The sequence below is a fragment of the Mustela nivalis genome (genome assembly GCF_964662115.1).
Source record: "Mustela nivalis genome assembly, chromosome: 2".
Lineage (NCBI taxonomy): Eukaryota > Metazoa > Chordata > Mammalia > Carnivora > Mustelidae > Mustela > Mustela nivalis.
Window position 1 is genome coordinate 107380576 of NC_139021.1, and position 72089 is coordinate 107452664.

Consider the following 72089-nt stretch of genomic DNA (forward strand, 5'->3'; position numbering starts at 1 on the left):
TTGTTCTCAGTCTCCTTTCTGGTTCCCTATGTCTGTTCATCCTGCTATATTACATTCGCTATCATGGAGGTGGGGTGGGGTGGGGCAGGTTCCATGTCTCTTTAGTCAATTCTCAGTCACCTGGTAAGCCCTCTAGATCTTCCTCCACCACAACTACACCACATGTCTCAGGAACATTTCTACTGCTGGAAGTCTTCACCGCAGGGCTGTTAATCTCGTCTGACCCCTAAACACACTGAGATGCACTCTTTCTTCAATGGCAGAGTGAGGATCTCAGCAAACCACTCTTCCAGGTGGGGGAAAAAAAAAAAAAAAGAAAAGAAAACCAACAAAACAACAAAATGCCAACAAACAACAAAATGCCAACCAAACAGTTCATATTTATGAATGCACAGAATTGCTATTTTCTAAAGTCATGCCTGCTGTGATGCCTTGAATGCCAAGCACAGCCACTGTCTACACACTTGGCTTAGCCCCTAAGAATCTGCTTCATCTTCCAACAACCATGAATTAGAGTTGCTTATTTCTGTTTCTATGTATAGCTCCTCATGAATTCAACTTCTGCTAAATACAAATTATTAAGATACATGCTTGAGGGTGTAAAATAATGAATGGTATTGTAAGCCCCTAAGAATCTGCTTCATCTTCCAACAACCATGAATTAGAGTTGCTTATTTCTGTTTCTATGTATAGCTCCTCATGAATTCAACTTCTGCTAAATACAAATTATTAAGATACATGCTTGAGGGTGTAAAATAATGAATGGTATTGTACAGGGTCAGCTCACCCGCCTCCAGAGACCTGTTGAAGGGCACCTGAATCATCGACAGGGACGACCTCCAGCAGCTCTTCCCGGGTGAGTCGTGCTGAATCGGATGTCAGCTGACATGAAACAGAGGGGTCACAAGCGTGAAGAAATTTAACTTAAGAGAGGAATTGTGTTTTTTCCCTATTAATTAGGAAAATGCCAGTCTCCTCAAAGTTAGTTAGCAGAGCACTTCTGTGCACATCACAAAAAGTTAGAAACTGAGAGAACCAGTGCCATTTCTGGAACATCGGAGGAGAGTCGTTAATCTCGTCTGACCCCAAAACACACTGAGGTGCAGTTTCTTCAATGGCAGAGTGAGGACCTCAGCATGCTTGTCTCCCAGGCATACAAAGCAAAACAACAAATGCCAAGCAAACAATTCAAAGTAATTAGTTTTGAATTCTGGAAATGAACCCAGTCACAGAACAAACCAACAGCCGTCTGTCCAACAGAAGCCACTAACCCTTGGTGAGAGAGCGGCATCTGGAATGTTCTAACCCCTGCCTCCTCACACACCCCTTCATCCCACAACCTGCTCAGTGGAACAATGCAAAGTTGACCGGACATGTTAACATCTTAAGAAGGCTGGCCTTGTACTGAACGTCGATCAATACCATACACCAGACTGATAGAAAGAAAAAACAAACAGAAGAAACATGATAACCTCAATAAATGCATAAAAAGAATTTGACAAAATGCATTACCTACAAATGGTCCAACATGAAATTAAGGAAACAGTTACATTTCAAATAGCATAATTGAGAATAAAATACCTAGGAATAATTTTAGCAAAAGAGGTGTGATACTCGTATTCCACAAGCTATGAAGCAGTGTTGGAAGAAATTAAAGCAGGTGTCAGGAAGCAGAAAGACACCCCCGCTCGTGGACTGGAAGGCAGCATCATCAAGGCGGCTGTCTCCCAAACGGGGGTGCGGCTTCACTCCACACCGCAGAGAAATCCCAGCTGCCTTTCATGCATAAATAGACAAGGATGATCCCAAAATTCACATGAAATGCAAAAGGCCCAGAAAGGAGGAATTAATCTTGAAAACAAACAAACAAACAAACAAAAAAGGAAAATGTAAAGGTCTTGTATTTCCTAATCTCAAAACCAGCTACAAAAGTACAGTGACCAAGAGAATGCAGAACGTAGGTAGGGACAGACTCAAAGACCAAGGGCATAGAACTGAGAATTCAGAGAGAAGCCCTCACATTTATCAATCGATTTTGACAAGAGTGCCAGGACCACTTAATGAGGAAAGAATAGCTTCCTTAACAAGCAGTGCGGGAAGAACTGAACATTCTCGTGCAGAAGAGTGTGGCCCGTCCCCCCCCCCCCCCCACCATACACAGAGACCCACTGATAGTGGGCCACAGAGTGACATGCAGGAACTGAGACTGTAGCCTTCCAGAAAAAAACAAAGTAAATCTTCATGGACTGGGCTTAGGCAATGACGGGCAGTTTCTTAGAAAGTTGAGCATAGACTTATCATGGACCCCCGCAAATGCACTCCCAGATGTACACCCAAGCTCACTGAAAACCTAAGTCCACACACTGTGGTGTGGTGTCTGTGCACCAGTGTTTCCAGCAGCTTCATTCCCAACACCCAAAGAGTGGAAACTCCTCAAGTTCGTAGGTGGGTAAATGGGTACACGAATCTTGCACCCATCCGATGGGCTCTCATTCAGCTTACCCAGGGGCCACAAATTGGAGGTCACAGGCACAGTCCTATAGACTGCCCCATCTTCCCAAGACAGTAGACACCAGCCGAAGTCTGGAAATCTCTGAGACCCTCTTCACTTCAGAGCGGCTACGAGCTTGTGTATCCCTACAGATGCATTCAAGTCTGGCCACTCTGCTGCAATGACCCACAGAACTCAGGAAAGCACTCTACTTCCAGTTTTATTATAGCAAAAAGGTAAATCAGAACCAGTCAAAGGAAGAAACATGCACAGTGGGTCTGGGACAGGGAGGGTTCCAAGCATCAAGTCCTCTGAGAGGCGCTCCCTCCTGGCATGTGGGCAGTGCAGACATGGAGGATGGTCTGCCAGGAAAAAGCATATAATTCAATGATTCTGTATTTAAAATTTACCTATTCACTCAAGCATTGCTGTTCCAAGGGCTTCCTGGGGCTTTATCACATGGACGTGATTGACTGAACCACTGCCCATGTAACTGACCTCATTCTTCAGCCCCAGTTCATTCTCAGAGGTCAGGCTGACATCATCTGGCTCATTAGGTGAGCCGGCCCTGAGATTGTCAGTGTGGCTAGCCCTACCACAAGCTATCTGGGAGCAAACTCTAGCAGCTGTGGTTTGAGGGGACCCACAATGACTTTCTAACTCTTGGGAAATTCTAAAAATTGGGAGGTTGTCTCCCAGGAGCTGGGGACAAAGGGCAGTGAAATTCTTTACTATACAAGCCATAGGATGGAATGAACTACTGACTCATGCCACAACAAGATTCAGCCCAAAATGCATGATGGTAAGTGAATGAAGCCAGATGTCAAAAGCCACGTACTGTGAACTGCAGCTTCTATGAGATGTCCAGGAAAAGAAACCCATAGAGAAAGGCAATAAATCAGTCATTGCCAGGGGTTGGGGGAAGGAGGCATGTGGGGAGAGACTGCTAATCTGTCTGTGGTTTCTTTGCTGGGGGGGTGATGGAATGTTCCGGATTTAGAGTGTTGATGGGTACACAACTCTGTGTATACACTTGACACAGGTAACATTCATGGCACTTGAATGATCTCTATAAGAAAAAGCACGTAATAGTGGTCCAAAGGGACATGTGCACCGGAATGTTTATAGCAGCAATGTCCACAATAGCCAAAGAATAGAAAGAGCCTAGATGTCCATCAACAGATGAATGGATAAAGAAGATGTGATACACACACACACACACACACACACACACACACACACACACACTGGAATACTATGTAGCCATCAAAAGAAATGAAATCTTGCCATTTGTGAAAACATGGATGGAACTAAAGGGTACTATGCTTATTGAAATAGAGAAAGACTACTATCATATGATCTCCTTGATATGAGGAAGTGGAGATGCAACGTGGGGGTTTGGGGACTCGGAAAAGAATAAATGAAGCAAGATAGGATTGGGAGGGAGATAAACCATATAAGACTCTTAATCTCACAAAACAAATGGAGGGTTGCTTGGGGAAGGGGGGTCGGGAGAGGGTGGTTGGGTGATGGGCATTGGGGAGGGCATGTGCTATGGTGAGTTCTGTGAAGTGTGTAAACCTGGCGATTCACAGACCTGTACCCCTGGGGCTAATAATACATTATATGTTTATAAAATTTTTTTTTAAAAATTAAAAAAAAGAAAAAGCATATAATTCAACGATTCTGTATTTAAAATTTACCTATTCACTAAAACTGACTTGTCCTCCAAAGTCAATACTTAGCTGCTTTCAAGCCATTCATTCACAGACATGCACAGGGCATTGAAAAATTTTTCACCCAGCACACATGTTTCCTGCTGAGTGACAGTGGGGCATGGACAGCTTTCTTGTCTTGGCTTTCAGACAGAGATGGACAGAAGACACAGACAGCAGGGAAAGCACAGTGTAAAGGAAGCACCATCCACTCTGACACCTGCTCGGGGTTGGGGGGGGTGGCCTCAGGCACCTCCTTAACACTTCTGAACCCTCCTTTCTCTTTCATAAAATAAAGAAAATCAATGAATTGCTCTTAGGATCTAAGGTTTTAATCTATGGGGGAGGGGTGTTTGTGTGCACGTGCGCACATCCACAATTTTCCCTAGGGAAGATGTTTCAGTATTCACTAATTCAGTGTTCACTGTGACTGTGTAGAACATAAGGACCAGGAATAAAGAGAATCCAATGTATGTATTGGATTCTCTTGGATTCTCTTTATATATATACATATATATATGTATATATATAAAACCATATGTGTATCTTTACATATATGTGTTAGTCATGTTTCTGTGCCCCAAAGTCTATTTTAGCTGATAATGGACTGCTTCCTGCTGATGAATATGTGCACAATGCGACATTCTTTATCCTTTTTCTTCCAACCTGCCTCTATTATTATATTGAAGATGAATTTCTTATAGACAACATGTTTCCGAGTCTCGATTTTTATTCCATTCTGCCCGTCTTTTTGGTGTTTGGTATTTCATTGGTTTATTGGACCAGTTATATAAAAATAATCCCTAACCCTACACCTAAAGGAGCTGGAGAAAGAACAAGAAAGAAACCCTAAGCCCAGCAGGAGAAGAGAAATCATAGAGATCAGAGCAGAAATCAATGAAATAGAAACCAAAAAAACAATAGAACAAATCAAAGAAACTAGGAGCTGGTTCTTTGAAAGAATTAATAAAATTGATAAACCCCTGGCCCGACTTATCAAAAAGAAAAGAGAAAGGACCCAAATAAATAAAATCATGAACGAAAGAGGAGAGATCACAACTAACACCAAAGAAATACAAACTATTATAAGAACATACTATGAGCAACTCTACGGCAATAAATTTGACAATCTGGAAGAAATGGATGCATTCCTAGAAACATATAAACTACCACAACTGAACCAGGAAGAAATAGAAAGCCTGAACAGACCCATAACCAGTAAGGAGATTGAAACAGTCATTAAAAATCTCCAAACAAACAAAAGCCCAGGGCTAGACGGCTTCCCGGGGGAATTCTACCAAACATTTAAAGAAGAATTAATTCCTATTCTCCTGAAACTGTTCCAAAAAATAGAAATGGAAGGAAAACTTCCAAACTCATTTTATGAGGCCAGCATCACCTTGATCCCAAAACCAGACAAGGATCCCACCAAAAAAGAGAGCTATAGACCGATATCCTTGATGAACACAGATGCGAAAATACTCAACAAAATACTAGCCAATAGGATTCAACAGTACATTAAAAAGATTATTCACCACGACCAAGTGGGATTTATTCCAGGGCTGCAGGGTTGGTTCAACATCCGCAAATCAGTCAATGTGATACAACACATCAATAAAAGAAAGAACAAGAACCATATGATACTCTCAATAGATGCTGAAAAAGCATTTGACAAAGTACAGCATCCCTTCCTGATCAAAACTCTTCAAAGTGTAGGGATAGAGGGCACATACCTCAATATCATCAAAGCCATCTATGAAAAACCCACCGCAAATATCATTCTCAATGGAGAAAAACTGAAAGCTTTTCCACTAAGGTCAGGAACATGGCAGGGATGTCCATTATCACCGCTGCTATTCAACATAGTACTAGAGGTCCTAGCCTCAGCAATCAGACAACAAAAGGAAATTAAAGGCATCCAAATTGGCAAAGAAGAAGTCAAATTATCACTCTTCGCAGATGATATGATACTATATGTGGAAAACCCAAAAGACTCCACTCCAAAACTGCTAGAACTTATAGAGGAATTCAGTAAAGTGTCAGGATATAAAATCAATGCACAGAAATCAGTTGCATTTCTCTACACCAACAGCAAGACAGAAGAAAGAGATATTAAGGAGTCAATCCCATTTACAATTGCATCCAAAACCATAAGATACCTAGGAATAAACCTAACCAAAGAGACACAGAATCTATACTCAGAAAACTATAAAGTACTCATGAAAGAAATTGAGGAAGACACAAAGAAATGGAAAAATGTTCCATGCTCCTGGATTGGAAGAATAAATATTGTGAAAATGTCTATGCTACCTAAAGCAATCTACACATTTAATGCAATTCCTATCAAAGTACCATCCATCTTTTTCAAAGAAATGGAACAAATAATGCTAAAATTTATATGGAACCAGAAAAGACCTCGAATAGCCAAAGGGATATTGAAAAAGAAAGCCAACGTTGGTGGCATCACAATTCCGGACTTCAAGCTCTATTACAAAGCTGTCATTATCATGACAGCATGGTACTGGCACAAAAACAGACACATAGATCAATGGAACAGAATAGAGAGCCCAGAAATAGACCCTCAACTCTATGGTCAACTAATCTTCGACAAAGCAGGAAAGAATGTCCAATGGAAAAAAGACAGCCTCTTCAATAAATGGTGCTGGGAAAATTGGACAGCCACATGCAGAAAAATGAAATTGGACCATTTCCTTACACCACACACAAAAATAGACTCAAAATGGATGAAGGACCTCAATGTGCGAAAGGAATCCATTAAAATCCTTGAGGAGAACACAGGCAGCAATCTCTTCGACCTCTGCCGCAGCAACATCTTCCTAGGAACAACGCAAAAGGCAAGGGAAGCAAGGGAAAAAATGAACTATTGGGATTTCATCAAGATCAAAAGCTTTTGCACAGCAAAGGAAACAGTTAACAAAATCAAAAGACAACTGACAGAATGGGAGAAGATATTTGCAAACGACATATCAGATAAAGGACTAGTGTCCAGAATCTATAAAGAACTTAGCAAACTCAACACCCAAAGAACAAATAATCCAATCAAGAAATGGGCAGAGGACATGAACAGACATTTCTGCAAAGAAGACATCCAGATGGCCAACAGACACATGAAAAAGTGCTCCATATCACTCGGCATCAGGGAAATACAAATCAAAACCACAATGAGATATCACCTCACACCAGTCAGAATGGCTAAAATCAACAAGTCAGGAAATGACAGATGCTGGCGAGGATGTGGAGAAAGGGGAACCCTCCTACATTGTTGGTGGGAATGCAAGCTGGTGCAGCCACTCTGGAAAACAGCATGGAGGTTCCTCAGAATGTTGAAAATAGAACTGCCCTATGACCCAGCAATTGCACTATTGGGTATTTACCCTAAAGATACAAATGTAGTGGTCCAAAGGGGCACATGCACCCGAATGTTTATAGCAGCAATGTCCACAATAGCCAAACTATGGAAAGAACCTAGATGTCCATCAACAGATGAATGGATCAAGAAGATGTGGTATATATACACAATGGAATACTATGCAGCCATCAAAAGAAATGAAATCTTGCCATTTGCGACAACATGGATGGAACTAGAGCGAATCATGCTTAGCGAAATAAGTCAAGCAGAGAAAGACAACTATCATATGATCTCCCTGATATGAGGAAGGGGTGATGCAACATGGAGGCTTAAGTGGGTAGGAGAAGAATAAATGAAACAAGATGGGATTGGGAGGGAGACAAACCATAAGTGACTCTTAATCTCACAAAACAAACTGAGGGTTGCTTGGGGGAGGGGGTTTGGGAGAAGAGGGTGGGATCATGGACATTGGGGAGGGTATGTGCTTTGGTGAGTGCTGTGAAGTGTGTAAACCTGGTGATTCACAGACCTGTACCCCTGGGGATAAAAATATATGTTTATAAAAAATAAAAATTAAAAAATATTAAAAAAAAAAATCTCTCAACATCATATCTAGGGAGGGAGGACTGTCATTTCCTTGTCAATTAAAGATGACAATAACCCAAATTGTTGGAACTTTTCTGCATATCCTGCTCTGATCCTGGGAAAATTTGGTAGGTTGTCTTCATCATGTTGATGGTTTTCTTTTCTGTGCGCCATACTTTTCAGTGCTCTGAGAACATGCACGTAAGCCCATTTTTAAAATTCAATAGCTCCTTCTGGAATATTCTGGAGTGGATGACCACCACTCACACCTCACCAGGACATATGAGAGCACCTGTGATCCTGCTCCTTCCCCAGAATTTTTTAGCTTAGCCAATCTGATGAATTGAAACACATTATCACATCCTCCAATGTGTGCAGTTTGCTCTGTCGATGGAAGACTCGGGTAGGAGGCAAAGTAGTTGCAACTTCACTAATCCTAGAAAGCTAAAAGGCTAGAGAGGATATGACGCAGAAGCATCCTCTGTGTAGTGAAAGGGACCACAAAAATCCTCCAGGTCTCACCAAACTGGATTTACAAAAAATATTTATACTGGAAGCTAAATTCCTTCTCTAGATACTAACATGAATATTAAGAAGGTTCCATTGTAAGCCTAGGAGAAATGCAGAACCATTTGGGAGTTCTTGTCTATTTCATGGAATGTTTTGGAATCTAGGGCTTGTGTCTCTCCGGCCCAGAGTTTGGGCAGGACCTCAACTGACCTTCCCGGATTTGAATAGATGACACAGAGGCACAGGTGTGCTCAGTGCTACAACCTGGGCTGTTGAGTGAGCACTCCCAGGTAAAACATTTCTCAAACCTTGACATTCATCACAGAAAAGGCAGGGTGGTACACCCTGTGTTCTATCATTGGAGATTTTATTATGTATCAGATGAAGCACACGGAAGAAGAAAACAGGAGTGGAATCTATCTCTGTGAGCATCCGTGCCATTACGAGGCATGTAATAGTGCACTTCAGATGTCTCCCCAGCGTAAATACATGGAAAAATTGTGCTTTTCTTACAAAAAGATACACATTATACCTAAATATGGAGACCAGTGTTTAGAACGTGAACAAGCAAAATGCTCCAAACATGAAAGCCCCATCTAAATTCCTCCAAAAGCTGCTATATATCTCAAATGTTTACTTTTACCCAAGTTTTATTTATGAAAAGCTCCTTTTTCCTCCATCACTTGGCAAGCTCAGGGCTTGTTAGCCTGAAAATCCCTGGCTTAAATTCAAATACATTTTCACCTCCTTTTCTTTGATTTAATAAAATCCATCCCCAAGTGTGAGGCCTGGTCTTATCTGTTTTCTGTTGAGTCACGGTCACCTTGTTCCACGAGCCCTGGTGGTGGGCCAGCCAGACCCAGGCCCTGCTGCCTGGCACAGTCAGAATGCAGCCTGCTAACAGCCACAGCCCAATACCTTCATTTACTGCTAAAAATCTCCAGCCAGGAGAAAGCAAGTACCATCCACTAAGAATAAAAAGCCTGCATTTTATTCTTTTAGGTTTGGGAACCATCAGAAAGTGATATTAGTTGGATTCAGCTTGTCATAAATAGGGCAGTGGGGAGGTTTCAAAACTAAAAGTCACACTGGGATCTTTAAGGTCTTGGCAACAAAGACCCCTGCAGGGGACAAAACATCTTACAATCAGTTTTTCTCCTCCCTTCCTATTGGCCATTTCATTTTTGCTATGTCTGATTTTATTTCCAAAGGGGTTGTTTACATTATAGTGTATCTTAGTGTTTAAAAGCTGACATTTATAAACTATATAGAAGATGTAAGGAATAAGGAAAAGAAACCCGTACATATCCCAAACATTCTAAGAAATGTGGTATCATCCACATCTTTGGAGTCATCTGTACATCTCTTCCCCGGTCTATCAGTCCTGTTCCTTATTCTCTGTGTTTACTTTATATTTTTACCAAAGTAAAAGCATCGCTAAATCATATTTTATTTTGTATAGTTTCGAAACTAGAACAAATGCAACCATCCTTCACAATTTTTCTGCAAGTCGCTTTTATCTCTTCCTCAGTAGCATGTCTAAGTAATGTAAACTTACAATGTTTCACTGTAGTTCACTGTAACTTGAGCACGATACTGCAGAGCACATACGTTCCACTCGACAGGACTGGGTTGGTCCCCATTTTTTATTACTACAAAATGGAAGGTTTTCTCTAGCTCTATTAGCAGAATCACTCTTTCAAAACGTCTGCTCTCTTCAGTCTGGCCCAGGTCCTGGTGAAGCATTTTCAAAAGTGATGGCTCTAACTCACAGCCCTACCACAGTCAGAACCCATGGGCAGGGGATGACATCACTACACAGGCAACATTCCGTGGTGTCAGCAAAAGACCATACCCAAGACATTCTCAGAACTGAAGCTACTATCTAGACAACACCGTGAATGGTGAGAAACTTGGGCTGCTGGGTAGGAGTTACACTGCAAGCCTGGGAGAAATGTGAACTCATTTGGAAGTCCTTAACTACTTCCTCTATCATTGTAAATTTTGAATAATCATTAATGATATAAGTCCCTCTAGTTGATGTTAGTGAAGATTAACTGAAATAAAACATATTAAGTTGTTTTCAAAATGGACATGGCTAAAGAGGCACAAAAGAAATTTGAGTTTCTTTTGTACTAGGGTGATGCAAGGAAAGAACATATTATGTGGGGAGACTGGAGCTGCAAAGAGAAGACAAAAGTTCCTGGAATTAACAAAAATTCCAAGGAAAGTCCAGATTTTTCTACTTTCTTTTTTTTTCTTCTGGAGATCTCAAGGGGAACAGGTATTCTCTGAGCTTCAAGCAAGATGAAGGGCAAATTGACAAAGGTCTGTCTCTAGCACGGTGAGCGGGTAGCAGTGTCAAGCCTGGGAGGGCGAAGGGATGACAGAGCTACAGGGCTAGCGGTGGAGAGGGGATGTGGTCCTGCTACTTGTGTCCCTCCTTACCTGTCCTCAAGGGCCCTTTGTGACCAGACCACAGCTCTGTGATGTGGGCATGGGGCTTGTGTCTGCATGGACACACTCAGGGCTCAGTTACCAGAGGGCAGCCGTGCAATCAGTCCCTAACTCTCAGACCTCAGTTACCTGAGGGTAGCCGTGCGATTGGACATTAAAACTTTTTAAAAGAAAGAGATGAAGAATTATCTCTTCCCTCAGGAATTCCTTACTGATGGTTGGCTGAGCCCCAGTCCCACTCGCTGGGCCGTTAATGCCAACTTTGCCTTAGTGTGTGGACTAGGGCTTTTTGTCTTCTTACACTCCTATTTCCAGCCTGATCCATCCTCAGCACGAGGCAAGAAACACAGGAAGAGCAGGAAGGTAAGGAACCCTCATCCCAGACCCAGCAGACTGTAACTCGATCATCTTTTCTATTATTCTTTCCAATTTTCCGAGTCACTGGAGAGTCACTGGAGAGACTCGCAAAATGGGAAAGAATAGAATGGGTATTCTCAGGAGAGAGAAGACCAAAATCCATCCAAGACAAGCCAGACCAGGCAAGGGTTAGAGGGACATGAGGATTTCTCCCTGAGGATCTCCAGCCGGAGTCCGGTTGTGGTGGAGGGGGGGGGGTCTAGGGCAGCATCCCAAACACAGTGACGGGTGGCCAAGGACCAGAGGTTAAGAGCTGCCTCTCTAGGGGAAGTCAGGCCCCTGAGCACTGGGTCATCGACTGCTGGGGTGGGGTCCCCAGCCTCCCTGTGTTCTCCTATCTCAGTACGAAGTGGAGCCACAAAGAAGAAGCAACACAAGCAAGAAAAATCAGACCGTGAAAGGTGAGTGTCCGCCATTCACCACTGCGTGCCCCAGTTACACGGTGCCCCCCGCTCTGAAGGCCCAGTCCCACTGTCTCCAGGACACTAGGGCCTGAGCCCATCCCTCAGGAAACAGAGCCCGGGGTGGGGGTTGGGGGCTCTGAGGAGGGAGAGTGAACCCGGAGCCTTCCCAGATTCTGCACCAGAATGAAGCCCTGAGGGGCTGGAACTGGTATCCCTCACCAGGTGCCCCAGGGCCTGGACTGGGGTCAGGACCTCCCGCTCCCACTGTGGACAAGCTCTTCAACTCTGCTTAGATTCCTCTGGAGGCTACAGTAGTCCTTCCTCCCTCAGCAAGGTCATGAATGAGGAAGTACTTTGGAAAAGACAAAGCGATCCCCATCATGAATCCTGTAGTCACCATGCGGGCATGTGGCCTTGGACAGTGCTGTTTGGGCTCCTGAGTCCAATCCCCCAAAGGTCTCCCCTAATGGGACATTGTACCCAGCCAACCGTAAGATCCCAGGACCCTGTCTTCTGCTGTGACCCAGTCTCCTGTTTCCAGGTTTCAGAGAATTTCTGAACCATCTGAAAGAGGTTCAGAACCTGTTCTCCCTTCTGGAAAGGTACAGAAACTGCCCCCTTCTCCCCTGGGAGGGCCTTCCCGAGTCTACGGTGTGACCCCTGGGCTGCAGGGAACAGCCTCTGGGGCTGTTTGTGGGGACTGGGAGGGGTACAGACTGTGACCAAAGCGCTGGGCTGAGGGACAGCAGGAACATTGGCAAATTGACAAACATTTGTCTCTAGCACGGTGAGCGGGTAGCAATGTCAGGCCTGGGAGGGCGGAGGGATGACAGAGCTACAGGGCTAGCGGTGGAGAGGGGATGTGGTCCTGCTACTTGTGTCCCTCCTTACCTGTCCTCAAGGGCCCTTTGTGACCAGACCACAGCTCTGTGATGTGGGCATGGGGCTTGTGTCTGCATGGACACACCCAGGGCTCAGTTGCCAGAGGGCAGCCGTGCAATCGGTCCCTAACTCTCAGGGCTCAGTTACCTGAGGGTAGCCGTGCGATTGGACATTAAATCTTTTTAGAGGGAAGAGATCTCTTCCCTCAGGAATTCCTTACTGATGGTTGGCTGAGCCCCAGTCCCACTCGCTGGGCAGTTAATGCCAACTTTGCCTTTGTGTGTACTAGGGCTTTTCGTCTTCTTACACTCCTATTTCCAGCATGATCCATCCTCAGCACGAGGCAAGAAACACAGGAAGAGCAGGAAGGTAAGGAACCCTCTTCCCACACCCAGCAGACTGTAACTCGATCATCTTTTCTATTATTCTTTCCAATTTTCCGAGTCACTGGAGAGACTCGTGAGATGGGAAAGAATAGAATGGGTATTCTCAGGAGAGAGAAGACCAAAATCCATCCAAGACAAGCCAGACCAGGCAAGGGTTAGAGGGACATGAGGATTTCTCCCTGAAGATCTCCAGCCAGAGTCCGGTTGTGGTGGGGGGGGGGGGGTCTAGGGCAGTATCTCAAACACAGTGACGGGTGGCCAAGGACCGGAGGTTAAGAGCTGTCCCTCTAGGGGAAGTCAGGGCCCTGAGCACTGGGTTATCGGCTGCTGGGGTGGGGGCCCCAGCCTCCCTGTATTCTCCTATCTCAGTACCAAGTGGAGCCACAAAGAAGGAGCAACACAAGCAAGAAAATTCAGATCGTGAAAGGTGAGTGTCCACCATTCACCACTGCGTGCCCCAGTTACACGGTGCCCCCCGCTCTGAAGGCCCAGTCCCACTGTCTCCAGGACACTAGGGCCTGAGTCCATCCCTCAGGAAACAGAGCCCGGGGTGGGGGTTGGGGGCTCTGAGGAGGGAGAGTGAACCCGGAGCCTTCCCAGATTCTGCACCAGAATGAAGCCCTGAGGGGCTGGAACTGGTATCCCTCACCAGGCGCCCCAGGGCCTGGACTGGGGTCAGGACCTCCCGCTCCCACTGTGGACAAGCTCTTCAACTCTGCTTAGATTCCTCTGGAGGCTACAGTAGTCCTTCCTCCCTCAGCAAGGTCATGAATGAGGAAGTACTTTGGAAAAGACAAAGCGATCCCCATCATGAATCCTGTAGTCACCATGCGGGCATGTGGCCTTGGACAGTGTTGTTTGGGCTCCTGAGTCCAATCCCCCAAAGGTCTCCCCTAATGGGACATTGTACCCAGCCAACCGTAAGATCCCTGGACCCTGTCTTCTGCTGTGACCCAGTCTCCTGTTTCCAGGTTTCAGAGAATTTCTGAACCATCTGAAAGAGGTTCAGGACCTGTTCTCCCTTCTGGAAAGGTACAGAAACTGCCCCCTTCTCCCCTGGGAGGGCCTTCCCGAGTCTACGTTGTGACCACTGAGCTGCAGGGAACAGCCTCTGGGGCTGTTTGTGGGGACTGGGAGGAGGGGTACAGACTGTGACCAAAGCACTGGGCTGAGGGACAGCAGGAACATTGGCAAATTGACAAACATCTGTCTCTAGCACGGTGAGCGGGTAGCAATGTCAGGCCTGGGAGGGCGGAGGGATGACAGAGCTACAGGGCTAGCGGTGGAGAGGGGATGTGGTCCTGCTACTTGTGTCCCTCCTTACCTGTCCTCAAGGGCCCTTTGTGACCAGACCACAGCTCTGTGATGTGGGCATGGGGCTTGTGTCTGCATGGACACACCCAGGGCTCAGTTGCCAGAGGGCAGCCGTGCAATCGGTCCCTAACTCTCAGGGCTCAGTTACCTGAGGGTAGCCGTGCGATTGGACATTAAATCTTTTTAGAGGGAAGAGTTGGAAAATTATCTCTTCCCTCAGGAATTCCTTACTGATGGTTGGCTGAGCCCCAGTCCCACTCGCTGGGCAGTTAATGCCAACTTTGCCTTTGTGTGTACTAGGGCTTTTCGTCTTCTTACACTCCTATTTCCAGCATGATCCATCCTCAGCACGAGGCAAGAAACACAGGAAGAGCAGGAAGGTAAGGAACCCTCTTCCCACACCCAGCAGACTGTAACTCGATCATCTTTTCTATTATTCTTTCCAATTTTCCGAGTCACTGGAGAGACTCGTGAGATGGGAAAGAATAGAATGGGTATTCTCAGGAGAGAGAAGACCAAAATCCATCCAAGACAAGCCAGACCAGGCAAGGGTTAGAGGGACATGAGGATTTCTCCCTGAAGATCTCCAGCCAGAGTCCGGTTGTGGTGTTGGGGGGGGGGGTATAGAGCAGCATCCCAAACACAGTGACGGGTGGCCAAGGACCGGAGGTTAAGAGCTGCCTCTCTAGGGGAAGTCAGGCCCCTGAGCACTGGGTCATCGGCTGCTGGGGTGGGGGCCCCAGCCTCCCTGTGTTCTCCTATCTCCGTACCACGTGGAGCCACAAAGAAGGAGCAACACAAGCAAGAAAAATCACTGTGAATGGTGAGTGTCCGCCATTCACCACTGAGTGCCCCAGTTACACGGTGCCCCCTGCTCTGAAGGCCCAGTCCCACTGTCTCCAGGACACTAGGGCCTGAGCCCATCCCTCAGGAAACAGAGCCCTGGGTGGGGGTTGGGGGCTCTGAGGAGGGAGAGTGAACCCGGAGCCTTCCCAGATTCTGTACCAGAATGAAGCCCTGAGGGGCTGGAACTGGTATCCCTCACCAGGTGCCCCAGGGCCTGGACTGGGGTCAAGACCTCCCGCTCCCACTGTGCACAAGCTGTTCAACTCTGCTTAGATTCCTCTGGAGGCTACAGTAGTCCTTCCTCCCCCAGCAAGGTCATGAATGAGGAGCACTTTGGAAAAGACAATGTGATCCCATCATGAATATTGTAGTCACCTGCGGGCATGTGGCCTTGGACAGTGCTCTTTGGGGCTCCCGAGTCCAATCCCCCAAAGGTCTCCCCTAATGGGTCATTGTACCCAGCCTACCGTAAGTTCCCTGGACCCTGTCTTCTGCTCTGACCTGGTCTCCTGTTTCCAGGTTTACGAGAATTTCTGAACCATCTGGAAGAGGTTCAGGACTTTTTCTCCCTTCTGGAAAGGTAAAGAATCTGCCCCCTTCTCCCCTGGGTGGTCCTTCCCGAGTCTACGTGTGACCCGTGGGCTGAAGGAACAGCCTCTGGGGCTGTTTGCGGGGTCTGGTAGGAGCCGTGGGGACAGACTGTGACCAAAGACCTGGGCTAAGGGACAGCAGGAACATTGTGATGTGAGGGTGGTGCATGGAGGGCTCTGGGGTCCACTCCCAGACCCAACTGCTACAGCGGCAGTTCATGCCTACTGTCTCCCACAGCCACCTGGAGAGGCTCTCTGACCAGGGGGCTTTCACCAGTTCCTACGTCAAGCAGCCCCTGGGTAGGTGCGCCAAGGTGTGCCAGTTGGAGCCATGCAGGGAGCCTCTCGAAGATGCTACTCCCGCTCTCCCGTCATCACCTGCCCTAACTCCAGTGATGGGATCCCCTCGACCTCTGGCCTCCACCCTGTTAGCAGGACAAATGACCTCCTCAATTTCCATTGCTTCACACTCCTTCCTGACTTCTTCCTGGCTAGGAGAGCCGTTCTTCCCCCGGGATGGCTTTCCATACCAGCCACTTGCTCTTCCCCCTTCCCCACCATGTCTCTCTCTTTCAGAGACCTCCCCTGGGCCTCTGATAGTCTCCTTGGCCTCAGAGTGGCCAGACTCTCCTTTGACTCTCCCTCAGTGTGACTCAAGGGCACCCCTGCCATGCCTCATCCCACAGAACTCCACTCTACACATGCCTTGGTCAGCTGACAGGTCAACTTCTCCTGTCCCAGCCATCTCAGGCCTGGGCCGCTCACACTGCTCCATTTCGGCCCTGTCCCGGTGGCAGGCAGCTGCCAATGCCTGGAACCTGTCCATTTCAACACGCTTGGAGTCCTGTCAAGCGCCTCTGTCCCATGGCCCACCAGTAGCCTTGTTCTGGGGAGACCCCACACATAGGAAGAGACTAGGATCCCCCTCTTCCATCAGCCTGGACATCCAGAAGCTTATGGAATTACTCATTGCCTCGAGAAAAGAACTGAGGTCTTGGAGGGAGAAGGACAAGAAAGAAAGGTCAAAATACCAGTTGACCTCTTCCTGTGAGAATGTTCAAGTCCCCAGGTGACGGGCAGGACACCATGGGCCGCCCGTCCTTCTGGAGCATGAGGGGCAAAGCAAAACAGCTGCTTGGTCCTGAGAAGCCCCCACATCCCAAGATTCCAAGGGACAATTTAGAGCAGAAATGCCTCTAGCTCTTCTGGGGTCTCCCCTTTCTGCACAGCGAGTCCCTGGTGGCCACTATCAGGGTGACCGATCCCCCACTGGAGTTCCCGTCTGTCATATTCAATGAGCTCTCTCATGCCTTGCCACTCCAGATTCAGGGCAACATGGCTCCACGCCTCTCCCTGACCCAAGACTTAAATGACCCTTTGGCACAGCCCAAACCCTTGACCCTGAGATTGTCCCATACCGTGCCCCTTCCTCCATCTCAGCCCCAGCCCCTCCCTCTGTATCAGTCCATGCCCCAGCCCCTCCCTCTGACTCAGCCCCAGCCCCTCCCACTGGACCCCAACCCTTGACCCTGAGATTGTCCCATACCCTGCCCCTTCCTCCATCTCAGCCCCAACCCCTCCCTCTGACTCAGCCCCAACCCCTCCCTCTGGATCAGTCCCAGCTCCCACCTCTAACTGAGCCCCAGATGCAGGCAGGCCTTACACCCTCTGTCCCAGTTGGAAGCTCCTCTCTTCCACCCGAGATGTGGAAGTATGAGGTGTCTTGCCCTATAGCCCAGAAGTCACTGTCTTACATGCCAACTACTTTTCAAAACCTGGAATGTTGAAAAGATCTCAGCAAGTCTTTACCCAAGGTCCTCCTGGCCTTCTGCAGGGTGAGGGCCATGGGTCAGTCTCTATCCTTCCTGGAGAATTGATTGACTCTGAGCACTGGGAGCAACCGGATTGACACCTTTGGAAGAGGCTCATGAAGCAAGGAAGGGGCCCATCCTGCAGGATCCAGCTATCCCTAGAGATACAGCCTCACCAAGAGTTCCAGAAGGTGCCCCAGGCGCACAGCTGGCACAGTCCCAAGGCTGAGTCTGAGTCTACGAATTGAAGCTGCCAGGCCACACAGAAGACTGGGTCCAGGTACTCAGGAAGGACCGTGCCAGGAAAGATCTACACAAGGGCTCAGCGAGCTCCAGAGAAGGCTCCAGGAAGAAATCTTGAGGTGTCAGACACAGACATGAAGCCCTCCACAAGCAGTACAGATGAGAAGCACCTAGAGAAGGACCTGAGAGCCCATTTCAGAAAGTTGGGGCAGTTCAGAGAGGGTCAGATGCCTTTAGATGTTCATCTTTCCAGGCTTGCTGCCCACCACGCCTCGGACCTTCCTGGAAAGCCAAGCCCTCATGGGAAACCTGGAAAGCCAGCGCTTTCCAAGTGCTGGAAGCCCTCCCACGACTTCTCCATCCTCAGTCCATATGCTCAGCAGATGCTAGAAGCACATATCAAAAGGCTCAGGGTGAAGCACCGTTGGGGCCTCCCCCTCAAGGTTCTCAACACTATAAACCTCTTCAAGTTGAAGAAGGGCTTCCTCCTCTTCCAGTCCATCCCTTCCCACTCAGCCACCTGCATATCCAAGGCTGGCTTAGGCACCAAGTTCGTGGGAAATCCTTCTCAGCCCTATCAAGGAGAGGTGATGAAAGAGTCTTATCCCACCTGGGGGGTCCCCTTGGTGCTCCCCAGCTTACGTGTGAGGAAATCCAGCAGGCTCTGGAAGGGAACTCACCTGGGGGTGGCCCTCTAGCTGGACAGGGGCCCAGGCCACCTTCTCGGACCTTCACATACAGCTTTGTGGGCAGAATCTGGCACAATGAAACTGCCTCTAAAACACTTATGAACAGCAACTTGGAGTAAAGTCCAAGTCCAGCAATAGCCACAAAGGAGCTAAGGAGGGTGAATGGGGGTCTGGCCTCACGGGACATGACCATGCCAGAGCTCAACTTAGAGCCCCAGAATCTGAGTGCCAACGAGCCTGGGGAGGTGGGGGAGTTCAAGGAGGCCCCTGCCTGGGGAGTCACCTTAGAATCCTGTGTGCTGGCCAATAATCCAGGCCTCCGTGGCAAGCTGAGAAGTTCAGGGTCTTCAGGGAAAAGTGACAGTCCCTTGCAATGTACAAAGTTGGTCACCTGAGACCTCGAAGAGCTACACCTTGAGGCATGGCGCAGGGGATCGGAGTCCCAGAGGTTGGAGTCAGGGAACCGTCCTCGTGAAGCCACCCCTGCCGTGCTGCTTCAAGACTGTGAAACTGGGGTCCTCCTTCAAGACTGTGTGATGGAGAGTCTCCTTCAAGAGTGTCAGTCCAACATGTTCCTCACTGCTGACATTTTGGCTTCTCAGGGATCTCTGTCTAGCTTCCAGAGCAGGTCCAGTGAAGACACATTTACTTCCGAGGTGCTGCATGGCAAAAGATCCCGTGACCAGAGCCCCCACAGGCAGCTAGGACCCCTGGGACTGCAGCACCAGTGTAAGAGCCTGAGCAGGGCATGTGTCCCCTGTGAGAGGAGAGCGAGCTCCAGGAGGTCCCCCTCGAGAGAGCCTGCTAAAGAGTCGTAAGAAATGAAGCTCCTCTAGATCACTGAAGTGAGATGTCCAGTCCAGGGCAAGGAGTCAGGAGAGGCCTCGGGAAGCAAGGCCTGTGAGATCTTGCTGAAGAAGGAGAAGGCGCCTCCGGAAAACTATTCAGGAGAAGGATGACACACTTGCTCCAGTGGTTCTTTCCCAGTAGAGGCAGAGGACTGGAAGATTCCCTTCAAAAGGGCAAGGCTTCATCATCCCCGGCAGGTCAGCCATGGACAGCACTTCTGCGGAGGCTCAGGTGGTCGTGAGGGCTGTTGGGCGTATTGTAGAGGAGAAAATGTTGCCTTACCAGGGACTCAGGGTCCTGGAGGTCGGCTGGTGCAAAAAGGATCTCCAGGCTTCGGAAGACCCCGATGTCTGCTACCACAGGGTTCTCTCCTACCAAGAGCAGAGGAGAGTCATGAGGGAGACAGCAAGTCCACAGGGCACCCCCAGGGGCCACAACTATACCAACAAGACTGAGTGGATCGGGTGGCCCTTCCCCACCAGGGTGCCAGAGTGCCCGAGCAGACCCTGCCAGAATGAGGTCCCTGGTGCCGGGTCCTTCAGGCCCCACCCTGCAGGCCCATTGACCCAGGCAGTTCACCGGGCCAACCAGTGTGTGCTTCTCATGCCTTTCCCAGCAGGACAACTTTCTTCCAAGAAAAAACACAAAAGGTGCAGATAAAAACTTTTTTTCCTCACGTTAGTACATCATCTATGGGCTAATGGCTTCTTCATACCACATTTACTTAGATTCCCCAAAATAATTTTATTTTTTTTTCCCTCATGAGTGGCTTTTTTCCCCTCATGAGTGGCACTGGCCTCTGTGTGTGCCCTGCTGCGTTGGGAGGGAAGGATCAGGGTCTGCTCTCCCTGAGGACCTGTTTTGGCTTCCAGAATGAATGGGGCCTTGGAGGACAGTTTATCTCGGGGGTCCAACCCTGCTCCCTTCCTCCCTCTCCTTCAGTTTCCATGAAAAGGTGAACAAGACCCAGACCGGGACCTCGCTCTACACATCCTCTCCTGCTTTCCCTCCACCTGGAGCTTGTGTGGCTTTAGGGAGGGTTTGCCAAGGCAGAAATCCTGCGTAGGCTTTAGAAAGATGGAATCCTAGGTCAGAGTGGGGCCCGCAGTTGGGAGACACAAGGCTGGCCTTGAGGGCAGAGGTGAGAAATCCTGCCCCACCCCCCGCAGTCTCCTGCAGCGAGTAGAGGAGGGCCACCCCAGGAGCCTTCTCACCCCAGGGGGTCCCATCTTAGCTCCCTCAGCCTCTGTTCTCACACAGAGTTGTAAGGCACAAACTTGAACCCGGTGTTGACGGTGTGTGGGGCCTGCCACAGAAATCCCCAGGGACCCACATTTCCAGACCCAGGGCACTGAAGGGGCCTGCCCACCAGCACCCTCTTCCCCTCTTGGGGGATTGAGGGAGTGTGGCTGTGGGCAGGGGTCCCTATACTTAGGGTGGGATGCCAGGAAGGAGGTCAAGTGACAGAGTGTGCCCATGCCTGATATGAGGACTGAAGACCCTTGGCTATGGGCCCAGAGGGGAGAAGTTAGAGGTCCTGCGGCTGTCCCCGCAGGGTCTGCGCCCCACTGCAGCTGCCAATTCCAGGGGTGGGGGGGTTGAGGGAGTGGTGTGGGGGCTGTACAGAAGCCACCTGAGCTACCACACAAACTGCCAGGTAGGCCTTCAGGCAGAGAAGAGAATTTCTGCATAATCTGATAAGCTTGTAGGACTGGGGGCTCCAGACGGACTTGTGGTCTGTGACCTTTATGTACACGTGGATGCCAGGCCAAGGGAGTGGCCTGGCTCCTGGTCTTGGTTACCCTAGAGCCTGGAGGGGCAGGAGGCCCTCAGATGGGGCTTCTTCAGGCCCTCAGATGGGGCTTCTCCCATCCCTGGCTGGAAGGGATGTGTCCAGAAGGAGGGTGGAGTCTAGGAGAGCCCCGCAACCCCCGCGTGTCTGCTCCCTACCCAACATTGTCCTCCAGGGTCCCCCACACACCACTCTGATGGAGACCCATACAGAGATCCAACACAGAGACAGTGCACAGAGAACTCTAACAGAGACCTCTGACAGATACCCACACAGAGACTCCACAGAAACCCCTCAGCACGACCCTACACGAGATCTCTGCCAGAGACTCACAGCGGCAGGGGCTAAATTTCTGCTTATCATGATACCATTACTTATGATCATCCACGTTGTAGACAGCAAGGCCTTCTCAGAAACACCCAGAGACCAAGCCCATCCCATACTAAGAGATACCTGGCAGCTGTTGCTGTTGGGCTGTGACAAACACCATGGCAGGGGCCATGAAAGTCCCGGTGTGAACAGGGGAGTGGGGAGGGCGCCCTGAGGGCAGGCATCCAGCACACTGACTCCTATGATGGGAATCTTCCCTGGAAGCTTGTGTGCACACCACTACGGACCATGCCTCCCCCCGTGACAGAGGAGTTTTGCTACACATCCTCGCAGTCCATTTCGGATAGTGTTTGGCCACTTATGTAACGAAAGACCATCGGTTTCCAAAATTTTGTGAAATTTACATTAACTGAAAATTTTGTTTTCTATCTATTGGGGGGGGGGAAGGGGCATGGAGAAGGAGTAAAAGAGGGAGGGAGAAACAAGCAGAAGGACAAGCAGGCCACTCCCTTGGCCTGAGTACCCACCAGTCCCCTGGGAGCCATCCTGGGACCACCAGTTCTCAGGAACTGAGATCATGACCTGAGTTGAAACCGAGAGTTGGTGCCTTACTTGACTGAGCCAGCTGGGTGCTCCCAAGATTTTTTTTTTTTTTTTCATTACCTTTTTTTTTTTTTTTTTACAATTTTAATTTATTTTTTATTTTCAGCATAACAGTATTCATTATTTTTCACCACACCCAGTGCTCCATGCAATTCGTGCCCTTTATAATACCCACCACCTAGTACCCCAAACTCCCACCCCCCACCCCTTCAAAATCCTCAGATTGTTTTTCAGAGTCCATAGTCTCTCATGGTTCACCTCCCCTTCCAATTTCCCCCAACTACCTTCTCCTCTCTAACTCCCCATGTCCTCCATGCTATTTGTTATGCTCCACAAATATTTTTGAACTAACTTTTGAAGTACGCAAGAGAGGAGAAAATACATTCCAAAGTATTCACAAAATAGTAATGATGGTGATGTTCTGTGCTTGTGGAGGGTTTCCTCCTCATGAAGCCCTGAGTCAGGACCTTGGCTTAGAGCACCTCGCTCACAACCCTAACTCCCTTCTTTAACCCCTCCCCCCTAACTGCTCCTCTAACCACTTCCCCTAACCCCTCCTCCAACGACTTCTCTAACCCCTCCTTTAGCCACGCCCCTAACCACTCCCACCTTCAAAGGAATCAATCCATGTGACTGATGAAGAGCAGGAAAGTTTCTTGCTGTTGTCTGCTTTGTAAAACAAGGTTGCTTCTTGTCACCTCTCTTCTGGATTATTTCACAGACATTAGACAAAGCTTTAGAAGAAAGTTCTCCCTCATCTAAGAGAGTGGATCTTCCCACGTTTTATCACAAAACTTTCCTACAAACATTTCAGAAATGCCAATATAATACATAATATTTTCTACACATGAATAAAAGATTTATCTCATGTAAATGCTAAGAAAGCAAGACAGCAAATTAGTGATTGAATAAAAGATTTATCTCATGTAAATGCTAAGAAAGCAAGACAGCAAATTAGTGATTGAAACCTCAGATGAGCAGAGACCTGCCGTGATCAGCTACAGAGAAGGATGATACACGTAAGCAACGTCGACTTTGCAATCATGGGGTAAACTATGATGTGGGGCTTGAAGCACACAGAGAACTAAAGAAAAGGGCCCACCTGTGTTGAGACCTGACTGTTTCCAGGACACTAAATGTGATTTTTTTTTTCCTTAAACAGGATCTCAAGAAATTCATGCCATGACACTGTGTGTTAAGGTTAATCAGGCTGTTTTTTATGGAAAGAAAGAAAAACAGGTTGAGGTCTGGAAAGTTTATTGGCCAAGGTGTCATCATGGAGAGGCCTGCCCCTGAGACCGAGGGTGGGAGGTTTCTGGAACAATGTCCCCCACACTAGGGCACTTGCTGGGAGAAATGCACTTACTGACAGGAGGTTTTATCTACACATGCTCCTTGCTTTTCCTACCAAATAGGACTGCTGAGTCACGGAAACACTAAGTAGGAGACATTGAGACTAGGGTGCTGAGTGACTGTCTTAGGTCAATCCTTCATCTGTCTCATGCCTCCAAACTACCCTTTGTCTCATGCCACAACTACCCATGTCAGCATGTGGAGGGTTCGGACAGATGAAGCCCTACAAACTCTGGCTAAAAGAAAGACCCCATGACAAGAGTTCACCAATGCCCAGGAGTTTAAAGGACAGCAGAGAGAGCCAAGATTCCACATCAGAAGAAGCCAGGGACATCTGGAGGAGAAAGGTACAGCTTAGTCCCTCACAGGCCTGCTTTGCATGGAAAGAAAGGCAGAAAATTCTGGCACTCCTTCCCTTGAGCATTGAAAGACCATCCTTCCTTCATTCAAAACTTACAACCCCCCAAAAAACAAATGAACAAACAAATGTAACATGCAGAAAGGCTGAGCCAGTGGCAGTGGTTTCTACCCCAACTATTCCTGAGTCAGTATTATGGTCTTGCAACACCTCACTTTTATGTTTAACTGTCTCTGCTCTGAATACGTTTCAGAAAAAATTCTTAACTGAGCATTCAAGTGAAGCCATAAAATGTTCTGTACTGTGATCAAGTGAGCAATTTAACGAATTATAATTATGATTCTAATGTAGGAAACACTCCATACCTCCCAAGCTAAGCTTGTTAGGGGTCAGACAGATTCATGATGTGTGCAGTCTCTATCAGATTTCTATCCTGGGTTGTTTTACTTCTAAATGTTTATAGCTGCTTAGTGATTTAGAAAAAAAATATTGTGGAAATATTAAAAGATATAATTCTCTCATTCCATTCTCATGTCTCGAAGACTTTTAGTTTGTGTTTTTGAGAACGCTGTGCACTGAAAGTGATGTAAGTTTGCTTGGGTGTCCTGATACAAGGGTGGTGTTTTCCATTCAGTGCCTGTTTCTTGAAGGCTCACTTAAGCCCAGAGGAGCTGTTCTGATGGTTCTGATGCTTCTGTGGAGGCTCTGCCTGTCCCATCACTGGGCTTACTTGCCCTGCTCTGTGTCGCCAACTGTGTCGCCAACAGTTTACCAGACTCCTGGGGGTCTGTGTTCTGGGATTCTGGCTTCTCAGCTGGACCTACTGGGAGAGACCTGGAGACCACATGATCTGCCCACAGAGTAGTAATAGGGAAGATCAAGGGCTGAGAGAATGCTCAGCACTGCTTCCCTGGGCTCCGTGCCCCCACCCTCTTGCCAGGGCAGCACCCCACCTCAGCTCTGGGCCACCCACTCCCAGGACACAGTGGTGACTGCTACAAACTAGGGTTGTAAGAGTTCGTCACTGTCATTTTAGTGACGAACCAGGGAAGAAAACATTATCTGTTAATTAGCTCTAAGGCAGAGTTTGACTCTCCTGCAGTGTCCATGCCTACATCTTTGACTCTTCATGGACTTTCATGGACTTCCACTCTTTCCATGCAAAATTGAAGGGACAGTGATGCCCTGGCTAGGCCCCACCATGGAGGAGGGAAGGGGTGCTTGTGATTTATAGACTGAGAGGAAAGCACAGGAATCCCATGGGCAATGATTTGTGGAACCAGGCCAGGTAGGAAGAAGTAAAGGAAGAAACAAAAACAGAAAGATGCAGTGTCCTTTTCTTTCGGAGAGTAACAGATGCACAGAGTCTGAAAGGTGGCCAGGAGCTGGGATCCAGGGCCCTGTGGACACAACGGACCCCTGAGCCTCAGCAGAATGCACAAATCTCAGTCCCACATCGCCATTAATGAACTGAAATGTCTCCTCTCTGTCAGTTTCAGGTGATGAAAGACTGTTTATATATTTTGGAACTGTCCAGGGCAGTACCAGAGTTTTGGTTCTCTTACCTGAGAAGGAAAGTAAGGTTGAAAATGAGAATACAGGGTGAAGACTGATTATAAATTGTTAGCATTTCCTCTCTCCCTGATGACTCAACATCGCCAGGCAGAGGCTGTGAGCCCCCTCCTGGGCCCACCAGGGTGGTCAGGCTGGCTTCTGTCACAAGGTCCCCACCTCACCTTCCCCTGTCTGTAACCCAGGGACTCCAAACGTAACAGTGAAATCCCCTCAAGTCTTTGTGGCCATCCCAACCTGAAATACAGGGAGCTTCCCAGGGTTCTCAGTGGTCCAGGTCTGCAACTGCTGGATACGATCACCTCCTGGGCCCGCATGCTATGTGTCCACCAGCAAGGAGTGCCTGTTGTGCCTCCTGCCCTAGCACCTGTGAGTAACAAGTCTGGTCATTTCTTAGCTTTCCTGTGCGTGACTTACAGCCATGCTGGAATGTTCCTTAAACATTAAACACAAAACACCTTAAACATTAAACACCCCACAAGAAGGACTAACCTCCACCACTCACAACACAGTGGTATTGGCAGAAAACAGAATCTTCATTACAAATACATGTGGTCTGGGAAAGCTAAGCAACTCACTAAACCAGATGCATGATGAACTCAGAGAGCCCGTTTCCTGCACAGTGGATCACAACAGCTCATTTCCTCTCTGCCCCAAATCCTTGCTTCCCTGCTCATGACTGACCCTGCTCTCATGACCATCAGCCAGGGCTTGTGACTAGTCCATTCCGATTGTGTAAAATACACTAGAAGGAGGACCTTGCAAATGATTGAGACAGAAGAAGTCATAATTCTGCCACAGTCTCTTAAAACACCAAGAAACTTCTTAAAACTTGAATCAGAAGATGTCAGGATACCTGAAAATTCGTTCCTTACAAGATTCCAGTGACTGATGGGTGAGAAAACATACCAGACACCAAGTGCAAGAGGCCGGGGCCAGGCTCTCAGGGCTGTGGGCCCCAGAGCCTAGGGTCCACAGCGAAATACAGTAGGTGCACTTTTCCGAAGTCAGGGAGTGCTCCCTGGAGGAGGAGGCAGTGGATGCGGGGTTTCCACAGCACAGAGTTTAGACCGAGGCCACCAGAGCAGGGATGACATGGGCAGGGCACACCTGCAGGGAAGAAACCGAGCTGGAAGGAGGACACAGGGGGCTGGGGGCAGGATGTTTAGGACATGGGCTCGCCAGGGGATGAACCTGCAAACCGGGTCAGGATGTCACACTGTGAGGGGTACTGAGTGTCCGAGCCAGAAGGGCGACACAGTTCCCAGACAAGGAGAACCCAGGGAGGCTTCAGGGTGCAGACAGGAACCTGCTCCAGTGGGATGACCCAGTAGGGCCTGGTTGAGGGAGGGGAATGGGGCTGCTGTGAACCTGGGCTGGGAATCTATCTTTACAGACTGTATCTGAAATGGAGCTAACCAGTGATCAGGACTGAGTGAAATGGAGTGAGACCAGTTTTTGGAAAGTTGCAAGGTGGTGTGCCTCCTGGTGTCCAGCCTGGCTTTTGTCATTGTTGGGTTTCCCTTCTTTTCCAACTAGCTGCTGTGAAGTCAACATCTGGCAGAGCTCCAGTGACTAGCTGGGCATGGGTGGGGGCCACGTGAAGCAGGGTCCCCATCTTCTTATGTGGATGCAGCTCACCCAGGGATCCCAGGGCCCTGAGAGACCTACGTGGATCCCGAGTCCTTGAGAGGGCCCTGAGAGGGGGCCTGTTGACCTGTCCCTTCTTTGCCAGTGGCCTCCCTGCTGCACTTGTTGGGGTCCCTGGGCTCCACAGAAGTGGTAATTTAGTGAGTCCCCAAGATGGCACTGTTTCCCCCCACCCTGGGTGACGGTCACATCCAGCTGGCCCTCAGAAAACATCTCATAGGAAATGGGAAGTATGGATGCCTGAAAATGGGCTGGAGGGAAGGGCAGAGGGGTGTTGCAGAGCCAGTGATAGAAGTACACAGGACATGGCTGTGGGTCAGCAGGGACATGGAAGGAGCCTGTCTGAGTGCTGCGTCCCAGGTGGGGTTCCAGCTCTCCGTCAGTGTCACACACTGTCCACAAACCTCCCCTGAGGAGGGAAGGCTGCTCTGGTTGCCAGTGTGTTATTACAGTAACTATCATGGCCTGAGCACCAGTGCGATGATCCCTGGGTACCCTTTCATGCTATGAGTGTCCAGACACATGGTGTTTCTAGCAGCATCTGGAGAGACGGATACCAGCCCTCAGTGCAGGAGGCACATCTATGTGCAAGGAGGAGCCTCTCCACTCACACATCGTCAATCGTTTTAAAGGTCCTCTTAGGCATCACACATATCAGTCTGACAGGGTAGTCTTCTTCTTCCAGCAGTGACGGGAACCCACTCACACTGTGTTTTCATTTTGAAAATACGGAAACTGGGAGACGAAAATAACAGAACACGAATGTGTATGCACCAGCACATTTTGAAATAGACTGGATACTTTAAAAAACTTACTTAAAAATTCAGGAGAGTGATGTCAGTAAGATGACACACAAGAAAACTCCAGGCCTGTTCCCTCCACAGTAACACCAAAAACAACTAGACACTGACCAAAATAACCTTTGGGAATGATGGGAATGGCCACAGAGTCACAGCAACCAAGTGAGTGCTTGGTCAAGAAGGAGCCACATGTGGCAGGGCAGGAAATTCCGTGACCATGCTGGGCAGAACAACTTGAGCACAGTAGTCACTATAAGCTAGTCCCCTTTGCAAACCAGAGAGAGCAAAGTGGACTAATCGGAGACCCTTTGATTTCTTACCTGTCTAGGGGATACCTGAGGGACTGGTCTTGGGACACCCAACACAGAGTTCAGACAACCAAAAGTGGCTCATGGCTCAGAAGGGGGGAAAACACTGGAAGCAGCAGGTACAACTTGTGAAAACCGTCCTAAAGGTCATTACAGACACAGACATCTGGGGCAAGTGATTATAGATTGAGAAATACAATAGAACAGCTAACATCCCTAAAATGAGCAAGGGTGTGAGCCTTACAGAGGAAGACATTAAAATCAGCCATACCAATGGGAGACCTGGGAAGAGAGTATGTGCACAGATGTAGGGATAACACAGGTATGAGAAAAGTGATAAGCAAGGGTCTCCCCTGCATGAAGCCAGCATGCAAATCCTGGGAGAGGGGGCTGTTTTTTAAAATATCCAGTTTTCAATAAGAGATCACAAGCTATACAAAGAAGAAGTAAAATATGCCTTATTCAAAGGAACAAAATACATCTCCAGAAAACATCCCAAAAGAAACATTGGCTTTGGACTTACTAGAGAATGGCTTTAAAACAATTGCTTTAAATGTGCTCTAAAGGCTAAAAGAAAAGTGGACAAAAGAAATAAAGTAAATCAAGAAAATATATGAGCAAAATGAGAATATTTACAAAGAATTTGGAATTATTAGAAACAATCAAATGGAGGGGTACCTGGGTGGCTCAGGGGGTTAAAGCCTCTGCCTTCAGCTTCGGTCATGATCCCAGGGTCCTGAGATGGAGCCATGCATCCAGCTCTTTGCTCAGCAGGGAGCCTGCTACCCTCCTCCCCATTTCTGTCTGCCTCTCTGCCTACCTGTGATCTTGGTCTGTCAAATAAATAAGTAAAATCCTTTAAAAAAAAAGAAATAAATGGAAATTTTGGAGATGAAAAATACAAAACTGAATTGAAAAAAAAATCATTTGAGGGGTTAAATAGCAGAGGCAAACAGAAAGAAAGGCTCAGCAAACTTGAATACAGGTCCCTTGAAACTATTGAGACCGATGAGTAAAAGGAGAAAAAAAGGACAGTGAACAAAGCCTGAGAGACTTATGATGTGAGAACATCAAGCTGACCAATATAGAAATTATGGGACATGCAGGGGAGAAATGACCGAGAAAAAGGCGGAGAAGTAATGGCCATACATTTCACAAGTCTGAGGAAAGTCGAGGATATAGCAATACAAGCTTAACAAATGCCAAGTAGGATAAACACAAACAGACCCACACCAAAAGAAGAGTGGCTCATCATATACAGGGAAGCCTCTGTAAAACTATCAGTGGGTTCCTCAGGCAAAAAGATAGGTCAGGGAGAATTCAACATTAAGCAAATGTCCTGCAAAAATGAGTGATAAAGAAAGACATTCCCAGATCAACAACAGAAACTGAGAATGACCATAACCACTAGACCTGCCATAGAAGAAATGCTAAAGAAAGTCTATCAAGTTGGAATTACGGATGCTAGATGGCAACTCAAAACCATATGAAAATATCAGAAAATTAATAGACAGAATAACTTGTCTCTCCAGGAGAGACAAGTACATGGACAAATACAAAAACTAGCCAAGTATTATTATACTTTTGGATTGTTACTCCTTTCCACTCTTATTGAGAAATTACTGACATCCATTATAACTCCACTTTTTATTCTTCTACAAGATTAGCAACAAATAGCCATAAGTATATATTTAAGTATATATAATACTTATAAATCTATGTTACTAAGAACAAAATATATAAAGATGTAATATGTAAATAAGGTAAAGTGTGTGTGAATAAATAAACAAATAAATAAGATGTGGGTAGAAGAGCTAAAAGAAGGGTTTTTGTATGCAATAAAGTTAAATATCAGGTAAAAACAGGTTATTATAACTTTAAGATATTATATGTAATCCCCATAGAAATCACAAAGAAAATATTCATAGAATTTACAGAAAAGAAAATGAAAGTTAAATCAAAATGAGTAAAAAATTAAATTCAAAAGAATACAATAAAGGAGGAACAAGACTGTTAAGACATAAAGACAACAAATAACAAAATGCCAATAGTAGGCCATTCTACCAGTAACCACTTTAAATGTAAGTGAATTAAGTTCCCCAATCAAAAGGCCTGTATTGGTGGAATTATACCAAAAAACTAAAACAAAAAAACCCAGGATCCAACTTTATTCTCTCTATAACATTCTCATTTTAGATGTGTCCTCACATCTAAATAGATTGGGAAGTAAAAAGGGTAGAACAAGATATTCCATGCAATTAGTAACCAAAAGACCAGGGTTGGGTATACTAATATCAGATAAAACAGACTAAGGCAAGAAGTGTTTCAAGCAATGAAGAAAAACATTATACAATGATAAGAGGTCAATTCACCAAGAGGATGTAAGAATTATAAATAAATGTGCAACCAACATCAGAGCACCTACATATCAAACTGACAAAACTGAAGGGAGAAATAGATTGATCTAGAATAAAAGAAGGAGACTTCAGTACCACATTTTCAATAACAAACAGAATAATCAGACAGAAGATCAATAAAAATTAGGGGACCTCAACAAGACTATAAGCCAATTGGTCACAACAGAGATTTACAAAATACTTCATCCAACGAGAGTAGAATACACCTCTTTTCTCGAAAAGACATGGAACATTTTCCAGTATAGACCAGATGTTAGCCCATAAAACAAGTCTTAAAAAATTTAGAAAGGTGGGGATCATGAAAAATATCTTTTCTGATCAAAATGAAATGAAACCAGAAAGGTTTCAGAAGGAAAACTGGAAAATCTACAAATATGTGGAAATTGAACATTACCTTAAACAACAAATAAGTCAAGGAATAAATCACAAAGGAAATGTGAAAATTTATTGAGACAAATGGGAATGAAAACACAACCTAGCAAAACTTATGGGATGTAGCAAAAGAAGTGCTAATAGGGAAATTTATAACTATCAATGCTTACATTGAAAAAGAAGCAACCTAACTTTACACCGTAAGGAACTAGGAAAAAAATAACAAATGAAATCAAAAGCTAGCAGAAGGGGAAAAAAATAATAAAAATTAGCAAAATAGTGAATAAAATAAGATAAACAAAACAAGATAAGCAAAATAGAAAACAGAAACAGAGAAAATCCACAAAATCAAGAGTTGAGTCTTCAAAAATCAAAAACTGACAAGCCCTTAGTGTGACACTGACTAATTAAAAAAACAGAGAATACTCAAACAGCTAAAGGCAACAATGAAAGTTGGTCATTACGACAGATTTTATAGATCGGGAAGGGTTATAAGAGAATACTGTGAACACTGTATAGTAACAAATTGAATAACTGAGATGAAATGGATTAATTCCTAGAAATATGAAATTTCACCAAGACTAACCCAAAAAGAAATAGAAAATATGAACAGATCCATAACAAGTAAGGCTACTGAATCAGTCATCAGGTCTCCTTACAAAGAAAAATACCGGGACGCCTGGGTGGCTCAGTTGGTTAAGCAGCTGCCTTCGGCTCAGGTCATGATCCCAGCGTCCTGGGATCGAGTCCCATATCGGGCTCCTTGCTCCGCAGGGAGCCTGCTTCTCCGCCTGACTCTGCCTTCCACTCTGTCTGCCTGTGCTCGCTCTCGCTCGCTCTCTCTGACAAATAAATAAAATCTTTAAAAAAAAAAAAAAAAAAAAAAAAAAAAAAAAAACAAAGAAAAATACCTGACTTGATGGCTTCACTGGTGATTTCTACCAAATATTTAAAGAAGAGCCAACACCAATGCTCTTAAACATTTCCAGAAATATGAAGAGGAGAACTCCCTGACTCATTCAATGAGGCCAGCATTACTCCATAATCCAGAGATACTATAAGAAAATAAAACTACTGACCAACATCCCTGATTAAAATCAGTACAAGAATTGTCAACAAAATATTAGCAAACTGAATTTGGTAGCATATGAAAAGGATTATGCACCATTACCAAGTGCGATTAATTCCTGGAATGCAAGAATGAGTCAATACACAAGAAACATTTAGTGTCATAGGTCACATTACAAAAGGAAGGGTAAGTCACATGATCATCTCAACTGATGCAGAAAAAGCACTTGACAACATTCAGCACGTTTTCAGGCTAAAAGCACTCAACAGACTACGAATAGAAGAAACTATGTCAACATAATAAGAGGTATATGAAAAACACACAATGAGTATCATACCCCACAGGGAAAGGTTACAAGCTTTTCCACTAAGATCAGGAACAATTCAGGAATGCCAGATTTTGTCACTTCTACTAAACATAATACTGAAAGTACAAGCCAGAACCATTAGGCATGAAAGGGAATCCAAATTGGAAAGAAATAAGTAAAATTATCTCTGTTTGTAGATGGCATGATCTTATATGTAGAAAACCCTGAAGATTCCAGGAAAACAACACTTTTAGAATTAATCAGTGACAGTTGACCAAAATCAACATACAGAAATCTGTTGCAATTCAATACCCCAGCAATGAATAATTTAAAAAGGAAACTGAGAAAACAATTTCATGTGTAACAACATCATAAAGAATAAAATACATTGGAATAATCTTAACCAAGAGGTAGCAGAGTTGTGCACTGGAAACTATGAAATGCTGCTGAAAGAAATGAAAGAATACACTTATAACTGGAAGGCTATACCATGTTCATGTTTTGGAAACCTTGATATTTTTAAGATGTTAATGTTTTGCAAAGCGATCTACAAATAATTTTCAACATGGGTGCCAGGATTACTCAACAGGGAGAGGACTATTTTCCAACAAACGAGGCTAGGACAATTGGATAACAGTATGCAAAGGAATAAAAATGGACCTTCACCTTATACCGCATACAAAAATTAACTCAAAATGAATCAAAGTTCTCAGCATAAGACCTAGGGCTATAAAAACTCTTAGGGAAGAAAAACAGGACAAAGCTTTATCACATTAAATTTGATGATGATTTCTTGGATAGGACACAGACAACATAAGATAAAATAGATAAATTCAAATACATCAACATTTAAAACTTTTGTGCTTCAAAGAATGCCATCAGCAGAGTAAAATGGCAACCCATGAATGAAAGAAAATACCTGCAAATTCTCTATCTCATTAGGGGTTCATATCCATAGTATATAAAGAACGTTGTACATCCCAGCAACCAAAAAATCAAACACCTTGATTTTAAAATGCACAAAGTACTTCAATAGACATTTATCCAAAGAAAACATAGAAATGCCCAATGAAGACATGAAAAGATGCTCAACATCAGAAGCCATCAGGGAAATGCAAATCAAAACCACAGTGAGACACCACTTCCCACCCTTTTGCTGTTTTTTTTTTTTTAAGATTTTATTTATTTGACAGAGATCACAAGCAGGCAGAGAGGCAGGCAGAGAGAGAGGAAGGGAAGCAGACCCCCTGCTGAGCAGAGAGCCCGATGTGGGACTCGATCCCAGGACCCGGAGACCATGACCCGAGCCGAAGGCACTGAGCCACCCAGGCGTCCTTGCTTTTTTTTTTTTTTAATGGGAAATAAGATGTGTTGATGAGCACGAGTTGGAGCCACGATTCACTGGTGGGAATGTAACACAGCAAAGCAGACATTTCCTCAAAAACTTAAAAATAGAATTGCCACAGAATCCAGGAATTGCACTTGTTGGAATACACCCAAAAGAACTGAAAGCAAGGTCTCGAAGATATTTGTTCACCCAAATTCACAGCAATTTTATTCACTACAGCCAAAAGGTGGAAAAGTCCACGGATCCCCCAGGAGAGGAGATGAGCAAAACTGGCATATATATACTGTAAAACATTCTTCAGAATTCAACACACGCCCCAGCACTGATCGACCTAGAGAACATTATGCTACATTAGATCCGCCCATCACAGAAGGACCAAAATTGTATGACGTCACTTAGATGAGGTGCCCGGATGAGTCAAATTCATGGAGACAGAAAGTGGAATGGTGGTTGCCAGGGTCTGGAGAAAGGGAGGGATGGGGAATTCATTTCTAGAGGGCAGTGAGGTTCAGTTCGGCAATATGGCAAGGATTCTGGAGAGACCACAATGTGAAAATGCTAATGCCATTGACCCATCTACTTAAAAATAGTTACAAAGTTAACTTCTATGTTATGTCTGTTTTACCACAATAAGAAATATTTAAACAAAAAGTGTGCTTCATTAACGTGAATGAGACCCAGCCTGATTTGTGATGCAGTGAGAAACCCAATTCCTGCACATACACTCCCTGGGGTGATGGGGAATCCCACCCAACCCCACCACCCCAGTGCAGATCTCCTGGTCACCTTGTGCATCAGCCACCATGCCCACCCCCAACATCATGGCAGTGACATGGGACTCACCTGCCAATTTATTTGAGAGAGAGAGAGAATGCATGTGCATACACTGAGAGAGAGCACATGAGCTGGGACAGGAGAGAGTGAGAAGCAGCCGCCCGGGTGAGCAGGGAGCCCGAGGCAGGGCTCGATCCCAGGACCCCAGGATCATTATTGAGCTGAAGGCAGAAGCTTCACCACCTGAGCCCACCAGGTGCTCAGAATGCCCAGTCTCTTAACCTAGATGTAGCTACCACCAACAACTTTTATCTTCAGGGTAATGAACTCTGACTCATTAATCCAAACAGAGCAGTGAAACACAGAAGTTAACAATCCATGACTCCATTAGGATAAAAGCAGAGGCTTCCCCTCTCACCCCCTTATGATTTGCACGAGAGCAAGGTGTACAGCTGAGCAGTCAGGTCTCACTGAACTACCACCCCCCCCCAATCCAAGAACAGGTATCAACCTCTCCCAGAAGGTTGTGAGCCTGTCCCCACTGGTCTTCTTGGGGACTGCAAAGCAGGAAAGGGTCATCTCGAGAGGCTGCCCAATAGGCTAAGCAGGATGGAGGTAACAAAATCTGTCTTTGGCAAACATAAAATGTCTAATTAAAAAAAAAAGTATAACTTGGGAGTCACAAAGCTAAAATCAGGAGTAAGAAGCAGAAAGCAAAACCGAAGCACATTCAGCTGCAAAGTGTGAAGGAGAAACTTAAAATGAGAGTTGAAAATGACACAGAACTGCTGAATGGAGAGACCTGGCTAGGAATGCTCTCCAGCCCCCTGCCCAAGGAGCTGCGGGGAGACTGGCAGTCAAGTGGCAGGCGTCTGAGGCTCTGCACGGGGTGATGGAGCTGGGAACTTCCATCTGCCTCTCCCCTGTGTCCCCTATCCTTCTGATTCATTCCTGGCCTACAGTGGTTCTTCAGGATCAGGCTCCAGGTTTGGAGTGATCCAGAGAACAAGAGGTATAAGGGCTGGATAGGAGGATCTCCTAAGACAGTGGCTTCAGAGAGAAAGGATATGAAAACCAAAAAGGCAGAGAGGGAAGTGAACTCAGAGATACAGTGTCCAGGCCAGATGCAAGTCTAGGATGGCCATCTTCACTGCCTTGTATTTACCTGAACCAAGATGCCCTGAGATGCTGAGCAAGTCCCCAGCCCAGGATGAGGCAGGTGATGCGTTTTCCCAATGCTGATCAGCTCTCTTTGCTGGCACCCAAACTTGGAACAAACCACCTTGGCTGCTCTGCATTTCACTCCCACCAGAGAGAAACCATCAGCAGAGGCACCGTGAGGGAACTCTGAATAAGATGGCAGAGCTCTAGGAACTGAGCCCAGGAGAAGTTGGGACAGCAGCCAAAACACATCATTCTGGAATGCGACAGAGGATCCCAATGTCAACAAGTGCCCAGACATCTCCTGACCACTGTCCTTGGGTGCACCTTCACTTGCAGAACCCAAGCCTTGGGGGACCCAGATCTGCCTCTACCTCCCCAAGGGCATGGCCTTCCTCTCGTGCCTCCTCCCGCTGTTCTGTAAGGCTTTCTTCTGCATGTGCCAGGAATGGATCTCAAATCAGGTAACAAGAACAAGAGCTAAAAGGAAAATAAACAACTATGTTGATCTTATCTAACACTATTCCAGGGTAGCACTGCAACTGACCATTGTGCAACTCAGAGCTTCAATTTCTCATTCTGCAACGAGAAGACACCTGCTGAACAAGACGAAATGACATAAAACACCTGGAATGCTTGAAATCACGCCTGGCTCATAGTAAATGCTCACTAAATGTTGGGTGCCAGGCCCCGGGCATCATCTTGGCTCACACACCCGCTTTCCTCACTTGGGGTGCTCTTTGCTCATCTTCCCACATTCTTCAAAAGCATTTTTTCTTCAATTCCCTATGAATTCCAGATTATTGCTCTTCCTCCCTTATAAAAAATGCTCACAACAGACAAAATGAGAAAGTCTATCTCTGCAACTGCCCCTCAGAACAATGTATTACTTAAACTATAACCCCTGGATGATTTTAGTAGTTACCAAGCACATTTAGATACAGCCTTAAGAAAAACATATACTGGCAACAGGTCTTTGGGGGAAAGGACGATACATGACCTTGAAGCTGAGCAGCTGGGGATGCCCAGCCTACTCAGGGCTGAGCCGCTGCCTGCCTTCTTTTTCCATTGTCTCTCCTTTCTCCTCCCCAAAGCACCTGTTGTTAGTTAGATGAGTCCTTTGAATGGGCTTGTTTAACTATAAACTTTACCCTCCTTCTTGTTTGTCCACAAGACATGTGACTAATGTTTGACCTTCATTGACTCCTCTGTTGGTTATTGTTTCTATCTAATAAAAGTGAGACTGAGGAGTTGCTTGGTGCATTGGTCTTTTCGACTGTTGTCCTCTGCTCCCTTTCTCTTGCAGCTGACTTGTTTGTGCCTAATTCTTCTCCTGTTCAAGGACTGGAAGGGCATAACTATCATTTGACTATAGCGGCCTTTGTCCTTCCTGGCCATTGTCACTGTTGGGATGTGTTGGAATCCCAGCTCTGGGACCTGTGAATGTGACCCTATTTGTTATCTGGTCTTTGCAACAGTCAAGTTAAGGTCACTGGGATGGGACCTAATCCAGTCCAACTGGGCGGTTTATAAGACAGAGGTTTATAAGACAGATGCGAGTAGAGGGGAGACAAGAAGAAGACACATGGAAGATGCCTTGTGATGACAGCCGCAGACATCCCAGTGATCCATTGACAAGCCAGGGGCCCCAAGAATCACCAACATCAAACTATTAGAAGGACATGGAAGTACTGGGTGTGGTGCAAAAATAATGAATACTGTTATGCTGAAAATAAATTAAAAAATAAATTAAAAAAAAAAAAGAAGGACATGGAAGGTTCTCCCCTAGACCCTTTGGGTGGAGTATGTCCCTGACAACAGATTTGAGTTTGTATTTCTAGCCTCCAGAGTCATGCAAGAATAAATTTCTGTTGTGTTAAGCCCGAGGTACTTAGTACCTAGGAATATCTTACAGGGATAGACTTAATTCCTTCCCACCTCAAGGTGCCCAGGAGTGTCTGAGAGGCAGGTTTTCCAAGAGAGCCAGTAGCTCACTGTGTGCCTCCTTAATAATCAATTAATGAATTTATTGAATTTAAGGGAAGAAAATCTTCAACAAGGTGATGAATGCACTGAGCATTTTATTTGTTATTATTTGGGGGCATACAGAAAAAAGTACTACCACAGTAACTGCACCTTCCATTTGAGACATTTTTCTGCTAACCCTCAAATTTCCTCCCAGAAAATAGGAGCTTGTGCCTGGTCTGAATCTTCCTTCAGTGGGAACTTCCAGTAATAAAGCTCTTACTGCAGAATGCGTCCAGCTCCCTGGGGGTTGGGGGGGATGGGGGTGGGTGGTGGGTATGGAGGGGGTCTCTTTCTGTGGTCCTGAAAATTTTCTCTTCTTTTAAAAACGGCGGCTAATGAATTGGTCAGTGATCAAAACTCCGAAAGGAAGATAAGCCACTTGGGTTTGAATGATTAAGACCATTAAAAAATACACAATAGAAGATGAAATCAAATCCAAATAAAGTGCCTTTGCCTAATGCACATCAAATGGGAAGGATTTTAAACTTCTCTCTCGGTCACAGATGTGACACGAGGCAAAGTTTCGTGGCATCTGCTGCCTGCCTTTCTCCTCCTGGAAAAGGAGTCTGACCTTGGATTCTTTTTCAAAACTGGACTCTTTTGATAATTTTAACAGATTTATCCTCAAAGGCATAAGGAAAAAGATTATGCGAATAAGAAAGTAAAAAGAGTTCTGAGCACAGCACAGCATCACAGGGACTATGACTGGCAGGAGATCTCGTGTCTCCAGTGTGGAGCTCAGCTGGCAGACAGGAATGGGACAGAGACACGCTCATCTCCATACACACAGGCCTCTGTACCATAATTCTAGAGGCAGCTTTCCCTTTTATGTGCAAGATGAAAGTCACCTAAAGAAGTTTTCCTTAAATTGGAATAGTATTTATTCCTATCTGTATCATAAAAAAGCCTGTATTAGAAATATAGTAACAGGTGACTTAAGATTCTATTTACATGAAGGACACTCAAGCCTAAATCCTCATTTCAGATGACTATCTCAAATAATTAGCAAGCATATTTTTATTTTTTATGTGTAATAAAAACAGCATGAATGATATGACTTGTAGCCATTAGCCTGTAGATCTTAGAATCAACCCAATTTATGTCAAGGGTGTAATCCAGGGAGAAGGGCCAGCACAGAGCACCATGAAAGAGAGAAGTCAGTAACTGGAAGTTTCCAAATGCCATCAGGGAAATATTGGCATCATGGAAGTCACAATCATCCAGGAATAAAAACAGGAATGACATTGTTTTGGGAGCCATTCACCCAACAGAGAAGATGTGGCTTCATGAATATGGGGTCAGCTCATCATGCCTTCTTGAGAATCACAGAGATGCAAAGGGTCCTACTGCTTTAGAGGACAAGAGCACAGAGCTTGGGGGATCCATGTAGAGTGAGCAGAAGCAAACCTGGACTGGGTCTGGGGAGGCACCCCCTCAGCTCTCAGGGTTGCTATTCTGATACACCCTGATAATGGCCTCCAAGGTCTTGCACTCCTGGCATACCCAGCAAGGACGTGTGGGGCCGCTCAGGGTCCACCGGGGATTACCTGTCCTTACAAAGCTCAAGGGTAAGAGAACCATAGAAACACACTGTGTAGATGAGAAATTAGAACCCCTGTGTGCTGTTGGTGGGAATGCAAAATGGTGCAGCCCTTGAGGAAAAGAGTTTGGAGCTTTCTCAAAAACGTAAAATGGAATAAACATATCCAGCAATTACACTTCCAGGGATACGTCCAAAAAACTTCAAAGCAGGATCTCCAAAAAACAGGTGCAAATCCATGTTCAATGCAGTATTATTCATATTAGCCAAGAGGTAGAAGCTACTTAAGGGGCCATTCATGGATGAAGGGATATCTCAATCCATTCAGGTGCGTAGAACAAAACAATGTAGACTGGGTGCCTTCTAAATGACAGAAAATTACCGCTCACAGTTCTAGAGGCTGGAAGTATGGGGCTGGTGAACCAACATGACCAGCAAGGACCCTTTTCTGGGCCACACACATTCACTGCATCCTGCAGAAGAGGGTAGGCATGTGCCTGAGCCTCTTGGATAAGGCACCGTCTGTTTCTAGAGGATTCTGCTCCCATGACCTAAGCACCTCCCAAAGGTCCCACCTGCTAATACCATCATCACCATTGGGGGTTTGGGTTAGAGCAGTGACTTCAGGTGGGACACAAACATTCAGATCATCGCAACAGATAAAGAAAAGATAGTGTATCAGGACAATGGAATACTATGCAGCCATTACAAGAAAAGAGGTCCTGTCCCATGTTACAACATGGATGCACCTCAAAGACCTTATGCTGAGTGAAGCAAGCCAGCCACAGCTAAACTCATGCTATAGGATTCCACTTACACAAAGCACCTGAAGCAGTCAAAATCCTAGACACAGTTACTGAAATGCGGTTTCTGAGTGCTGGGGAGAGGAGGAAGGGGAACTTGGTGTTCAGTGTGTTCAGACCTCCTTCCATTTTATAAGATGAGAAACTTCTAGAGATGTGTTGCTCAACAACATGAATATACTTAATGTATTAACTTAATATAATTATCTTCAGTAATTATACTTAAACACATAAAACCCATTAAAATAGTAAATTTAACATTATGTGCTTTTTACCACAATAAAAATTAACCGTTTTGTATTTTGTTTTTTAAATCCTTTCAAACCAGTATTTAACCGAACAGCAATATATACATGTAGTTAAAAAATAACAATTATTGTGTATTTTTAGCCCCCAGCCCCTTCCACAGAGTGAGAAATGCTATTACTAATTTGTTGTGTGTCCTTCCAGAATTATAGCATGTGCACACATGCATGTATATGTGCATGTTCATCTCAGGGACTTTGGATGGGAGCACAGTGTGCATATTGCTTTTCCTCGCTTTAAAAAACTGTTTCCTAAAGCTCGTTATCAATAAATAGATTCACCTCTCCCTTTTCAAAGGAAGGCATTCTATGCAATACTGCACTGTAGCATGCTTTATCTCTGCACTCCCAGCGGCAGAGAACCAGACCATGACTATGAGGACGTGAGCACTGTCCACACAGGAGTATTCTGTGCAGCTCACGAGTCCCTGTGGGATTCATTCCTAGGAGTGGAGTTTCTACTCGGTGTAGACAGTGTACCAAGGGACTTAAGGTCCTGGCCTTTCTGGCCTGCCATCTTCAGAGCTACAAAGCAGGTGTTTGGGAACCCCTTTACTTAATTTTATGGAAATTGTCCTCTAAGGGTTTGTGAGAGTGAACAACTTTTCATACATTTATAAAACTCTCTCTTTCATTTTGTTTACAGCCTATTTCTATCTTTACCCAAATTTTTTCAAGAATATTTATTTATTTGTCAGAAAGAGAGAGCGCGCCAAAAAACAGGGAGCAGTAGGCAGAATAGGCAGAGCAGGCAAAGGGAGAGGCAGGCTCCCTGCTGAGAAAGGAACCCAGTGTGGGACTTGATGCCAGGACTCTGGGGTCATGACCTGAGCTGAAGGAACATGCTTAACCAACTGAGCCACCCAGGCATCCCTATCTTTACCCATTTTTAAAATCTTACCCATTTATTTACAAGAATGCTTTATAAATGAAGAAAACTTTCTTTGTCATATATATTTAAATTTTCCTCAATTTATGTTTGGTGTTTTCTCACAGCAACTTTTTCCCCCACATCATTTTTAAATTAATCCGATTTATCAATCTTTTTTATTTTTGGTAGCATTTGGTTTTCCCATTTTCCTTAGCATGCTCTTTCCAATAAGCCAAACAAAACATTTTCTAATTGCATCTAGTCCTTTCTCTGTGGCTGACTTATTTTAAATTGTTTATCTATTTGAGATATAAAATAGGGACCCAACTTTATTTATTTTTTTCCAGGTTGTCCCAGTATCATTTATTGAATAATCAATTTTTCATCACTAATTTGAAATGCCACATTTATTTTTTGCTAATTCTGTAAATATATTTATTAATGAACCCTATTATGTTTCTTCACTAATCTTGCATTAATATGCTAATATAAACAATATTAATATTAAGTAGTTTCAAACACATACGTATAAGCTTTGTAAGGCATTTTACTAACTTAATAGGAATAATTCCCTTTAATAATATTCTTTTTATCAATTGCTGTGGCTACTTCTTCATGCAAACATTTTAAAATAAAAGAAAGATTTCATATTAGGGGGGCCTGGGTGGCTCAGTGGTTAAGCGTCTGCCCTTCAGCTCAGGTCATGATCCCAGGGTCCTGGGATCAAGGCCCACATCAGGCTCCCTGCTTGGCGGGAAGCCTGCTTCTCCCTCTCCCACTCCCCCTGCCTGTGTTTTCTCTCTCGCTGTCTCTCTCTCTCTGTCAAATAAATAAAATTGAACTAATGGAAGAAAGAGAGAGAGAGAGAGAGAGAGAAAAGAGAGTCTTCATTTTATTTTATTTCAGGGTTAGTTAAGGATGAGCATACATCATACATCATTACACTATCAAGTCCTGATACCCAAGGACAAGGATTAATCCCACTTTTCTTTGATGCTCCTTAATGGTGTTTTAAGTACTTTTGAGCATTTCTTGTCAATTTTATTGTTTGTGATTCTATTATAAATGAAGTCCATGGCTCCTTCATCATTTAACTAATTACTTATAGGTACAAAGAGAAATTAATTAATTTTGGAAATTATTTTCATAAGAAGGTATATTGCTGGTTATGTTTTCAAAATTATTTCCCAGGAGATTTTCTATGGTTCTCCAAGAACATACAATGATAATTTATCTTCATTTCTAATTTTTATGCCTCTTGTATTATTTCCTTCTCTTTCTGAATGTACTTCATAACTTGAGAATATAAGGTTAGAGGCTTAGAAAGGAGGGCTTACCATGTTAATCTTTTAAGGTCATGTGGGATAAGTGCTTTTAAAAAGCCCTCCAAATTCTCAAAAGTAAAGGAAATCCCAGATTGATTATCTCTGACACAAATTCTGAAATAAGGCAGAAGTAGAAGTTTAAAACTTAATCTGGAGATGAACAAACAATAAGGGGAAAGACTACTCTTCCCCTGTGTAAGACAACCCATTATTAACACAAGTCACCCATAAGACCTCATCACAAAAAGCTGAAAAACACTGGTCTCCTTCAGACTGCCAAGCAGGTGTCTGTTTTTCATCCATGTTAATCCTGTTCCCTGCATAACACTGCTCAGTAAATGATACCATAGCAACTAGCAGCAATCTGGAAAAATCCATAAGCACAGATCCCTACCTCATGCCTTGGACAAATACAAAACGCACTAAACCAGGGATCACGGATCACGCAACCTGTAGCCCAAAGGCAAATGCAACTGGTGCATGTTTTTGTAAATAAAGTTTTATTAGAATACAGCCAAACTCTTTCACTTACACAATGCCTGTGGCTGCTTTCACACAAGGGAGGCGCTATAACAGAGACTATATGGTCTACAACACTGAAAACATTTGCTATTTGCCCCTTTGAAAAACAAGCAAGCAGACCCCTGGGACACACCAGCAGTCCTCTCAGTGTGAGAAATCTGAACGTATTTAGAGGACCTCCAGCTTCTCAACTGATGCCCCAACAGTACTGGCTGGAAAGTTTGAGGATTGCTAATCAGAAATTCTCATCACCTCAGAGTTTTAAGACTAGCTACATTAACATTTTTTTAAAAAACAGTGAAAACCTGTCATCCTCTTCTACAAAATACTATTATTTATTTCATTGTTGCCTTTGTCTATACAAATTTATAAAATGTGCTCTGCATCAAAGGTGGAAAATTGTTCTAACTTCAGGCAGGCACAATTTCTGCAACTTGCAGAGATACTGTACATATACAGAATGCATAAGTACACACCACACTTGCACATTCTGTATATTTACAGTATCTGCAAGTTGTAGAAAGTGTAGAGGTGATGGTCCCTCCATCTGAGACCAAGTGTTGGTACAGCATCCTCTGATGTTCAGCTGCCTGAGTTGCAAGGGGCTGGGAATAATCTCCAGGAGACTCAGCTAGAGATTCCCTGAGCTTCCCTGCCTTCTGCCTCCCTGAGACTCACTCAGCTCAATGATGTTTCCTTTCAATGACTGTGCTGCTGCAGAAACTTTTCTGTAAGAATTTAATTTTTCCATTGTTCACTTTTCCTGCTTAACACAAAAATGATATTTTAATTTTTATTTTTATGCTCTTTCAAGGAATTTAAAAAATCCTACTTTTAGTGAAGTAGGTACAAAGAATAGACAAAGAAACAAGCCAGAGACCCTGACTCCAGAGCCTATGTGAAATAGTCATGAGATGAATGAGTGGAGTGAAAGAAAGTAGTGAGCAAGAGATGAGATTAGTGAGCGAGACACGAGAGAGTAATGTGTGAGACATGAGAGAGTAGTGTGCGAGATATGAGAGTAGTGAGCGAGCCATGAGAGTAGTGAGCGAGCCATGAGAGAGTAGTGTGTCAGACATGAGTAATGAGCGAGATATGAGAGTAGTGTGCAAGACATGAGAGAGTAGTTATGTCAGACATGAGTGTAGTGAGCGAGATATGAGAAAGTAGTGAGCAAGACACTAGAGAGTAATGTGTGAGACATGGGAGAGTAGTGAGTGAGACATGAGTGAGTAGTGTCAGACATGAGAGAGTAGAGTGTGAGACATGAAAGTAGTGAGTGTGAGATAAGAGAATAGTAAGTGAAACATGAGAGAGTAGTGTGCGAGATGAGAGAGTAGTGTGCGAGACATGAGAGAGTAGTGTGTGAGACATGAGAGAGTAGTGTGCAAGAGAGTAGTGTGTGAGATATGAGAGTAGTGAGTGAGACATGAGAGAGTAGTGTGTGAGACATGAGAGTAGTGAGCGAGAGATAAGAGAATAGTGAGCGAGACATGAGAGTAATGTGCGAGACATGAGAGAGTAGTGTGCAAGATGAGACAGCAAAACATGAGAGAGTAGTGAGCGAGACATGAGTAGTGTGTGAGATGAGAGAGTAGTGTGCTGAGCTGAGAGAGTAAAAGAAAAAGAAGTAAAAGGTATTCAAATTGGCAAAGAAGTCAAACTCTCTGTTTAAAGATGACATGATACTTTATATGAAAAACCCAAAAGACTCCATCCCCAAACTCCTAGAACTAATTCAGCAATTCAGCAATGTGGCCGGATACAAAGTGAATGTACAGAAATCAGCTGCTTTCTCATACACTAACAATGAAAATACAGAAACGGAAATTAGAGAATTGATTCCATTTGCTATAGCACCCAGAACCATAAGATACCTGGGAATCAACCTAACCAAAGAGGTAAAGGATCTGTACTCAAGGAACTAGAGATGAGAGAAATCAAAGAAGACACAAAAAGATGGAAGACCATTCCATGCTCACGGATCGGAAGAATAAACATTATTAAGATGTCTATACTGCCCAGAGCCATCTATATTTCAATGTCATCTGGATCAAAATTCCACCGGCATTTTTTAAAGAGCTGGAGAAAACAATCCTAAAATTTGTATGGAACCGGAAGAAACCTTGAATTGCTAAGGAAATGTTGAAAAGGAAAAAACAAAACTGGGGGCATCCCATTGCCTGATTTCAAGCTTTACTACAAAGCTGTGATCACCAAGACAGCATGGTACTGGTGTCCTATTTTTATTACACTATCACACTTGTGTATTATTTCTGCTTAAACAGTAAACTACCAAGAACTTATTTTTAAAAAGTAAAACAATGTATATTTACCCCCATATTTATCATTTTTGGCAGTCTTCATTTTTAATGATTTTTAATGATTCGTTCTGCCTGGTAAAAGACATTATTTTTGAAGAAATGAGAGTTGTTGTTTGCAAAATGACTCAAGTTTGTGAATTTGTTTTATTTTTATTGTTCTCATTCCTTCATTGAATAATCTCAAATTGGGATTACCTATCAAGTCTCAAATTGGGATTACCTATCAAGTACGTATTATACACAAGCAAAATGAACAGCATTTGCAAATGCGAATACCAGTTGTTCTCACCTGGAGATCATTTTTCAGGTCTCCGGATTTGCTAAAATCCCACGGATTGTGGGGTTTTTTGTTGTTGTGAAAACTAGGTGGGGTAGGTGCGGTACTGGCATCAGTGGGCAGAGCACACGCAGGCTGCCAAACGCCCTGCAGAGCACCAGTCCGGGCCCTGCAATGAAGAAGAATCTGGCCCAAGATGTGAATCGTGTGGCGAGTGAAACACTGAGGCTGGTGCGTGAGGCACCATGACTCGTTCTGCAAACTGTGTCTGTGTGGCGGGAACGACATGGGCCGTGCTTGTGAGGAACCAGCCCAGGGTCCCACGTGCCCTGCAGCAGGGTCTGGAGCTCGCTGTGCGGGACAGAAAGCGTGGGGCGCGCTCACGGAGGACTGTCACCAACAACACAGTGTGAAGAGACTGCGCGGTGGTGTCAGAGCCAGACGGGGGAGCATGGGGCGCACATGAGGTAAGAAAGGCTTTAAGAAGACCAACTACGAAACCACCATCTGGATTTGGGGGGGGAGGGGGAGGATGAGCCCAGGTTTTAGCCTTGACAGCCGGGGAGGCCGTAGCTCCGTGAGTCCGGAACGCCGGCAAGGGGCTGAGTCAGACCCAGGGAGCCCGCAAGGGCAGCGGCCAGGAGGCCGCGGCCAGGCGCTCATGGTGGGGGGACTGGGTCTCAAGGCGCTGGAGCATCAGGAGGCACATGTCGGGGTTACCCGGACGCCAGGGAGGGGAAACGGCAGGAGGACCCGACACGCGGAAGAAACCAGGCACTGACTCGGGGGCAGACACCGGGAGGTCCGGCACTCGCTCAGTCCAAGGCCGCCCAGGACGTCCGCGCTTACAGGGGACGAGTCCCGCGGTCCTGGCCACCGAGCAGGCTGTCTGCACGTGCTCCACCCCCGCAGCCTGTCCAGCACCTCGACCCCACAGCCCGTACCCGCAGCCCGTAGCTTACCGCTCCTCACGGTCCCCACGACGACGGTTGTCGGCCCCATGGGCCAGCGGAGAGGCTCCGGAAGGCAGGCTGGGCCAGGGCCCCACGCGGGGCAGGGCCAGGCCCACTGCCCCCCCACGCTCGTGGGGAACCGCAGCAACAGACACTGAGCCTCTCACGTGTCGCCTGTGCCGCCGCGTGGAGCGAGGCCGCGCAGAGCCTCACGGGAGCTCAGCGCACAGCACTCTGGGATAGACCTCGTGGAGTCCTGTGCGCAGGCGCAGGCGCAGGCACAGCCCCACCCCATAAGCTGTCTCAGGCGGTGAGGGCGGGGCGTCGGGAGCTTGCTAGGCGGGTGCAGAGCGGTGCGGTGTGAGCAGGTGCCTTCTCCTGCGGGGCCACGAAGCCAGGGCTGCAGGGGAGCGGGGACACCGCAGGGAAACGCGGGGGCCGTGGGCGACTGCTGGCAGCCAAGGAGGAGTGGGAGGTGGGGGCGCGTCCGTGGACGGCGTGGCTGGGGCAGCTGCTGGTTGGGAGCGTGGCGGAGGGCGCTGCCTGCGGGGTCCAGCTGTGGAAACGTGCGGGCGTCGGTGTGGAGAAGACGCTTTCTTCTTGCCCGGCTGTTGGCGGGCTCCGGCGCTGTGTGTCCTGGGAGCGCAGACCTGGCGCGGGTCTGGGAGGGCGGCTCTAGGGCCTGATCTGTCCCTCCGTCGGACACCGCGGTGCGGCCGCTGCCGGAACCCCCGGGGACACCGTGTGGACATGCGAGCGGACACCGGGGAGCCATGAGGGCCCGCGGGCGGGACAGAACGCCGGCCGCCGTGCCCCATCGCGACGTGCAGTCGGAGTGCGGGTCAGGGCCGCCCTGCGTGCCGCTGGATGGCAGGAAGCGCCGCTGGGGGTCCGCAGGAGGTGAAGAAGCGGCCGCGTCCGGTCCTGCCCTGCGCGCTGAGTGGACGGCGCCATTGTCGTCGTTGCTTAGGACTGCCCAGATGGGACAGCTTGGTGTGCGCCCGCAGGCGCTTATGGGAGGAGATGTGACACATGCACCCGCACGGAGACACTGACGTATCAGCCGACCGTGCGGAAGACGGAGTGACCGCATGGACGGGGCCGCCGCCATGACGCCGAGTGACCGCAGTCCGCCAGGGACAGACGCAGATGCCGTCCGAGTGGACTTCCACGCGCGCCGAGCTTGGCCGGACCTCCAGCACCACCGCAGCAGCCGAGAGCCGCTCTGGGGCAGGGAACGGGTGGGGTGTGGGTGGGCCTCAAGGCAGGGGCGGAGGAACCAGAGAAATGGGCGAACTGCCTTGTTGGTTTTGTGTAGTTATGTTTAAATAAACCCCGGCCGAAGTCAGCGTTCTCGCCGGGATCCAGGATGTCAGACATGAACGGACCCTACCCTCTTCCGGGCCCCACGGAGCCCTCAACCTCGGGCCAGCTTCCTGTCCCAGGAACCCTCTTCTGAGAGTCTCCATCCTGACCTCTCCGCGGCACTCCTATCCCCAGAAATCCAACTCACCCTTCCTTCCCCGCTGAGGATCATTGCCCACAGCAGCACTAGCTGCAGGCTTTTCAGCACCCGTTGCTGCCCCTTCTGACACCCAGTGCTCACGCCGGACACACTGGCGCTCCCCGAACCAGGCTTTCTTTTCTCTGTAGAAGTGACCGCTGACATGCCCTGTGCTCTACTGACGCATTGGCTTCCCCGTCTCTGTGCTGGAGAGGGTTCTGCGCTTGACCTCCCTGTTTTGTCTGGGCACAGAGTCTCCCTTGCTCTCTTTCCAGCTCCGCTCGTGCTCAGGAGATCACTTTCTTGGGCCCCTGGGTGGCTCAGTCCACGAAGACCTGCCTTTGGCTCCAGTTATGTTCTTGGAGTCCCGGGATTGAGTTCCACCCAGTAGGGAACCAGCCTCTCCTCCCTTTGCCTCACTCCCCCCAGGTGGTCATTGCTCTGGCTCTCTATCGATTAAGTAAATAAAATCTTTTAAAAAAAGAAAAAGACAGACAAGACTACCTTCATGAACTATCTAGCCTGTGTTTGCCTGGTTGGCCCTGTGGCTGGACTCTGAGATTCCTAAACCAGAAATCATTTCTGCAGCCAGTGTGGTCTTGAGGGGAACCTGGTGCACTACCTCTGAGAGTTGGTCTCCCTTGGAGCAGGTGGTACTTGTAAACAGGCTTTTTGAAATGCTAAGCCATATGAAGAATGCCGGCAGCCCCTGCCTTCGAAGACACAGGAGGCAGTGAGGATTGTAGGTCTAATAACATCATGTTGGACCTAATATTTTAGCTTTTTAAGATCTCCTTTTAGCTATGTTTTCTTGACTGTCACCCAAATGTGTTTTTATTTCCTATACTTGAAGGAATAGCGGCGGTGGCTGCTTCGGCTCTCTTGAAATTGGCGGGACACAGCCACACCACAGGAATATGAAACAGGGCAGCCTGAGCAGGCAGCAATTCACTGTGTGTTCAGCAAAGTCACATTTGGAATGGCCAGAGATGCTTCATGGCAGGTGAGACACCCAAATGGTAGAAGATCGTAAATTAATGGGTGAAATTACTTTGCACAGATAAAGCAGTTTACATTTCTTTTCCTTTTTGCTTTGTTATATGTTAGTGGTTAAGAGCTATTTCATACTTTTCTGTGTAATCTAGTTAATACTCTTTTAAAAACCTGTCAGAATTTAACCTCAGGAAAAGGAACATTTTAGCCTGCTCAGGAATGTAAAGATTCTTACATCACAAAATGTTAAAATGTATTTGATGTGTGCTACACATGTAAATATCCTGGTTCTGAGTCTTTGCTTATGAATTACATGTTTGCTTAAATGGTTGTTACAATTTATAACATTTTTTTTTAAGTAGGCTCCACAGAGCTCAAATTCGTGGAGCTCAATTCTGGGATCAAGACCTGAGCTGAGATCAAGTCAGACACTCAACCTACTGAGCCACCCAAGCAATGCAGGTTGTGAATGATTTTTTAAAAAATAACCTCTTCTCTTTAAGGTGGTGTAGTTCATTTTGGGCTGCTATGTAATGAAGCCACATGGCCACTAAGTGGAGATGTTGTACAGCGCAGAACACACTGCCCTTCTGCAGAGACTTTTCATTATTTTAAAAGATTTTTTTTTTTTTTAAGTAAACTCTACACACAATGTGGAGCTTGAACTCATAGCCCTAAGATCAAGAGTCGCACACTCATCTGACTCAGCCAGCCAGGCACCCAGAGACTTTTACTGCTTAATACAAAAAATCAAATGGAAAAGTTCTGTGAAAGTGGACGTTTTTGAATATACATCCATATTAAGGTTTCAAAAGCACTGAATACGATCAAAATATTCAGGACAAAAATTGTGAAGATAAATTATCCTGGTAATGTTATTCTTCATTTTCCTCTTTTTTGAGGGTTATTCATTTTTCTTTCACATATTTTCAGTTTCAAATTCCATGTATAGTATATAAAAGGAAAATGCATCACTATCTAAGCACACATGCATACGCCTAGAAACATAAATACATAGTTCTTACTGTAGTATTTACAAGAGGGAAGACAATGACCTCTTTTGTCATGAAAGAACCTTTGATCTTTCCACATATATTTCTCTTTTTCTTAGCAACTAGAAAAGTATCCACATAGTTTAAATTTCTTTTTTTAATGTTTAGATAATGGCTGCTAACAAAATTGATAACGTAGACTGTCAGAAAATATAACATTGCATGTCAGAATCGCTTTTGAATGTTCTGGTGTGTTTATATTGCTTTGCTGTGATACAGAATTCGAAAAGCCTTTGCTCTGAATGGATTTGATTTGTCACCGTTTACTCGTTACTTCTGTTTTAAGACAACTGCAGAAAATCAAACGCATTTTTTGGTGTGTTTATTTTTAAAGAAAGCATTGTCGTCTGTTATACGCCCTTGGGAATTCAATGTCATTGTTTTACTTATCATATATTGAAGTTGTCAACTAGCATCAGGTTCTCAGGTGCTCCTTCTCTGAACAGGGAATGAACTGTGGGGACCACTAGCATCATTGCTTTGACACGTGTCTGGGGCCATTTCAACTCATGCGGGGAAGAGTCATGCCCTGGGGAGCTCCTAGTGGGGGTGTTCTGAGTGGTCCTGCAGATGTCAATGCCCCCCAGGCTTGGAAGGAGTTACTTAGAGTTCTGGAGTGCTCAGTCCAACCTGGCAGCTCATTCATTCATTCATTCAGCAGCACAGGAGTGCCTGTGTGTATCGTGTCTTCCGTACATAGATGAGGGGATCAGGCAAGGGTGTGGACAGAGAACAAGGAAAGGAAAATGCCCATTCCTGAGTGTGGTAGGAAGCCCATGCTCAGGAGTTGGAGGGAGTTGTGACATTCTGGGAGGCAGGAAGTAAACCAGGAGGGTTTGTGGCACAGAGAGAGCTTTAAGATGTGAGCTGTCACAATTGTCCCCTGGTGCTGAGAGTTGGTACAGTGGTGCCTGAGATCTACTGGAAAAGACAATGACAAGATGGGGGGCGTCATCAGGAGGGCTGTTTGGTGGCATGAGGGGCCCGGAAGTCCAATAGGGTGAGTGGAATATGGGGAAATGAAGAATCCATGCCCCTTTGCCTTTGAGTGTATGAGAGAGATGGGCAATGCCACAGGAGGGTAATGCGGGTTAGAGCAGGAAAGTACCTGAATCAGAGATGCCCACACTCTAGAGGAAAGCCTGCACCCTCCATATATCACCCAGAGCTAGCCTCCTCTTATCCAAATCACATCCATATCCAGAGAAGAGGGTTTTCATCTGGGCTCAGGCGATAGACACCAGCTCTCCAGCAGTCATGGTTCCACTCCCCAAACATGAGCAGGTAACTAAGAGATATCAACACATGAAGAAAGCCAGAGAGGAGTCACTGCAGAAAACAGAAGAAAATGATGCTAATCCAAAGAAGGCAAGGGTGGAGATAGTCAGACCCGATCCAAACGATTGTGGGTGTACTGGATACAGCTGTACCTGAAGCCTCATCTTGAACATTTGGATTACACAAGCCAAGATGCCTCTCTTGTTATAGCATGTCTGAATTGTACCCATCATCCACATACAAGAGGGCCTTGACTGTGTTTACTAATGTATCTATTCTTGGAAAATTCGGGGACATTTTTAGGGTGAGCGTATATCAATTGAAGGAAAAACAAACATTACTATGATGCCATTATTTCTCCTGGAAATTCTTTGCAACACAAAGAAATGAGACAACTAGGCAAAAGAGTAAATTAAGTTTATGACAGTGTCAGAGTCTTCAGTCTTTGCTTTATGGGCCATTTAATAAGTTCTTAGCATCAATGATGACCTGTAGGTACTCATAATCCTCTCCAAAGAAATCCACTGTAAGTCTGCTCATGTCATGTGGATTAATTAATTATCCTCTGTTTCACTTTTCCTTAAAACTTCACCAATTAAACTGTTTCCTGTTTCAGTCTGTATTGTTGCACTTTGCCTGTATGGCTCTTAACACTTTGCATGCAAAAGCTGCCTTTCTTCCACTTCCATTTTTTTATGCCTCAGATAATGCTGTAGGGCTGTTCTGAATGAGGAAATTGGTCTGAGAACTGTCTTCCCTTGTCTCTGTGGACACGAAATGTCAGATCTTCTAAGGACTTTGTATCTGACGTCAACTCTGTGTTCCTGGTTTATTATATTTTCCATCATTAGCTCTGAGATTCCAAACCCCACAGGGTTCAGGAAGAGAGCAGAAAGCCTCTGGGGAGCTACCATATGAGGAGGCCTCTCCTTTCTCTTTCAGAGCAGCCCACATTCATTTATTTAACTTCCCTTAAAATGATGCTACCTTTTCCTTATGAGAATAACAATCTTATGGCTCACTGTCCACGCATAAATCATCTGACGGATGTAGGTTGTAAATTTGGATCTGGTGCTGAATTTCAAAAGATGAAGTTTCTATCTGGGCTTTAAATTTTATTCTTTTTTCTTTTTTCACTAATTTTTGGAAACCTATCTGGGCAAAACCTTCACTGAATTAGGTCAAAGAGAAGACCAATGTGGAAAAGAGAATGGTGAAGTTTTACCTTCAAAAAACCAGGGGGCTGGGCCAGCTGAGTGCACTGTGAAGGGAGAGGGGCCATCCTGGCCCAGCCATGCCCCACTCCCTGATCTGGTCCTTGCATCACCTATGGTTTGTACCGCAACCCAAGACACTTTTGTTTGTTTATTTAAATTCTCAAGTTCATAAAAAGGATGATCTTTCTAGGTAACACGGGAAGGGCTCTGAGCCCCACAGATGTGACGTGATGGTGAATTTTCCTTCCTTCTGTCCGAGAGGTAAGAACTCCCCATATTGTTCAGTTGGTGTTGCTACAGACCCCTCCCTGTCCCCCAGAAAAGGAGGGACTGAATCTGATCTGGAGCTCTTCCAGAAGCTTCCACACCATTAGAATAATCTGTCCAGATTAGAATTAAATTGCTCTGAGTGGATGTTTCTCACTGTAAAACAAAACAGCATAGAATGGGCCAGTAGCATGGTCAGAACTTGCCACCAAATGGAAAAGGAAACAAGAGAGCCCTCTATGCAGAGATGGTTTCCTTTGATTTGACAAATTGCCCTGTTCATCCAGGGGGGATTTCTCCAGACTCACGTCCTGTTTCAGGCTGCATCATGTGCCTGCCATCAAATTTATGTGCTGGAGTCCTAACTCCCTGTAACTCAGAGGGTGGCCTAATTTAGAGAGGGTCTTGACACAGGGAACCAGTTGTTTTGAGGGCATTGAGCTGGGCTGTAATCCAGTAGGACTGGTGTCCTTAGAGAGGATGAGATTTGGACACAGACCAAGGAGGAAAGACACATAAAGACACACAGAGAGAAGACATCCATCTACAGGCCAGAGACAAGACTGGAACAGATCCTTCCATCATGGCCCCTGGAAGGAATCAAATCTGTCTCACCTGGATTTTAGACTTCTGGCTTCTAATGAAACCTCCCAGTTGGTGTTGCTTTGTTGTCATGGCCGACTGGAGCAGACCCAGGCCGTTCCTATTATGATTGGGTGGTGGAACCAGGCTACAGAGCTTAGAGGGAACTCAAGCTCTGTTTAGACCAGAACTATGCAAGAAGAGCACAAGCACTGGCCTCAGAGGTGGGCACTTACATAGTTTAAAGACTTCCTAGTAGTTGAATCAAAAAAAAAAAAAAAGGAAATGGGTGAAATTAATTTTAACAATATGTTTTATTTAATCCCATATACCCAAATATGTCAATGAGGTGTGTTGAATGTAAAGGAGATATTTTACCTTTTCTTTGTGGTCAAAACTTTTAAAGATTAAAAAATTTTAATCTTTAAAATCTGGTGTGTGGGACACCTGGGTGGCTCAGTCAGTTAAACTGCTGCCCTCAGCTCAGGTCGTGATGCCAGAGTCCTGGGATTGAGTCGCACATTGGGCTCCTCGCTCAGGGGGGAGCTTGCTTCTCTCTCTGCCTCTGTCTTACACTTTGCCCGCTTGTCCTCTCTAAAAAAAAAAAAAAAAAAAAAAAAAAAAAAAAATCTGGTGTGTGTGATTTACATGGACAGAGCATTTAAATGGTCAATGGAAGGGAGGGTTGTTTTGACCAGTGAAAATTGTTCTGGAAGGTGCTTGAGGAAGACAGTTTCTCCTTGAACTATCCTGGCTCCTCTTTTGTGATTTTAGCATTTTGCTGTGGAATCATCTGGCCGTCTCTTGGCTCTGATAGAGGTTAAGTATAGTCCCTCCTAACAGAGATGTGAAACTGGAGGGACTCGTCACTAGATGTTCAAAGCATCGGCTTGTAAGGACCCTGGGCGGTGAGGACACATTCCTTTCTCTTCATTACCATATTCAAACAAAGGCACAGATCTGTTGATGGTTCTGTCATGGTTTTGCTCATCTTTGAGCAGAACTGTAGAGTGTTTGCTGAAGATCATACTAGAAAATTATACTTAATTTCTTTCTTCTGGGAATCTTTACCTATGGTTTTATTTCTTTTAAATTCCTGTGTTTTTAACAGAAGTATGTTCTGGCCAAGCGAGTTTGGGTAATAAGTGAGTGGCTTGGAAAGCACTCATTTCCTCCCATGTTCATTTACTCATTAAGAGAAATCTTCTCCAATGAAGACATACAGATGGCTATCAGACACGTGAAATATGTTTATCATCACTAGCCATCAGGGAGATTCAAAATAAAACTACATTGAGAAATCTGTGTCAAGTGTTTTCTGATAGCATCTCTCTGACTCTGATACCTGGCCATCCCTCCTCCCCTTTTCACTTATGATAACCCTTGTCTAGATTCATATCTGGGCACCTATCAGAAGCTGACACATTACAGCATGGGGAGAGGGATACATAGCAGCTAAATATCCCCACACATCCAGGTAAAGACACCATAATAAGAGATGCCAGAAAGCGGGAGGGGGGTGTACTTGTGCTGCACATTATAACGGTGACAAGTTGAGCTCACCCTACCTGAGATCTTAAATCATTGGTGAGTGATTAAAAAAAAAAAAACAACAAAAACAAAAACCAACAAATTATAGATCAAGGCCCAAATGATGCCATCTTGAGAATTTGGATTTGTCCTTATTAAAATGTCTTTGGGGAGCTTCCAAATGCTCCCATCCCCTCTTTCCAGGTACCAGGTGCCATATTGCAGAGCTGTGGCTGTCTGCCTGGTAACCCACTCCGAGATCTGGGGTGAGGCTAAGGGTCTTCCTGCCTCAGGACCCAGATGGGGGGCGTGAAGACCTGCTTTCTTCATTTGAACCTTCCATAATTAAGCATCTAAGGAATTTTCCTTCCAGAAAGGGTCAGAAACAACTAGAAGTAGACCACATGGGCACTGGTCCTGCCCATCCTACCTTAAAGAGCGTACCTTAAGTTCCTCCTCCCAGGTGGACAGGTAAGTGCAAATGACTAATCACCCTCGGGTAAAGAAAAATGCATAAATGTCAAGGAGGCAGTAAGAAGCACATCCTGTAAGAATGTTTCCATGATTTTCAGGAATTCACTCTTCAAGTCATTGTCCGTTATGCTCTCATTTTCTACTGTTGCATTCTATACAGTTCCTTCCCTTCAAATTTAAGACAAAGAAAGCCCTTATCTCAGTTATTTTTTTGTGGTTTTTCATTTCTATGACAATTACTTCTAACTTTTTTCTATGTATACTTTACATTGTTAAGGAGGATGAAGGATGCAGGATTTTATGATAAAGTGTACTTCCACTTTTAGGCACATTTTCTTCCTTGTATGAGAAGACCCGAATCTCCACTGTGCTCATGTCCTGTTCTGGCCACTCACAAGGGTTGTCGGAGGGATGACTATCTTCTGGAGAGAATCAGTTTGGAAAAAGAGTTCTTTTGGAGATGGCCTCCACAGCTGAAAACAAGTAGGGAAATCTACTTTTCAGTGTGAACAAAGAGTTCAGAATGGAGACAAGTGCCTCAAGTCCAGGGAACAGGGTATTTCGTGGGAAACCCCCCAGAAAATGATAAATCTTATAGAGGAGTTTCAGTTAGTGTGAACGGATGAGACTTCTGGGATTACGGGATTTGCCAGAGCTTGCAAACTTAAAAGCACAGAGCTGTCACACAGAACGAGAAATGATGCCGTTTGTCAGCAGAGACATTTATGGAACGGCAACAAAAATGATTCCTAAAAGCCACCCATTTGAGAGAAGACAAAGTTGCGTCTGGAAATCAAGGCTCTTGGGATGAGGTTGGTGATGCTTGGGCACACTGGCTCTCACAGACAGAGCCCTGTCATGGGTTTGGGGGCTGTCAGAGAAGTCCAGGCACCCATCAGCTGTGTGGTTCATTTGTTCCCTGGGCTTCAGGTACCTGGTCTATAACATTTGGTTGTCACATGACCTTTGGCTAAAGTTGCCTCCTTCTCTCCTTCTCTCCTCCTGTATCCCCATATACCTTCTCCTGCATTAGAGGAGTCTGTAGCCAGTGTCCTCCCCAGTAGCTGCCCCGACCTGCAGAAAGGGACTCATGGGAGCATTAAAGAGGTAAACGCCACTCTTTGTGAGCCCCGGCTCTCTCTGTTCTGGACTGGTGTCTCTGAGTAACGTTTGTTTCTTTCCCATAAGACACACAGGTTTCCTCCCTCCCCTTGATCACCTTAGTTGCCTCCTCTGCTCATGAGGACATGGATTTCAGACTTCACTCTCTCCTGTTTCTTTTCCCCTGGAGCGACACATGGCCATCCATGTCCTTTTAAAAATACAGAGTTGGTGCCATGTCAGACTCTGCTGATGGCAGATCAAGCGATCAGCAGTACTAAGTGGGAAGATGTGTTGCTGAGCCCATGCGTATACTCTCTCCCACCACAGCCCTTTCTTCATGAACCCTTTGAGCAATGGCAGTGGTGGCTGGGGTCCACAGAACAAGTCATCCTATGTACTCGCTGATTTAACGGCTCCTGTGCTGAGCATTCTCCACAATTTTTAACCATCCAGAGAATTCCATTCGTAGACCTTTCCCCAGTTTCCCTTGCCACCAATTTTTCCAATCGTGCTCAAGTCTTTGACCATCCAGCCAAAACGTGGACAGCAGCCCCTGAACTGGTAGAGAATTCCCTGTCTTGCTGCTTTCCCTTTCAGGAAAGGGAATTCCTAGGCATGCTGCTTGACGTTCTGTGCCCTGGGAGTATTTTCCTTCATGGAAGTCCTGGACAGGGGCTGCAGGGATGTGACCATCCACTTCCAGGTGGTGCCTGAGTACATGCCAGGAGCATCTCTGAACCAGGTATGATTTTTCTCTTCTTCTGTCACCTGACCACAGGTAACTCTCCATGAGGAGGCCATAGGCACATGATGGGAAGGAAGGCAGCAGGTCATGAGTGGGGAACCATGCACCCTTGGACAGCTTATTTGTGTAAATTACATGCCCAGGACTGCCTGGGCCCAGCCATGTGTATAGCAGTCCTGCTGCACAATGGAACACTGCTTGAAATGTTTTACTTAATGGCATGGTGGGTCAGATGACACCCACCTGATGGTTGAGTGTCACCGTGTGTCATGTTCAGGTCACCTGTTAAGTCAGTAGCCCAAGATTAAGTAATTCTCCTAAGGCCCTCCAATGGGTCTTGAGCTGTTTTTCAAAAGAAACAATTATCCAAAGAGGATGGTAGGGCTTGGTCCCCAAACTTTAAGGTCCTGCACTGCAGGTCACCTATGAGAACCGGCCAAAGCTTCAAATAGCAATCCTATCTGCACTCGGACCGAGTGGCCGACCAGCTTGCACAGCAGCCTGGACCTGCTGCAGAGCCTTCTGTCGTTCTGGGTTTCACTCAAAATCAGCAGTTTTTTGGGTCACTCAATAAATGAACTGGAGTCCCACATCTAAATGAGGACTGTTTTGCCTCCAAAAATCAAGAAGGTCGTGGGCATCATGCCTCATTTGTGGCTGTTGGAGAGGTCAGATACAACAAGTGACAAATTAGAAGAGACATCTCATCGTGCTCCACAGGGTGGGACCCTAGAAATTTGTCTGATGTACTTCCCATCCTCTGTTGTACTAACATCTTCCCAATAACTCTACAGCGGTTGCAGCTTCTTGTTCACGAGGTCCAGTCATCAATGCCATGGGCTCGTTTAAACATGGTCTCTTGTGTGGAAGGGAAAAGCAGTCAAGATCACTGTGAACTAAACCATGGCACAGGGCTGGAGAGTTGATACACCTCTGTAGGACAGGACAAGGTATTGTTGGCCTGGCCAGCTGAAAGGAAACTGCTTCTGGTGGTTTTTACCAACAGGTTGGAAGAGAGACCGTTTTTTAGGTTGATAGCTGTAGACTCGATTGTGGGGGATGTGTTAATTTGTCTAAGCAATGAGGCTACATCTGGTGCAGGAGTGCTGAGTCACCATCTGGGTAAATTTATGAGAACCCATAATCATTATTCAGGATCCATCTGTTTTCTGCACAGACTTAATAGGCAAGCCAGATGGGGAGGGGTTGGCCGTCACCACCCTGCACCCCTCAAGTCCTTGGTGGTGGTGTTCATCTCTAGAAATGTGCCATATCTTACAGTTTTCCACTAGAGACAGTTCAAGTGGCTTCCACTTGGCTTTCTCACCATAATAGCACTTATTAATAGGCCATAGAATCAACACAGGGATGCTGCTGGCTGCCGGGAAAATCTTCCCAACTATGCAGTCCAGACCTGCGAAATAACCACAGGATAAACTTAGGGTCCACTGGGTCAAATCTGAGATCAGTCTTCGACTGTCTGATTTCCATAAGCGCCTACTATGAGTGGTGGACAACAGGGACGTTTCAGGTCTCCTGAAATTCTGTCAATTCGGAGCCTGTGTTCATAGTCTCTGAAAAGCCTGATTATTTTCTTTTTTGCAATGCACAGTAACCCTGCAGAGGGCCAGAGGTTCCTTTGGGGAAGTCGGGGTAAAGCATTAATAGTAAAAATTTTTGGCATTGCAGCAGAGTCACCCTCTTGGCCTTCCATCCACTCAAGGTGTTTTGGGTCCGCAAACTGGCTCAAGACTGAGGAGCCATCGCTCTCTGTTTCCAGGACTCAAGTTAAGGTCTGTTCACTCGACTAACATTGCTCACACAGGTCGAGTACTGGACATACCATTTCTTTCCTTTCTAGAATGCAGGGATCAAGTGCCAATTACTGTGTTGGCTCTGCTGTCCACGATGGCCGCAGGTCCACGTGGCTTTGGTTGTGGGGTGTTACCCCTGGACCATGCCACCCCCGATCCAACCAATTCTATTGCATGCCAGTTTCCCTGTTATAGCCAGAGTTCCCGCTGGAGGGTCTGGCTCATGGTGAAGAACAAACCCTCAAATATGCAGCCTCCACTCACTGGTTATTTCTCACAGTCCTGGTGGAAGGTCTGGGGTCTGGTCCTTCCCAGGTCCTTCCCAGGGTGGGTCAGAATGTCTTCATGACAACTACACTCTCACTTCCCCAGCCTGCCACAACAGATGAAGTCTTTCTGTCTGCCGAAATCCCTATGCCATAATTCCAGTCCCCTGGTGTGATAGTCTTGGTAGGAGGTTCTTGGTGAGATGATTAAATCAGGAGGGGGCAACCATCATGGATGGGATTAAGGCCCTTTGGAAAAACATTCCAGAAACCTTGGGAGAAAACTGGCAGTCTGCAACCTGGGCTCTCGCCAGAAGCTGACAACGCTGGTGTCCTGACCTCAGGCCTCCAGACCCAGTGACTGTGAGAAATAAATAAGCCTGCTGTGATTATGGTCCCCAACCATGCTGCTTTGTCCACCAGCCCAAACTGCCTACCAAACCTTCTGAGCTTTGAATCCCCACCTTTGTAGTACACCAAGGCTGGCCTGGTGCTTTAGCTTTACTGAGCAAAAGCCACCTTTTGGGTTATGTTTCTGCCAAGCAACTGATTGGACAAACTGACCCAAAGCCACCACATTAGATGCAGACTCTCTGCTTAGTGGGTCCATCTTGGCAAATGTGTCTGATCTGCCTTTCTGTTCCTTCTATCCTCAACATCCAGCCCCAAGGCATTTGGGATTGCCTCCTTCAGTCTCGAACTTTTGGAGGAAAGTTGGCTTTCTGTCATGTTTCTTTTTAATGGGACTTAACATAGGAGGTGATCTGTGGATTCAGCTGGGTTCAGAGGAGTCTGGCTGTTTGCTAGTGAGATCAGTACTCAGTGAGATTAGTACATCGCTAATTAGCATATGCCAAATGCCTTGAGTAGGTTGGGTTATGTTCAAATACAGCTTTGAGTTTGGATGAAATGTTAATACTAATTGCCCTTTAACTCAAATATTGGTGTCAGGCTTTAAATTCCCCTTTGAATTCCCCTAAATACCAATCCCCCTAAATCGGTAACCAGAAATGGAGGCTGGTTTCACTTTAAATCCAATAAACCATCTGCTCCACGCCTCTGGCTTTGCTTATTCCCTAGGAGGGGAACACCTCTCCCATAAGCAGCCTCTGTTCGGGAGCATGGATTACATGGCAGCCCTGCCAGGAACCATCAGACACACATCAATCCCATCCCCTTCGAAACACAGCCAGGGTCTCACTCCTGGCATTCTGTCTGATTGCGAAGCCAGCCGGAAGCCCAGCAGAATCCCTGACATCTTTGTTTCCTGATACCAGTCATTCTGGTCTTATCCTGAGGGTGGTTCAAATCAAGCCATAAAAGTCTTTCTCCCTGGATGTTGGCCAGATCCAAATTGCTCATCCTCCGTGAACCCTGCAGGAGACCCCTCCCTGACCCATATACACCCATGTTAGACTAATGCTATCTATTCTCCACATGGAGCGAGAATAGTCTTTTCAAAATGTTTATCAAAGTTATCTATTCTTGTCTTAATACATTTTTAAAAGATTTTATTTATTTATTTGTGTGTATGAGAGAGAGATAGCATGAAAGGGGGGGGAGGTCAGAAGGAGAAGCAGACTCCCCACTGAGCAGGCAGCCCAACTCATGGCTGGATCCCAGGACTCCAGGATCATGACCTGAACAGAAGGCAGATACTTAACCAATGAGCCATCCCAGTGCCCTTCTTAATACATTTTAATTGGCTATCCATTAAACTTCCTGTGCTAAGGAGAAAGACCCTTAATGAAACCTTAAGAAGTCTTGAGGATAAGATACCTAACTTCACTTCTGGCAACATTCCCTAACATGCACAAGTGTGTGCACATCTCTCTCTACACACACACACACCCCACAAACACAGAACTAGAATACACTTGATACAGGATGTATAATGCATATAATTATCTACATCATGTAAGCTTATATACACTCACATGGGTAATATATGATTACATAAATATACAATATTATAATTTAATGATTATATGTATAATATATGTTTAATGCAAATATATATATATAATGCATAATAACCACATATACTTATACCACAAAGAAATATTAAACATTGTTAATTATTAATGTAGTAAGGCATGTCTAAGGCATTATTAAAATCCATTATTTGGTTCCTGACCAAACTACGGATTATAAAGACTTGAGATATACTCTGCTTCTTCTGCTCCAAATGATTGGTCTGAGAGGTGTGCTTCCCTCAGTTTTTGGGACTGAGACAAATTATTTAGTAAACTGGGATTTATGACAAGACTGTGTCCCTTCAGAGAGAATTCATCTGCTCTTCTCCATGGTAACCATGGAGATCACACTTCCATTGAAGTAGAGTTCAGATAACATAGAACTTACTATTTTAAAGTCTACAATTTACTGGGATTTACTTTAGCCACAATCTTGTGCAACAGTTACCTTTGTGTGGAGCCAAAATAATTTTGTTGCCCCCAAAGGAGATCCCAAACCCTTAGGCAGTTACTCCCCTTTCCCTCACCCCCATCTCCCCTGGAAAGCACGGACCTGCTTCATGTCTCTGTGGATTCACCAGTTTTAACTATTTCTTATAAATAGAAGCACATAATATGTGACCCTTTGTGTCTGCCTTCTTGTGCTGATCACATGTTTGAGAGCCATCCACACCGGAGCACTTATTTTACTTTTTTTTTTTTTTTTTTTTTTTTTTTTTTTTTTTTTTACAGCCAAATAGTAGTCTGATGTGTGGATAGACCACATTTTTGTTTATCTGTATCCTGAACATAGTAACTGTGGGAGCTCTTATTTTTACCTCATTCCGCTTATGCACCAGTCTCTTCTGGACCGTAGGACATGTCCAAATTATTGCTTCCTAATTAAAAACAAATTCCATTACTTGGAGTAAATTAGTCACCTTCCTCTGCACCGAGGTTAATAGAACCAGGGGTCCACAAACACCGTCCTCACAGTGTTCCCCACCCTTATCCTCATGTTTCTGTTCCCTTCTGCACAAAACACTCCTCTTAGTATGTTTGTGTGTGTCCCTAAAGACTCTGCAGCTGGGTACAATGTGGGGGCCTAAGCATGTGCTTTTCCTTTTCCAGCTCTGCTCCAAAAATCTCGTTCTCTGCTTTCTCCTTTCTCTGTGCACTCTGGGGCTACTTATGTTGTTGTTGGTTCTTCTTCCCACTTGGGGCTTTTCCCCTGCCACAGGTTCTGTAGCAAGCACTGACTGCTTCTGTCTCATCATTTCACCAACAATAGAGAGTACGTTCTTTCTAATTCCCTGCCACAACACACTGAGCCTGTTTCTTTGTCTCCCTATGGACGAATTTAAGAGTATCTCTAGAGAGAAGCTCAGGAATGAGATAACTGGTCACGGGACACACATTTTTGTCATTGAATGCTCCCTGGACTTCTTTCTAGAATGTTCTGTGATTAACACTCCCATAGAAGGGCTCAAAAGGCTGTTTCCTCCACCTAGGCTGACACATGTTATTATGACCCTGTTATTAGTCACTTTGATTGATGTGAAGTGTATCTCATTATTTCAACATACATTTTCTAGCTTACTCGTGGATAGAATATCTTTTCACCAAATGGATTTTTAGTATTCTTCTCTGGAAATTGCCCATTTTTTGTGGATTTTTTGTCTTTTGTGGATTTTTTAAGATTGGGACCCCTTAGCTTTGTTGTTGCTGTCATCCTCATAGCTCATTTGTAAGAATATTTGGATATAGGATGCCTGGGGGGGCTTAGTCAATGGAGCACCTGGCTTCAGCTCAGGTCACAATCCCAGAGTCCTGGGATCAAGCCCCGCATTGGGGTTCCCTGGTCTGTGGGAAGCCTGCTTCTTCCACTTCTTCTGACCCTCCCCTGCTTGTGCTCAAGCTCTCTCTTTCTCTCTGTCAGATAAATAAAACCTTAAAAAAAAGAATTTTGGGATATGGTAGACTTTGATTTATTATATTTTAGATATGTCTCCAAAATAAAGTCTGTTTTATATATGTGGTACCTTGCATGTTGCAGTCTCTCTTAACACTCTGTGGGTGTTTATTGTTGATTAGAAATGCTTAATTGTCTTGAATGTTTTGTTGGGTTTCTGATGTTTTTCCTATCCCTTGGTTAGTTTTATATTCTCTTCTTTCTTCTTTTGATCTTTAATCTATTTGGAGTCCAACTCTCTATCCAACAGCTGAATTAATAAATAAACATGGAAGAAGGAGAAAATCACCCTTACAGAAAAATTCCAATTAATGAATGCAGACCAAATGAAGGGAATAGAAAATCACCATTAGCACATCACAGCGATATTGCTGCTGGCAATATCCATGAACAAATGCCAAATATTGATTAATTACTATGTTGGTTTTTAACATATGTCCACAAATTATTTGATATTCCTCTTTCTAGGAGGTGAAGCTTGATTTCTCTTCTGCTGAGTGTGGGCTAGAATTAATGACTCATTTCTAATAAATAGTGAACATAAAGGGAAAAACATTAACTCTAGTGGAGAAACAGGTGAGCGCCCAATTGTTGAAGGCTCATGTCACCAGAAATAAGTCATGTGACCAAGCTAATGGAAGGACTCAGGCTCATCACTCCTGTGGGGCATCCTTCTAAAAATCTATGCCTCCCAGATCTTCCCAGAAACCCCATCTGATCATGGGAGAACCCTGGACACACCCAAACCCCAGGACACTTTATGAAAAATTTGACCTGGACTCTTCAAAACATTGGGACCAGCAAGGACAGATTGATCTGCTCTCTCTTTGGAGAAGACAGCGACTACATACCATTTGGAATCATGGGACACCAGGGGGAAAAGCAGTTAAATTCCAGCCAAGTCTTCAGCTTGGATGATAATAATATGTCAATATTAATTTCTTAGAATTGGTAAATGTACAATGATTATGTTAGGTAACATTATGGGGAAACTGGGTGAAGGCTCTATGGGAACTCTGTGCTCTTTGCAACTTTTCTGCCAAACTAAATAAAAAGTAAAATTCATTTCAAAATGAAAATTTTATATACGCCACAAACACTTTACAGATGACATAATAAACTAGAGGAAATAATTTTTCATAGTAATGTGGTGTGGAATGTATATTTATTACTGACAAATTTGACTACATAATAATCTTTCAATAAAAATAGCAGGGAAAAGAAACATACTCTAATTAAAACTAACAGTTAAAGAACAAAGTGGGGTTACTACAAGACCACACATAGAAAGAGATCTTGAATGCAAAGTACACTGGACATGAGGCAAACCCTTTAAGTAGGGAGCGATACAATTGCTTATGCATATTGATGGCCACCACCGTGACCATGCACAGAACGGGGTATCCCTCCTCCTTCATCCATCCCCTCTTGCCTCAGTCAGTGATTTTCAGATTGACTTCCACAGACACTGGGAACCCCTGTGGTTTTCCTCGGGGGTGGGCTGGCATGGAGGTGATAGATGAAGGCTCGAACAGAACCCCGACATTTCACGAGTGATTCTGTCAGAGAAACACCTCACTCATCTCTTGTTGTCCTGAGCTTTAGGAAGGGTTGCTTCCCAAAAGCAGAGACGGAATCTCCTGCCCAGGCTGGCCCCATTTCTGTTCTCTCATTACACAGACATGTGCTGATTCTGAGGGTGAAAACTATATATCCCGCTGCAGAGAAATTTCCCGATTCTTCTCTGGAAGAGACTTCACTTAGGGATGAGACAAAGGTGCAATACTGGAAGCAGGAGGTGAATGGAATGATTCTTAGGGGTCTTCCCCAATTTTATGAGTGGGAAGCTTAGTGTTAGCTTTGTGCTGAGGTGCTTTCCTTGCACAAGTGGAATTTGTGGAAGGATGGAATTCTCCAGAATGGAGGGTAGGGACCTCATTCTCCCAAGGAGCTGGAGGAATTATGTTATTCATTTAGGACAGCGCTAAGGTCCTTGACTAAAGCTGGTGGTTTAACACACCTCCTGGCTGATTCCCCCATTAACAGGTATCTGTGAAGAGTAAGCTTTAGTTAATGGCACCCGTTATGGTGTGCACTCCATGGGCTTTGACCAAGGTGCACAGTCACAGACCCACCAGCAAAGCCATTTCCTTTGTTACAAAACTCCCATCGTGCTTTGCTTCTGTCATGGAGCCCTCCAGGTGCCATCAATCCCTGATGGTAATGGATTCTGTGCTCCATCCTTTCTGCTTCCCCTTTCCAGGATGTTTCAGATGGACTCAGAGACTGGAGAGTGTTTCAGGCTGGGCTTCTTCACAGTGAAATGCATTGCTGAGTCATCCACATTTTTGCCTGGGTCAGGTGTTCCTTCTGTTAATGGGTCATGTTCCATTGTATGGATGTAGCACAGTTTGTGAACTCACTCCCCTGCTGAAGGACTTCTGGACGGCATTCACTGTTTCAGGACTAGGACAGAAGCTGAGTTTACAACCCTGGACATTGGTATCCTTTATTAACTCACAAAATGAAGCCAATAAAGGAGTTTATGTATCCCCATGCACCCCACTTTCCCAACTGGCCTTCCTGGTCACCAGTGGTCTTTGATGGAAGGAAGATATAGGGAAATGTGATTTGACCCTACTTGCTTTCTGACCCCTGAGAGAAAGACCAAATAGTCCTGGAAAGCCTGAGGGAAAGAGAGAAAGGGGGAGAGAGAGAGAGAAAGAGAGACAGAGAGGGGAGAGGTGGCAAAACCACTCCCTGTTCAATGCAGTGGGAGCCATAGCAAAATGTGAAGGTTGAATTCTCTTTTGTGAAGGGAAGAAAAGTGCTCAGAGTGTAGAGACAGAAAATTCAGACCTCGAGGTCATCGAATCAGTTGGACTCTGCCATGCTTCTCCATTCTGGAACACCTGCCATAAAAAATAATAATAATAATAATAAAGTTCCTCGACTCCTAAGGTTGTCACAAGCTGTCCCACAAGTTATCTCTGGGTAGGTTTTCTTGAGGCAAGAATAGATGCAGGGTAATGAGATGATATTCAATGTTGAAGTGACATAGGTAAAAAAGCAATAATGTAAGAAAACAGAGGATGATTGCATATAGGACCTGAACTAGAAAAATGATCCAAGTTTTCAACTCATTTATTCTGGTGTAATTTAATGAAAGCATGAGAAGTCTTTGAAAAGTTCTAGTGAGCCGAGATACTGCAGATTAAATATAAAGTGGAAATGCTAGCACATTTCTCCACAGGAGACTGGATGTTTATTTTGAAAATTGAAAGACTATTTCCTGCCTAAACTAGACACACAGTCTGGTTCCACATCCTGGGTGTGGCATCCACTCCCTGGAATCTGTGACCCAAATGACATCTCTTCCTCCTCCGGCGCTCCTGGATGAGGCTGCTGGCCCAGCCTCCCGGTTGCCTGGGTTTAATTCTCAGGCTGCTTTTGCCCTCTATCCTCTGGTGGTCCTGCCTTTTGTCTCTTACCCACATCCCATGGCACCTTGGTCCTTACCCACACTGCACCAGGAGATGTGTGAGCCATGATTCTGTTATGTCTCCTTTCAATCTGAAAGCCTCCCCTGGCTCCCTATTACCTAAACAATGAAGCCAAATGTCTCTTGGGTCTTGGCCATACAGACAACACAGCGACAGGCTCACTGAAATTGTTCTGTAATACCGAATTTCTTCCTGATAATCTCAAGCAAGAGCATGATCTGTGTTCCAGGATCAGCTGCCTTGTCCTGGCCTGTCCCCCTGGTGGCTGTATCTCCTCTCCTTGCCTGTCCTCATTCTCCACGAGGACCCCTTAGCACTCTCAGCATGTATGCCTCATCGCTGCCTGGATGGGAGGGCTCGTAAGACCTGGAGGAGCACAAGACGATCAACATAGTCTGAAATAAAGCATGGACTGAGTGGTGTTCGGAGACCAGGTGTCCCAGCAGATGGCGGACTGCCATCCTCCCCTCCCCCATCCCAATCAGATGACCAGGCCACTGGGACAGGCCTCCAGGCTGCAATGCTCCATCTGGAATGCTACCATCCCAGGCAATCCCTTCCTAGCTGTTAGAACATCTTCCCTAAGCTCTTTTCACTAACAACGCCTTGGACACCAAAGGTCATGGGCGTTTTGTACACCAGAGGCCCAGGCTCTGACACCAGCTGGGTGTGGAACAATTCAGATCCATTCTGATGGGAGCTAACCCAAAGCTGGGGCAGACCTCCTGGTCCCACAAGACTACCCCCCACTTCAGAAACCAGTCACAAGTCCTGGGCCACTCGCAGTTCTGCTGGACCAGCTTTAGCCTGGGCATTCTAGGACATGCTCCTCAGGTTTGAGAATTTGCTAGAATGGCTCTCAGAACTCAGGAAAGGGCTCTGCTCACTACTGTAGGTTTATTGTAAAGGCTCCAACTCCAGGACAGCCAGGTGGATGAGAGGCACAGGGTGTCCATGGGGAGAGGGACAGGGCACTGCCAAACTCTCTTGGGGGGCACCAACCTCCATCACCTCTATGCCTTTACCAACCCAGAAGGTCTTTTGAAATTTTCAGGGAGGTTTCATTACATAGGCACAGTTGATTAATTCTCTGGTCATGGGTGATTGACTCAACCTCTAGCCCCTCTCTTCTCCCAGGAAGTCAGGAAGGGGGGCAGAAAATTCCAGCCCTCTAGCCACATGCGTGGTCTCCTGGCTGTCAGCCCCCATCCTGGGGGCACCAGCCATGTCACTGGAAAGCAGAAGCTACTCTCATTACTCTGACAATTCCAAGGGTCTTCTGAGCTCTGTGCCAGGACACAGGGACAAAGGCCTAATACATGTTCCCCATGTTCTCATGGTTCCTTGGCTCAAACCCTCCTATGGTGCCCCATCCACTTGAAGTAAAGGCAAGAGTTGCCCAGTGGCCTGCAAGGTGCAGCATGACCTAGCTCCACTCAGATCTCATCTCCCACCATCTTCCCCAATCTCACTCTTCAGCCGACTGCTGCTCCTCACACCTAGCTGACATGCCCTGCCTTTGGGCCTTTGCACCTGGTCTCCCTTTGCCAGAAGTAGGATTCCCAGATGTGTGAGTGGCTGCCTCCCTCACCACCCAGGACCTCAGCTCGATCATCCCCTTGTTGAGGGGGCTTCCTTGGATGGAGACAGCAGTCTTCTTTTGGGCACTCTCTCCCCTCTCCTCTATGTTTCTCCCTGCTGCTCACCATTTCTGACACTCTGAGTCCCCTTGCTATCCATTGCCCGTCTCTCCTCTGCTCCCCTCACTGAAAGCCTGGAGAAGCCCCCTCTGCTGGTCTCTGGGTCTCCCATGCTCCAAGAACCATGTAGTGGTTATTTCCCCTTCTGTTGGCCAGAGAGGGTTACCCCCCCCCCCCACCGTTGGCTGGGTGGGTGTCTGTGAGCGTCTGTGCTGCAAAGAAGGCAGGAGGGAAGGAGCAAGGCTGCCTGGGCTCAGCCCACCATGACCAAGTGTAAGCCGGCTAATATCCAGTGTTGTGGGGTGGGCCTGAGAGAGGAACCCCAGGTCTTCTAGCTCCCAGTCCCATTCAGCGGACTCCACCGTGGTCAAGGTACCAGCACTGACCACCGCAGTACTGAAACTTGGACCCCATCCTCAGACACCAGATCCCACCTGGTAGGTTTTCCCGAGTCAGTATTCGTGTCCTGACCTGAGTATGTCTTACTTGTTGGTGGGGACAGACACATCAGCCACCCCTCACAGGGGCCAGGCCTGCAGGCGGTTCTGGTCCAAAAATAGTGGACGGCGGGGATGCTGGTGTCACACGAGAGCACAGAGGGTAAGGAAGCACAGCCCATGGGAACACAGCCCGTCTTCTGTGTGCGTGCTGCAGTGGAGACTCGACTCGGTTCCCTCACGCCCTGAGGCTGGCTCCCTGGTTCCAGCCGGGACCATTCCTTGTTGCGCAGGTGGCCTCGCACCTGCTGCCGGTTCAAGTGATGAGCACGAAAGATGTCGTGTACCCCTATGCTCAAGGTTTTATGATCTTTCTTGCAGTAAATACAAAGACTCCTAATTTTTTTATACCCCAAAGCATAAGAAATAATAATATGCCTATTCCAATAGACAGCAAGGTATTGGTATTATTGATCCCAATTTCTGTTATTTATCATGCTTGCTGTTCAGTTGATCAGTGGTTTGCCAACTGATGTCTATGATACATGAAGCACATGAACTATTTTTGGCCATACCATTCTTGCTCTCACACTAATAGAGATTGTCAGAGAGGTGAGCATCTCATATTTTGCTGTTAACAACCTGCTATCTCCCCCTCAAATAATATGATTTTTAGTTGTCCAGCATTTTATAAAGAGAATGTCTGTCATCTTTCAAATCCATCTACAAGTGTCTACTAACCACTTTCTCCACCAAATAGGGTTCTGAACAGCCCCTGGTCAGTGGTCCTTGGAGTGCTTACTCTAAGAGTGATCAATATTGACATATCTGTGGACAAATCAATCAATAAATGAATTCAAAAGGGGACAGGTTCACCCAAAATTGACTTCTGACTTATGCGCCATGTATTGTTTTCTTTTTACTTCAGTGTGCGTGTGTGTGTGTGTGTGTGTGTGTGAGTGACTTGTGATCTGTTTTTCATTTAATCCACCCATATGATTCTAACTCATTAATCAAATATTAAACTTTCTAAGCTGTTATATGCCATGCCCTGAATATGCATTCCCTGTAAATTTAGAATACAAATGTAACAAGCCAGATAAATTAAGGAGACATCACTCACATAAAATCATTTGTTTCTTTTGCTACAAAAGAAAGAAATCCTGCTTTGGGGCCTGAGAGGCTCAGTGGATTAAGTGTCTGACTCTGGTTTCAGCTCAGGTCATGATTTCAGGGTGGTGAGATTGAGCCCCAAGTTGGGCTCCGTGCTCAGTGTGGCGTCTGCTTGAGATTCTGCCTCTTCTTCTCCCTCTGTCCCTCCCCCACTTGCTCTCTCTCCCTCTATCTCAAATAAATAAATAAGATTTTTTAAAAAAGCAATTTTGCTTTCTTCACACATCATCAGAAGATACTAATAACTGAATAACTTATAACCAGGAACATCTCGGACTAAAAAGCTAAGAGGAAGCCAATGCGGGTAGACTGGCGAAATGATATCTCCGTGCCTGGGATGAAGGTTTCGTCATTTGAGAAAAAATATCAGAGGTCAAGAAAGTGAAACAAAACAGAAAGGCACATAGTATTAGAAGTCCTAGCAATGCAATCAGACAACAAAGAGAAATAAAAGGTATCCAAATTGGCAATGAAGAAGTCAAACTCTCTCTCTTCACAGATGACATGATTCTTTATATGGAAAACCCAAAGACTCTACCTCCAAACTACTAGAACTCATACAGCAATTCAGCAAAGTGGCAGGATACAAAGTCAATGTGCAGAAATCAGTGGCTTTCTTATACACTAACAATGAAAATACAGAAAGGGAAATTAGAGAGTTGATTCCATTTACTATAGCACCAAGAAGCATAAGATACCTGGGAATAAACCTAACCAAAGAGGTAAAGGATCTGTACTTGAGGAACTACAGAACACTCATGAAAGAAATTGAAGAAGACACAAAAAGATGGAAGACCATTCCATGCTCTTGGATCGGAAGAATAAACATTGTTAAAATGTCTATACTGCCTAGAGCAATCTGTATTTTTAATGCCATTCCGATCAAAATTCCACCAGTATTCTTCAAAGAGCTAGAGAAAATAATCCTAAAATTTTTATGGAATCAGAAGAGACCTCAAATCGCTAAGGAAATGTTGAAAAACAAAAATAAAATGGGGGGCATCACTTTACCTGATTTCAAGCTTTACTACAAAGCTGTGATCACCAAGACAGCATGGTACTGGCATAAAAACAGACACATAGAGCAGTGGAACAGAGTAGAGAGCCCAGATATGGACCCTCAACTCTCTGGGCAAATAATCTTTGACAAAACCGGAAAAAAAAAAACAGTGGAAAAAAGACAGTCTCTTCAATAAATGGTGCTGGGAAAACTGGGCAGCTATATGTAGAAGAATGAAACTCGACCATTCTCTTACACCGTACACAAAGATAAACTCAAAATGGATAAAAGACCTCAACGTGAGACAGGAATCCATCAGAATCCTAGAGGAGAAAATAGGCAGTAATCTCTTCAATATCAGTCACAGCAACTTCTTTCAAGATATGTCTCTATAGGCAAAGGAAACAAAAGTGAAGATGAACTTTTGGGACTTCAAGAAAACAAAGAGGCAACCGACGGAATGGGAGAAGATATTTGCAAATGACAGTACAGACAAAAGGTTGATATCCAGGATCTATAATGAACTCCTCAAACTCAACACACACAAAACAGACAATCATATCAAAAATTTGGCAGAAGATATGGACAGACACTTCTCCAATGAAGACATACAAATGGCTATCAGACACATGAAAAAATGTTCATCATCACTAGCCATCAGGGAAATTCAAATTAAAACTACATTAAGATATCACCTTACACCAGTTAGAATGGCTAAAATTAGCAAGACAGGAAAAAACATGTGTTGGAGAGGATGTGGAGAAAGGGGAACCCTCTTACACTGTTGCTGGGAATGCAAGTT

The 72089-nt window shown here is 45.5% G+C and overlaps 2 protein-coding genes across 11 annotated transcripts; both read left to right on the plus strand.

The window, feature by feature from the left end:
- The first annotated feature begins 8231 nt into the window (after positions 1-8231).
- LOC309859167 (spermatogenesis-associated protein 31E1-like) lies at positions 8232-18068 on the plus strand. 10 transcript variants are annotated; one of them, XR_014308570.1, is made up of 7 exons: positions 8232-11491; positions 11889-11946; positions 12491-12551; positions 13153-13200; positions 13587-13644; positions 15897-15957; positions 16206-18068. XR_014308570.1 is itself a non-coding variant. In XM_082719665.1 (6 exons), exons 1-5 carry the CDS (start codon positions 11306-11308, stop codon positions 13639-13641), a joined length of 408 nt encoding a protein of 135 aa, XP_082575791.1. In that variant the 5' UTR covers positions 8232-11305; the 3' UTR covers positions 13642-13644; positions 15897-16199. The 10 variants fall into 10 exon arrangements, 5 of the variants coding, with proteins under 5 accessions (XP_082575791.1, XP_082575789.1, XP_082575792.1 ...); XR_014308571.1 differs by having other exon boundaries at positions 17802-18068; XR_014308574.1 differs by lacking the exons at positions 15897-15957; positions 16206-18068 and adding exons at positions 14189-14249; positions 14864-15890.
- LOC309859331 (putative spermatogenesis-associated protein 31C2) lies at positions 17895-20224 on the plus strand (the record flags this gene model as incomplete). Its single annotated transcript, XM_082719983.1, has 2 exons — positions 17895-17899; positions 18029-20224. 2 exons carry the CDS (start codon positions 17895-17897, stop codon positions 18717-18719), a joined length of 696 nt encoding a protein of 231 aa, XP_082576109.1. The 3' UTR covers positions 18720-20224.
- Between the last annotated feature and the right edge of the window lie 51865 nt (positions 20225-72089).

Coding starts and splice junctions, on each gene's coding strand:
- LOC309859167 (XM_082719663.1), top strand. CDS start 11,306: ATGAAGAATTATCTCTTCCCTCAGGAATTCCTTACTGATGGTTGGCTG. Junction 11,947..14,188: donor GAAAAATCAGACCGTGAAAG/GTGAGTGTCCGC, acceptor TCCTGTTTCCAG/GTTTCAGAGAATTTCTGAAC. Junction 14,250..16,205: donor CTGTTCTCCCTTCTGGAAAG/GTACAGAAACTG, acceptor TGTCTCCCACAG/CCACCTGGAGAGGCTCTCTG.